Consider the following 72,089-nt stretch of genomic DNA (forward strand, 5'->3'; position numbering starts at 1 on the left):
GTGTGAGACACAGCTTCAAGCATTTCCACCACTGACTGTGTCACCTGAAGGGAAACTTAACCTGCACCAGCAAATACAAAAATCCCTTTAGTCCCAGCACTTCTCCAGCAATTCACACCTGACTCCCACCCTGATAATTTAATCTGTGGAGGTTTCAGAACTCTATTTATCATCTCTCCCTCTTCTCATTTACAAGACAGCTAAAGTTATCTCCACCTCCTTCTGCCTGGGTCCCATTACCCCCTTAATCCATTTAAATCCTTCTATTATTTTTTTTCCCTCTGCTAAATCCTCAGCTTCAAGGTCCTATGTGCCACCCTGAATGTTTCCGAGAATATTCAGCACTAAAGTACTGGAGTGGTTTTTGCCAAGACTGAGTAGAGCCTTGCTGACAGTTAATCTTTGGCTTTTTTCCTGCTGCTTATGATTATGCAGCAAAATGGACTTTGGGTTTTTTTTCCAGTCTTCTTGCAGGTTCAGGATCTCACCTATGAGGAAGTGAATAATGATTGGGCTCAATGATCTTAAAGGCCTTTGCCAACCTAAATTAATAAATCTGTGAATGGGTCTAACTGGTAAATTTGTTTAGTTGAATACTGCATGTCAACAATAGACCAGTTTTGTTTGGTTTTTTCCCCCGAGGACAAATTCATGCTTTTTACTCTTTTAACCTCAACTTCATTTGTATTTTTTAGACCTTTTGTTATGAGACTTGTTTCCAAGAGAAAGCTAAAATAAGATGTGTGCTGCTCTACATCTAAATATCCTTTTGGGCAGTGTACTCCATAAAACAATCTCATAAACTCTCTGCTGCCTCAGCCAGGCCTTTACCTCCTCTCCCAGGTTCCATTTCAATTGTCTGTGTTGTAAGAACGTCAAAAGGATTTTATGAAGATGACACACACACACATGGAAACAGCCAGAACCCAAACCCTTTGATCTTGTGTCCTAGATTTTGACTTCAGTTTGGATTTCTACAGCGTGCTAATGCCACAGGGAAGAGGCAGAGAAGGGTGCTGGGGAATGCAAGCTGAGTGGTAGGAGATCAGCCAGTGGAAGATGCTCAGGAATGCACCACCACACTCAGGGCTGATGAAGAGCTCTTCCAAAGCTGTCATCGTGTTTGTTTCCCAGGTTCCCTGACACTGACTGGGCCAAACCCAATGCTACTGAAATCCAGACTCCTTTGGAAAAGTCTGCATCTGTCAGTTCAGGGGAGATTTTTGTCCATTACCAAAAAATAGGGAATTTGTGGAAGCTGTTCCTGTTATTGATATTACTACTACTATTCTGGTTTATGACATTTCATAGGAACTGCCAACAAATATCCAAACTTAGTATCTGCCCTGAATCAACTTAATGTACTTTCTGAATCTCTCCTGAGTTACCTTTACCTTCTGAAGTGTCAGTATATCATAAGGCTTATGTGTTTGGTAAGTGCAGAAATCGCTGGTTTTCCCACTATGACATAACAAATTCAATTCTACTTCAAAAACCTCTGATTTTTTTTTTCATGTGGGAAAATAGCAAGTGGAAAAGTTGGTTGCTTTGATGCAAGTATGTGTCAAAAGTTTTGAGTTATTTTGTTGTGTTGCATGAGGAAACATAATTTGATTCTTTCCTTTTCATTCCCTTTAAAAGGGATTTTTTTGGATTCCTAAAATCCATTAGAATAAACAGTCTGGATGATGAAAAACAGAGCGAGTTCCTTATTTAGGGGAAGGGAATGAAATTCTGCTTATCAAATGACACTAATGACCAAACTAAACTCACTTCCACACAAAATGCACATGCTGTTTTTCAATCAACATTAATTTGTCTTTCTCATTCTATTTTCAAAGTCTAATGGGACATTTCTAAGGATATATTTTAGCTGCCTCTTCTAGATTCAGAAGATCTGCAATTAATCTAAGCAAGCTTATCCAAAATATGCTCTAAAAATTCTTCATCTCACTGTGTCTCATCTGTGTTTAGAAATGTGTTAGAAGGGGACTAATCAAGTGGTTTCATAGATGCAGTGAAACAGATTAAAAATCTTTCATATTTACCCCTGTTGATTACAATTTGTCATGAATAATTTTATTTTCTGAGTGTCTACAAGGGTTTAGTAGCCTCAGCCTGGGAAAAAATATAGTTTATATTGCAATATTTTTTAGGATTATGCTGATTACTTGTATTTACTAACTTTGTGAGTACAAAAATGATTTTGAATATTATGACTATTCAACTGGACCTTGGTGGAGCAGTGGAAGATGCTGAAACAGTTTTGCAGGGGCAAAGGCCACAGCTGTCCTATGAGGAATTTTGCCAGCAAGGGCCACCAGGACAGCTCTGAACTTGCTCCTTCTGCTCCTGGCTCCTCCAATGCTCCCACTGAGCTCCTGCAGGTGCTCCCTGTTCCTTCAGCCTCCTCATAAGAAAGGAAGATCTGTATTTGCTATTTTGAGCACACTTTATGCTAAGGAACAAAGATGGGCATGATTGCATTCCATATTATCTTCCAAAGTGCTGATGAGTCTGGAAGCTGAGGTTATATAGATAACCCCAGATTTGCATTTGATAGGTGTAGCTCCCATACAGGTAAGGGGAGGGAAGGCAGAATGCTGCCCTGGCTTCACAGGAAACAGGCTGGGTGGGTGAGGTTTGTTTAAAAGGATGGGCAAAATGAAATCCTGCCATTTTCTCACTTCTGAGGTGCTGATTTACAGAGCCCCCACAAACTGAGAAGAAGGACAGCAGTCAGAGCTAAGTGACCTGGGCAGCCTGCCTGCCTGCCTAAGGACTGCAGTGGAGTGCCTAAAATGCACAAATTCACAAATAGCACGAAACTCTCGAGCCAGGGTGAACTAGATGGAGAGAAAATGTGTTAAAATGACTCATTATAGTATCACAGTGTGCCTTCTTGCATAAAAGCTTTTGAGCTACTACAGGCTTAGGGCAGAAGTTTGTAAGAGCTTATACAGCAAAAAGTATTTTGGTTATTTATTACTCCTGGTATAGCCTGAAGAGTTTATGTTGATTCAATAACATCAGTCAAACTTAGCTGGTTGGAGCAAGTTTATGCCTATCTTGTGTTACTGAAGTGGTACAAAATATTTTGGCAAACCTTACTTTAGCTTGCTATTTGACCAGGCAAAAGAAAGGAGATAGGAAAGATTTACTGTTTTTATTGTACTGATGGAGAAATAGAAGCAGGTAAGGTGACATGAGTTGCTCAAGATCACAGAGCAGGTCAGGGCAAGTGTTCAAACACTGCCTGTAACACAAACTGATAAAAACACTGAGATTATGTGAGAAATATACATATATATATATATTTCCTTATGTTATTTGTACACAAAATTTCCCAAAGTTCACAGCTTATCCATGTGTCACATAAAGCAAATATTTTGTTAGGTTTCACTAGGTTTATACAGAATCCTGTGCCAGCATAATGTCTTTTCTGATTGTAGTTATTCTGCATATTCACATGTGAATCAGTTGCCCAAGAATGTAACAATTTCATTCATTCCTGGTCTGAGAATGGTACTGAATATACTTCTGGACCAACTCACATAAAAAGTCACTTTCATGATTTAGTTTTCTCTTTTGACTTACTGCTATGGATTTTTTTTCTTTCTACTCCACAGACATTTTCATGCCATCACTTAACAGCATCTAAATTCTTCCCTTCCCAAGGAACAGACAATTATATTTTCATCCAACAGGACAACTTATCAACTGCAGCACCTGTTTTCAAGAATATCAATTGCTTTGGTGTTAATTTTGGCTGGCCTTGTGCATTGTCAACTGTTATTAAATGGAATGGTGATGTTATACCACAATTCATATTGCACAAATATTGGGTAACATGTTACTTCAAGGTAGGAAGAAGCTGAGGCAGATTCATGTTCCTGTACACACAGAAGTATTTAAAATAAGAATGACACAGGCTGGGCAGGCCACAGCACTCCAGAGCACTACACCAACTTGTATTGCTTGGATACTAAAAGCAGTTGTTTGGGATTTTTTGGGTTTTTGTGTAGCTGGCTAAAAATTGGGATGCATTTTGCAGACACCCAGCTAAACCCTTGCCCAGTAAGTATCAGAGGTTGAGCATCAATTATTAATCAGAAGATTCCTATCTTCCTCTGTGAAGATGCATATTTGTGTGTGTATAAATATTACACATACATACAAAAAAGATGTTGCAGCAAATCTTTAAAGCCAATGCCTGAGTTTTGCTCAAGAGGCACAAAAAGTGCCTCCAAGCCTATTGACTAAATTTAGTGTGCAATTGGGAGGACGGTGCTCTCATGTCAGCACAGAGCAAGAAAAAAAGCTACTCCTGAAGGAATTCAGAGCATTTAAACTGATCCCCTATTTTGAACAGTCGCCTGGCAGAATGTTTTCCTTGACAGAGTAGCAGTGAGGAGCAATGGTACCAACAGGATGATAGTAACACACAGCAGTAGTAGATGTAAGCACAGTTATAACTACATGTGATCCAAATTATCCTTTCCAGCCATGGACAGCAGGTCTTTGGAGTGTATCTTAATTCTGTTATTAAGCTGCAGAATGAACATCCACACTGCTGGGTATTCAATGCACACATGTATTTGTACAGAGGATGAGGATATTTGGGTGCAAACCTCCTGCTTTCTCTTTTCTGTGGCTACAGGACAGACCCCGGCCCCTGTGTATCAAGGGACAGAGAATTGCCTTTTCTAACCCAAAGCACAATAGCCATTTCTCAAACAAAATGCAACTAGATTATGTTGTGGTGGCAGTTCTGTAATGACCTAGAAATGAATGCTGTCAGCCTGGAAACTGGAACTATTTCCTTTTCAGGGAAAATGCGAATTCAGCTCCCTCCTCTCCCGGCCAACTGTTCCAGCCACCACATGATCCTATCCCAGATCTTTTGTTTAATTTTGCTTCAACTTAGTCATTCTTGCATCCTTTGTTCACAGAGCTCCAGTTTCAATAGATGGGATAGATAGTACTCCTACCCAAATTACCTGGTAATGAGGAAGGGTGAGGAAAGAGCTGAAAGGAACTATTATGCTTCCTGGCTATATTCTTATGTAAAAGAACACTATTACCTTCATCTATTGAAAATCGAAATTGTGAGTGCAAGTCCCTGATAAGTAGGGAAAAAAAAAAAGCCAAACAAAACCAACCTGCATTCTGTTCCTTTTTAAAAAAGACGAGAAGGAACAAGATGGTCAGCCTCACTCAGCTCCTGAGGAGCTCAGGAAGCACATCCTCTTGGATTCCATTCCAGAGTAGTGACTAAGTGACCAGCTGACTCGGAAGGATCAAATAATTGTGAGTAAGAGCTAACCAGCCCTTTCTGAGGCCTTTGACATCCATCCCATTTAGGAGCTGAGGGATTCTGACCTGGGGCATTGGATGACCAGGGATGGATGGATGGATGGATGGATGGATGGATGGATGGATGGATGGATGGATGGATGGATGGATGGATGGATGGATGGATGGATGGATGGATGGATGGATCAGAGACTGGCTGTGGCTGCCAGACTGGACATGGGCCACTCAGGAACGGAGCTTCCAGGTGATTTTGTAGAGGCATCTTATATGAATGATACTGACAGTCCCCCGTGCATCTCAGCCTAGACAGAATTTAGGACTAAGACCTGAAACATCAGTATCAGAGGAATGCTTTTGCCTGAATACTTCACGTGATAAGATTTTCACTATTTGCTTGGGAAATTATAATTTTTTATGTTTATATTCCTATGTTATCCTAAGTATGCACTATCTTTATTTACCATCAACCTCACTAATTTTACCTGTCAGAGAATGAAAGCATCTGAATTAAAAGACAATGATGCATGAAAATAAGTAACTCCAAAGTTACAAAAGCAGTTAAAATGACTACTCCGTGCCTAAGCAGATAATCACGCCTCAGGCCCACCCTTGCAAAACATTTCTTTCTGGATGTGAATCACGGCCTGCCCAAAGCTCTCCCCAAGACAGGAGGAGCTGGGGAGGACGTGCAGCCCTGGCTCCGAGCTGGCTGGGACCTGCGTGCAGCCCGACCACCCAGGGACCCGCACGGGTGAGTCAGGCCCCAAGCACCGCGGAGGGAGCAGCGCTCCCAGCTACACGCAGAGCCAGCCAAGGTTTGTGCGCGCACGGGATGGGTCAGATCCTGATGGCTTCGGGTGGGACCCGTCATGTTCTCCCGTCCATCAGGACTGCCTGCTTTCACACCCAGGGAACATCATACTGAAACTGGTGAAATAACTGAACAGCACGTAGCAGCCTTTCCGAATACTTTGCAAAAGATGTGGCAAATCATAAAAGACTTTTGCTTAACCCAGCCCCTCAGGTTTTTCCACTGTTACTGCAGACTTCTTAATGTTACAACTTTTTGTTCAATCTTTTGACTCAAAGTTTCTTCTTTTGTTAGCCTTAACTGGCTAAATACAAAACCATACCTAAAATCATGCACAACACAAACATCGCATCATTTAAAATCAGGTGCCTCCATGTGGCTCAGATCAACCAGGAAGGTTCCCAGAGCTTCAGACCACTGAAACAAAAAGTATAGAGTGTTTTTGAGTTGTTTTTTTTGTTGTTTTTTTTTTTTTTCCCCAGATAGGAAATTTTGCTCTGTTTCATCTTGTTTTAGGCCTTATCTGTCAGCCCTGTAGTCTGCAAGGTTGCAGCGAATTAGATCATGGCTTGTTTGCTATCTGTGTCAAACTGAGTTATACAAAACCACAAAAATAAGGTTTGGTTCTTATCCTGATACTGTCTCATTAACTACAACATTGCACAATTGTATCAGAAATAATCTGACCCTCAGCTATAATAATTCACCAGGATGATGTCATCTGAGCTGTCACCTTAGGTATAGGAGGTACTACACAAATAATCTTAATAACAAAATGCCTCCCTTGCTTTTGAAGGTTGACTTCAGGGTCTTAGTTTCTTGTGTACAGATGAAAGATTGTGGCTGCTCCTCTTCATGACAATCTTGGGTTTTTAACCCTTTGAACTTATTTTTAAGATTTTTTTTCTTTTTTCTAAAAAAAAAAAGGATTTACCACTTGAAAGTGTATATGCTGTTGCTTCCTAGTAGTAATTTGAGGGGAGGGTCAGTGCAAGGCCATTCACCTTTAGCTTGTACACAGAAAGTTTTTGGAAGGTCACACTTTGGACTTTGCAAGATTTTGCCTAATTATACTTTAGGCCTGCCACTTTTTTTTTTCCTAACTTCTGTTCCTCTCTCCCTTCCCCTCTCCTTCTTCCATTTGTAATTCCAGCAAGTATTTCATACTCCTGATGTCAGCTGTAGGAGTGATATCCTGAAGGGAAACTTACCTGAGATACAGTGCCCACCAGTCAGTTTTAGGGGGTCAATTATTTCATGTCCTCTGTACCACGCTAAAATCAAATTATTGTCATCTGGTTTGGGATTTATGTATTAGCATAAAAGGTTAACTATTTTCACAGTTATTATCTATAACTCCATCATGCTAAATATCTGATTTTAGCAAACCATGCTGTTATTCCACCTGCTTCACAATATTCACACCGGATGTTGTGAAATCTGACAGCGCCTTTTCATCTAAATTCGGTTCTCACTTGTGTCTTGGTCATCAGAAAGGCAGAAGTTGAACTTTCCCCTGCATCTCATCATTGTCCAATTTCTTTTTTTTTCCTCCTTGGGTCACCAATCTAATGCTTGTGCCAAGATCTCCTCCTTAACGTGTTGAATCTGCAATTATTTCTTGTGGGGTTTTAACCTTTTTTTCTCTCTATCAAATTCTGTTTTTTCTCTAGCCTGCTCAGCAGACTAGAGCTGGAATACCATCACTCCAACCATTATCTGTCTCTATTCCTTTATTGTTAAAAGAAAAAAAAAAGAAAGAAAAAAGAAAATATTTTACAGTTCAAAGTCTCTTGAACTTGTATTAGCATTAGTTTTGGAAGTCTTGAGTTTCCACAACCTTTCGAAATGGAAGGGTGGTGCAGCTAGGAAGAAAAAAAAAAAAAAAACCAAGCCTAGAGAAGATTATTTGCCTAAAGTGTAGGGTTAAAAAAACCCAACCAAGTCAGAAAACTTAAAAAACCCCAAAACAAAACAACCACACAGCATTTTCTTACTGCTAATCTTATTTCTGTTTCTCCCCCACTCCCCACTACTCTGCGAATTTGTAATTCACTGCTTCCAAAGGTTCTTCAAACTTGTTCTACTGGTTTTCAAAAGCAGACAGACTTGTTTTTCTAAGCTCTTCAGTACACCAACTGAATTTATTTAATTTTTCATTTTGCTCCTGCAAAGAACCCCGGGATGCTCCTTGAAGGGCCCTAAATCAATCACTCCGTTGTATCCTATGGATATATTCAGTGTGTACTCCACAATGCCATAATTACCTGGTGTACAAAACCAGAGCCATGCTCTAATGAAGGCATTATTTAACAACCATATAGACCCTGATCCTTGATGGAAAAGTGCTTTATCATAACTAGTGCAGCCAGCTGCAAGGAGAGCAAATTTTAATGAAAATCTTTCCCTTGCTCTATTACAGACAAAATAAAGGAAGAGAGCGATTGCTTTGCTGTCATGGGTGGAAGGGGCTTCACAAGGGCCCCGTAAAGGAGCCAGATCCACCCTGTTTTCTTCCATATCAAAGTTGTCCTGGAGGAAGCCCTGCCCTGGTTTTTTCCATATTAAGGTTCCAAGGGTTGGTTGGGATTCCCCAGCTGTAAAGCTCAAGGGTCATTTTAACATGGCAGGACGTGGGATGCCCCTTTGGAGCTGCCAGAGCCTTGGAAACATGATTTTTGCATGTGTGTAAACCCCGAAGCATGGTTGGGAAGGTGGAAAAGGTTCAGAATTGCTGCTACGATCTGGGGAGGCTGTCAGGGTAATTAATGGGAGTTCTGTCTGAAACGGGCCAGTCCGGGGCACGAGCACAAAAAGGCAGTGAGAAAATTTGAGCACTCTGAGGTCCGTGCTTGGCTCGGAGAGCCGACTCAGCCAAGGGCCCGTGCCAGCCCCGCGGCGAGGGGTGCTCGCCTCCAGCCAGGACCTTTTCCGCCCGAGTCCCGCGGCCGCGGAGCGGGGCCGGGCCGGGCCGGCGCCCCGGGCCCGCGGCGGGAGGCGCGGCCGCCCCCTGCAGGGCCGCGCCGGGAGGCGCCGCGGGAGCGGGCGGGACGGGGGCGGCCTCGGGGCCGGGACAAAGCCCGGGGCGGCGGCAGGGGCACCGCCCGTCTCCCTCCGCCCCAGATGTCCCCGCCGCCGGAGGGGAAGGGGGGCGGGCCGAGGCGGGGCCGGGGCGGGCGGAGCGGGGAGCGAGGGAGGCGCCGAGCAGGGAGAGCACCGGGCGGGCTGAGGCAGTGGCGGAGCGGGGTGGCCGCGGCCCTGGCACGGCGGCGCCCGGGGGCGGGAGCCCAGGGGCCGGGCGGAGGAAGAGGAGGGGCGCGGGCAGCGGCGAGAGGAGCCGTCTGGAGCAGCCGCCGCGCCGAGGCGGCCACGGAGGTGAGCGAGCGGCGGGAGGAGGCCCCTGCCCGGGCGGGGCTGACACCGGCCCCAGGGCTGGGGGGTCCCCGCCGGGCGCGGAGCGGGTGCCCGTGCGGAGCCGGGTGTGTGCGCGGCGGAGGGCGGCGGGCACGGGGTCGGAGCTGAGGCAGGGCTGGGGCGCTCCCCAGCTGCTCGGGGTTCCCCGGAGGGAGGGGGTCGCGCTGCCGGGCGGCTCCGAGCCGTGGCTGCCCGGGCGGGCAGGGCAGGGCTGAGCCCGGGCCGGCTCGGGCGGTGGCTGGGGTGCGCGGTGCCGGCGGGGCACGGGGCGGCGGCGCGGGGTGCCACGGCGTGACCCCGGGGCTGCCGGGCGCCGCTGCTGCCGCGAACAAAGAAGCGTGCGGGGAGCAGCGCTGCCCTGCTGCTGCACAAACTCCCGAAAACGCCCGCAGCCGGCAGCAGGAACACGGGGTGAGGAGAGGATTCGCTGGTGAAGCCTCGCTGGGAGGAATGTTTCTAGGATGGAAGGATATATTCGGTTCTCCTCGGGAGAAGATGCAAGACTTGCTGTGGTTTTGAGGCCACTGTCATATCTGCTCATTGTTTGTTGTTGGGGATTTTTTTTTGCATGTGGCTGATCAAGCCTCGTAACGAAAAATTTTCTTTAAAACGGCTCTCTTGATTAATTCAACAGTATTAGGAAGAATAAGGAATACGAGCCCTTGACTTTGGTCTTTGTTGTCTGCGTTTGCAGCTGACTGAATTATGACTTGCATGTAGGGTTAAAAGTGCTGTCTCCTTTATTTCAGAGCTCTAGGGGAAGATGTTGTCTCTTCTGACATCTTGCGATTGAGATACCTGAGAACAGGTTCAGTAAGAATCAAGTTCCTGAAGAAGACACTACGAATGTATTGAAATAAGAAGCTGTAAACATTTTTTTCCCCTCTGTCGCCTGTGCTGCATAAGAAACCGTAATGTGAAGCACTTCTCGGACACTCTCCCAGATGTATGAAGTCTGCAAAGCTCGCCGGCCAGACTGGCTGCTTTAGTCAGTGGTACTTGCCACATTTGTGGTGTGTAGATAGTACTCTGAAGGGAAATCGCTTTTTTTTATGAAATTCCCAGAAGGAACATTTTATTATGGACAGCTTTTTCTGTATGTATATCCAGAGAGATTAATGCCTAGAGTTGAAAGGCGTTTAGTATACACTGCAAAGTTGGCTTTCCCTCAGCTTTTCCAGCTGTACTGTCTCCCCGGTACGCTGGGAACACGCACAACTGCCTGAGCCGCAGATGCAGCCATGGAGCTGCGCGAACTCGTGAGCCACACCAGGAGTCTCGCCGAGGGCTGGTCCCAGCCGCCGCTGCACGATCGATGTCAGCTGAGCTGTGATGGTGCCGTGCTGATCCCGGCACAGCGCACAGATGGAGTGACACCCGCCCTGCGGAGGAGAGGCTGCTGAGTTTTACCCTGAGCAAGGGTGCCCGGTCGCCGTCACCTCTGCCAAGTTCTGCGCGCAGGATCGTCCCGTGCCGGAGGCATCTCCCCGCTCCTGAGATGCTGAAGATGTGCTGTGGCTTATGACACATCCAGGAGAAGAAGCTTTATAAAATGGCTCAAACCAGCTTGCTGCAGGGAAAGCAGTTTTACTGTAGGGAGTGGGTTTTCCACAAGCTTCAGCACTGCCTCCAGGAGAAAGCGAGCTGCGGCGGCAGCGCTGCCAACAAACCATCTCTCGTAGCCAATCCTGGGAATAACAGCGGTGTTGTCTCCGGGAAAGGACCTGCCTGGGGTGTGTTGTTGGTAGGAGGGCCCGGCAGCGGGAAGACAGCCCTGTGCACTGAGTTACTGTGGCCAAGCTCACCTGCAAACCTGCAGCGAGGCTTGCATCGCCAGGCCCTGGCCTTCCATTTCTGCAGGGCCCAGGACTCTGACACGCTCTGTGTTGGAGGCTTTATTCGAGGTTTAGTCACACAGATATGCCGCAGTGGACTGATCCAGGGATACGAGGACAAACTAAGAGATCCTGCTATTCAAAGTCTCTTGCAGCCCGGGGAATGCGAGAGGAACCCTGCTGAAGCGTTTAAAAGGTAAAAACAAATTAAAAAAAAAAAAAAAAACAACAAAACAGTCCTATTGAAAACAAACCCAAAATAAAACAAACAAGAAAACTCTGCTGTTTAGGTCTTCCTTCCAGTGAGCCTAAGATGCAGATAGTTTAAAACATGTTTGTTTCATGGCTTGTTATCTCTGTCAGAGCGTGCAGACTTACCATGGAAAAATCTAACTTTGTCCTTATAGCTGACATAAATAAATATTTACCTTTAAAACAAAGTTTATTATTAATAGTGAATTTATTTACATTTGTATGTTAGTACCCTCAGATGTAACTGGATGTTTTGGAAAGACTTGAAAGTAATTGACTTCAGAGTGGAAAATACCTAGTCCGTGGTCTCTGTGTGCCATAAAGGTAGGGCAGTTGTCCTTCACAGACCTGGAACAGACCTTACAGGACCCTTGGAAAAACTTCCAATAACATGCTCTGTCTAAGAGGAAACTGAGCTAATGGATCTCTGGGTCTGATCCAGCACATCGGTTTTATGTTTGTCTAAAAATATGTGGTAGGAAAATGTCAATTAACTCCTTATGTTTCTTCTCACAATATGCACAGATTGTGTCAAATCTTTATTGCTGCTTCTTCTGTAAGTACTTCAAAGTGTTGATGGGATCAGGAATTGATCAAGAAATTGATCACCCTGCCCCTTAAGAGGTTTGTCAGCTGTCTAAGCTGAATGGAAAAGAAACAGACTTTTTTACTGGTGTTCCCTAACAAACCATAGTCTCCTGAGTATGTCACTGATAATTCTGTTTCTGTGAGGATAAGGATATATAAAAGGATACATCACTTGTATATATAAGTGTATATCCATAGATCTACTTAGAACAATGTACAGTCTTGAGCACAGCCTGTGTCAGCCTGTGTCTATTGGTCTTTATTCCTTTGGGTCACAGTGAAGGAAAATTCATGAAGGGTAAGGCTTGTCTTCATCAACAGAGCATCAGTTGAATGTGCTGCCAGCATAAAAGTTGTCTGGAATATTGGTTAAACTGAATTTTTTTTTTTGGTACTGTATAGTGGTGTAACTTTTTTGTGGTACTAGAGGGTTTATTGCATGTTTCCAGTATAAAATTCCTCTATTTTTTTTTCTCTCCTGCCTACTAGGATTGTGGAGGCAAGTACTGAGGTTGAACTGTGGTGCTTGCTCTCATTGTCATGGTGGTGTAAAAGAGCCTTCTAGTTCTGAAGGCTGTTATGTCCTTGCCTGCTGAATAAACAGGATGCATGTCTACATTGTTCTCAGCATAGTGTCTTAAAACAGATAGTCTAAACCGAGACTAGTTCTGGATTTTTTGTTTGCTGCTAAGTGAATATGCAACTTCTAACAGCTATTAGGGTCCTAATTTCAGAGGTATTAAGCCCTCTTAAATTCTAATGAATAAAAACTGGGTGCAATTAAGTGCCTATAAATGGAATAGCAGACTGGCCATCTAGCTTTAGGCAGTCTTTTAAAATCATGAAAGTGGAATAATCTGGTGTGTAAGAGCCTGTTTATGTTTAAAAGTCTATTACAGGGAAATCTGACTAATTTAGTACAGCCAAGTTCTCAGTAAGAGCTGGAATCCTTCCTCTTGTGAAAGTGATTGCTGACTGCACAGAACAGGAGCTAGGTAAATATCTTTAGACGAAAATGCAACCTAGAAATATAAAATACAAGAGATATTTGTTTAGACTGATTTTTATAAACATAGGGTGTATAAATGATGGGCTGGTTTGAGGAGCTCAATATACATGGTTCTTGGATTTGTACAAAAAAAATAAAATAAGCACAAGATCCAGCAATGGTCACTTCCTTCTCAAATTGTGCAGCACTGATTGTGAATTCCTGTTATTACCCTAGAAATACTTATGGGGTAGTACAGCAGCTTCAGTCAAGGAGATTTTTTTCTTTTCACCCTTCATGTATTCCCTTGCTCCCACTTATCCTGATCTGCTGCTCTCAAAAGCAGCCGTGGTGGCTGGTCCTGGTTCTCCTGTTTCAGATTTAAGGGAGATGAGGTGTTGGAGACAAGGTGCTGTGCAGGGAATATAAGTTTTCAGCACTGTTTTCAGCAGGGGACCAGGAGGTGGCTGCTGACAGCGGCACCAGGAGCTTGTTCTGCTGGGTGATACAATCTGTCCACAAACAAGAGGCACTTGGCCACCCCCTTCCCACCATCAGACACCTCGATCGTTTGTTTGATTGAACTTTTGGTAGTGTATGAACCGTGCAGGGAATGTTTTAACAAAACTGTAATTTAGGATGTTCTGTGGTTTCTAAGACTTGCCGCTGAGCACTTCCATCCTGGGCTCCGGTGTGTTCAGAGTTTATGTTAAGTGGAGGTTGTTGTGGTGTGAAAGGAGTTCTAGGAAGACTTTCCTGTCAGATGATTGCATCCCTCATTGTGTAAAGGCACTGAAGAAACACAAAGTGCTTCATCGATTCTTGCCTTGTTTTAGTTTATTCAGTAGAAGAGGAGAAAGATTTTTCTTTAAAGGCACTGTCAAATTTTTGCTCTGCTTTTTACAGCTGCTCCAGACCCAGCCATGTATTCATGGCCTAAAATGGAAAGACTTCTCTTCATAAGTGCTAAACAAGATGATACCACTCTATTTTTGTGCTGATTGTCCTGGAAATACTGAGAAAGAAAAGCTTCTTAAAGTCTGGTAACATGCTAGTTTATAAACAATGTAAAGTTTGTTAGCTAAAATGGTGACATGTTTTCCTGAAGGATGTTTCTTAAATAGATTTTCAGCAGTCCTGATGGTCTTAGTGATACATATGCAAGGAGTGACCCTCAGAGTTAAGACGTTTCTCACACTGTTTAAACATCTCCTCTTAAAAACTTCTTATGAATTTATAAGATTTAAATGCCCTAAAAATTTTTTCAGGGGTAAATCTTTCAAAGAACCAGAAAGGCTGAATTATACAAATGTATTTAGCATTTTGAGTTTGTTGCTGCACTGACAGCTGAGAGAAAGAACAGCTACTTGCAGCACTTTTCTTATCAGGCACTCAGTGCTGGAGCAGAAAGCAGCTTAAAATGTGAGGGAGAGTGCTGAACCCTCACAGTCAGATTTTCAGTGAAAGTAAAGCAGAAGGGAAGGAAAAGATGTTACAGACACCAGAAGTTAAGAAATGGTGTGATAAACAAAGAATTTAATTCAAAAGGACCATTAAGCTCTTCTTCCCTGTTGATACAGAAAAGTTAAATTCTGAATAACCCAAATTTTGTAATGCTGTCTCTAGGGTTGTTTTGGTTTTGCTGCAGCAAGTTTGTGCTTCCAGTGATTTGGTAGGAATACAGGCAGATACCATTTATCCAAGGCCATGAGGGCATAGAGCAACTCTGATACAAGCTGTGGATAATGCTGAGCTTTGTGTAAACCAGGCTGCAGAAAGGCATTTCCCTTGTGTTCCTGGTTTATGTTTTCCAGACAGAGGAGATGCCATTGAACACCTTCAGGCAGTAGGGAAAGGCACACCATTCCCATGTGCTGTGATGCAGTTGGGATTATTGATGGGAGGCAGAGCTTGCTTCATTCACAGCCCAGAGAGTGTCTGTCACTAGAAGTGTGGGCATAGTTTACCCTGCAGAGCTGATTCTTTTTTCCAGCCATTGCTCTTGAGTTTGAGAGATACCCAAGACCAGAGAATTTAGAGGTGGAAGGTATTAAATAACATCACGTTTTTAAACTCCCACCAAACTCACCTTCAGTGTGTGTTGGTCTGGTACAAACTTAAACCAAACTTGGAATTTTGCTTGAGTGTGTTGCTGCAATTAATAAATCACCAAAAAATGGTAAATTTCCACATCTCCCAGCAGGTTGGTGGAGGTGGAGCTGCTTTGTTCTCACTCACAGGTGAAGTTTCTTTCCAGCTTCTGGGTGTCTTTTCAGGGAATTTCAAATCTTGTCAGACTTTTCACATCCTTATTTCTCACATACTGAATTTGGGTCAGTGGTGTCCAAGTGGTTTTTCCTTGTGAGGTATCCTAACATGTAATTACTAAAGTATTTCTCATACAACTACTTTAATGTGAGAGGGTCTAAGTGATTTTTATCAGGGAAAAGAATGAAGCCGTGAATTCAGATTTCCACTTACTGCATTGCTAAAGTTGCATTCCCAGGCAAGTAGATGCCCCTGATCAGTAGAGACCCCAAAAAACCTAGAAATTTAAAAGAAATAAAGCCACAAAACCAAATCAGAAAGAGCTGCTGAACAAATCTATTACTCTTTAAGAGCTTCACAGAAGTTCTCTCAAGCTGATCTTACATGCTCTTTACCAAAAGTGAATGTAGGGAAGCTGTATCCCAGAGCTTAAGTATATATATATATTTTTTTTTTTTCAGAAAGGACACCAGATTCTATGCATGCTGGTGCTAAATTCAGTGCAATGGTTCCTTTTGCAGATTCCCAGACTATCAGAGCTTTTCTTCTGTTTCTAACTCCTCATCTCTTCGTGAGCATCAGGTTTGCCTTATGATTTAACGTGACCAATAATGTTAAGTGATTGATAGTTTTATAGTTCTCTAGAATATGCAAATACCTGTAGACTCGAGTGTAAGAAAGGGGTGTGAGAGGTCATGTAAGGTTCTCTGCTGACTGCAAGTTTGAAGCAGGGGTTTATGTTGATTAAATTTGAAAGCCTTGCATGAGTTGTGTGAGTCACTCCCTTGGACAGCGTTAAAGTGCAGCAGGGCCTGTGCCAATTGCTGTTATCTATGTAAAGTTCCTTCTGCCTGCTTGGAGAACTCCAAAGGGTTGAGCCTCTGGTGTTTTGTCTTTGGCAATGTAATGGAAACCTCATAAAGGGCAGAATTCAGAGGAAAAACCTCTGAGTGTCAGCCAGAGCTAACAAGTATTTCCTTCCCCCAGCCCTTCACCTGTATTGCCTTTTCATGCTACTAAGTTATTTATCTTCCTCCTTCCCTCAAAAGTCGTGTGTCATCAGAAAGTTGCAAATTGTAGGTGATAGAGTTTTTACTCCTATCTAAATTATATGGGAGTAACAAGTTTTATTCCAAGTTCTGGATTCTTTGTCTGACAATGTAGAAAAACAGTGGTTTGTTCAGTAAACCTTCTGTGACTTTTGTCCAGGGACTTTCAATCTGCTGTACTGAAGTGCATTTTTCCTACTTAAATGAAGGAAAAGATTCAGACATTGAGTTGTAAACGATGACAGATGAAGTGTGAAGAAGCTGCTCATTTTTAGATCTCTTTGTACCATCTTTGAAGTCAGTAATATAATTAAAATTATAATGGGTTGTGTAGGCTTTATTGAGCAATTAACTAGTGAGCTTTTTGTTGGTTTGGAGTAGCCTATTCTTAATTGCAAAAACCTGAGTGCATTTTGGAGTCAATTTGAGATGAATTAGGAGTATCCTGACTTTGTAGGGTACAACCCTACAAACTTGGGAGTTTCCCTTGCTATGAATTAACCAAGGTATGTGCTTCTACTGCAGTTTGCAGCACCCCAGTTCCAAGACTGCTGTGAAAAGATGAGAGGCAGCACATTGGAGACAGTTAAAGATACCTGAGCTTTGGCTACTGGAAACCCAAAAGCTGCTGGGATTTCTATCAATTTACTCTAGAGGACATGAGTAATTCAGTATTAATCTTTCATAGGTGATAAATGACTCAGTTTTTGTCACGCAGGTCTCAGACTGTCTGGGAGTGATCTACTTCTTTTTTTCTAATCTACTTCCTTCTGGAAAGGGCTGCTGCAGAGCCTTTCCCTGTGCTTCCAGAGCTTCAGTACAATCTTGGGAGCTGTAGCTCTCCAGTGGTTGCAAGAAGGGTGTGAGTATATAGATTTTGTTAGACTCTCTTAATTTTGTAGAGCTGTAAATGGTAGAAACAAAGGCAAGCACTAACTGCATCCTGTGTTAAACCTTAAACCTTACAGGGTCATTGCAGATCCTCATGCAAAGAAGGATCTGAATGCATAATACATTAATTTGCAAGATTCCTTAAGAAGTAAGTTAAACCTCCAGTGTGTTTGTTATACATTTGCCACATGTAAAGTTCAAATGTGCAATTGACAATTGAGAAGGTTGGAAGGGGAGCTCAGAAAGATCAAGTCCAGCATCTCCTTCACCAGACAGGAAAAGCTGAAGATGCTGCCTGCATCTGCTCTTATGCTTCACAGTTCTTCTAGGAAAAAAAAAAAAATCCATATGTTAGCCTGCATTGATTTCTTCTTGCTATAATCCAAGTTTTTTACTACTTAGAATTTATTCTCCATGTTTCTGGAGAACACCCTTTCTTTCCTTTTTGGGACAGCCTTTTACATCTTTAAATACAGCTTTTTTCTCTTTCATCTCAGCCTGAAATACAATAATTCATTTTGTTAGTGTGTCCTCAGAGGTCACACCTAAGAATGTGGCATTAAAAATCCCTTACCTAAATAAAAGGCTTTGGTTTCTAAAGGGAATTTTTCTTACCAATGTTTTAGATGTGTAAATAGGCAACATTCTACTTCTGTACTTTGCCAGATTTTTGTCCATTCCCGCATCTTTCACTTATGCTTGACTAGAATCCTGAAGCTAGTTGGACCCTAGCCCAGAAGATCTTGATCTGGTTGAAGATTGAATTCTCCTTTTAGTAGGAGTTCTCAGTTAAAAACTATCTCATTACAGTTAGAATCATGTTGTTTTGTTTATCTGTGGTTTATTTAATACTCAACAATGATGATACCAACTGAAAATCATAGCAATTTATGGGTGAGATGAGAAACTGTTTCTGTAAGAGCGTGCCACAAGAGGGTTAAAAAGAATCTGCCAGCTCAGCCTGTCTTTCCAGTGGAGTTGCAGAAGGTAAATTTGCTTTTGTGAGAGCATCTTGACTGTGCTGGAACTTCTGAGTGTTTATGTGTAACCGGGTCTTTGGGCTTTTAGCTGGTGCTGGGTTTCATAGGAAGCTCTGTGTTCTGGTGTTCTCCAGCCCATTAGAAGCGTTGAGCATTGCCTGAAGCTTAAGCACTTTGTGGCATGTTTCTCTTTAGGCTTTTCCCTTAAATCTGTGGAGTTAACGGGTCACATAGCAGCAGTCAGTGTTTCTGCAGGAGCAAGCTGTATGTTCCTCTTTCATTGTATGGAAGCACAGCCTACAGACTGAACATAATACCGTTTAAGGTTTTAACCTTTTCAGATTAAATTACCATAAGAAAGTTTCCCCGAGGCATTTTAATAATGACAACTTACATAGACCTTTTTGTCTTCTACTTCTATAGGCATTAACATTTTGGCTTTAATCAATGTGGCTCAGACTTAAACCTTACAGGTTTTCCTATAAGCTGTTTAGTTAGATGGACCTTCATAGCCATTCTTACTTGTTAATTATTTCCCTTCCCTTCAGTTTTCTGTGCACATGTTCATAGCTTGTGCAAGGGTTTAGGTTTCTTTTCCTGTCTTCTTTTTCAATGAAAAAATGAAAAGGATTTGGTGGATTGTGAAGTAGAAAGGATGTAGTGTGTCTTATATACTGGGAGAAGGTAGTATTGAAATACTGCCTCCTGAAAGCCACGACTTGAAGAGGTTTCAGTTTCTTGTCTGTGATGGTGTGTACAATGCACTGGGAGTGGTGAGAGATCTTCTGTCTTTGTCCAGGAGCAGGAGTCTCTCCAATAGTTAATGTCTTTACATTTTGTGATTGAAGAATGACTGCTGAAAAAGAAATAACCAGGCCAAAGAGGCAAGAAACTAATTACATTGACCCAAGGGTTGAGTTGTACAGAGGTGTTCAAAGTATTGCAGAGGAGGTGCCAGAAAGAAGGAGGTGGGTAGGTTCCTGGTCTGCTTGTTGACATCAAAATGTGAGAAAATAGCATGAAAATAGAACTGAAAATGAGATCATGAAAAGAAGGCAATTGGGGAAACATACGTAATGAAGAAATAAAAGGGGCAAAACAATTGCTATCAAATTCCTCTCTCTGTCACATTTGCAGATAACTTCACACAGAGTGAGGACCATGCAGGCAGGTAGGAGACCATCAGACTTTTGGGCTCAGTTGTGGTTGCTGCTGTTTAAATTGATGGGAGTGAGAGGAAGGATGGAATAAAGGATCATATGTGATGAGTGGACTTTGAGTCCACAGACCACCAGCAGTGTCTCTTCCTTGGGTTTTTTTCTTTGTCATGTCCTAATAAGAGCTGGTAGTGCTTATGTGGAGAAGGGAAGGTGGTAGGCACCTTGCACAAGATGCAAGTTGTGTGCTGCAGATCTGTGATATCTTAGAACATGAGAGAAGGAAGGGGCCCTGGCAGCACCTTATTTTAGGTTATTTGCAGCATCATGGAGTTGTCCTGGAAGAAATAGAGCACTGTTCAGAAGTTAAGGAAAGGAAAATACCAGCAGTGTAAAGATGACAGTAGCAGGCAGGTAGGAATGAACCTCAGGAGGAAAATCTGTTCAGAATGGGATTACAGCATGATCTCCATCTTAGAGCAGTTAATTAACAAGTCTTGGTTTAACTACATCAGCTCTCCTCCAGCGATAGTGAGCACGATACACTAGGCTGTCTATCCTTTCTCTACACTTTCCTGGAGTAGAATTCAGCAGGACATTAGAAAAAAAAGTTCAGTATGTAGGTAAAGTGAAGCTGATCCATGGTAAGAGAAATTGTGTCCTGTAGGATTTTGGATTACCCTAAATGATCAAAGTCTAACAGATGGAAACTTCAGCAGTCGACAGCACAACACCAAATCATTCTGTGTTTCTATGCTTTTTTTGTTAATACCTTCTTTAATTTTAAATGGTGCTTTTCATCCACAGTAAACAATTTGTGTATGAATAATTGGAGGGAGGAAGTGGAAGTTGTAGTTTCTATCACTTGTATTGTAGCTAAGGCTAATAAATATTAGGCTACAAAATCAGTTCCAAAGCTAAATACAACAGTGCAGTAAGATTATAGAATCAGGGTTACACAGTGCTAACCTAACAGTGTTTCTTGAGAGTAAATTATGGTGACAATACAGAAAGCATCAATTGGAGCTTTACAGGCAAAACAGAAAAACTGTATCTGCTGGGGGCTGGGATGAAAAAACCCAAACCACAAGGTAGCTGATAAGGCCCCAGAGTGATGCATGAGGAACATATGCTGTGAATTGTGCTTTGGGGAGTATGGGAGAATAATTTTGAATGGGACACAGGAAAGCTGCTCCATCTGTTGCCTCTTCAACTAAGTGCAATAAACATTGGGATAGTCCGTTTTACTAAGATGGAAAATAAGATGGATAAAGATATGTGGTAACAAACAGGAAAGCTGTCTTAAGTGTGCTTGACTTAGGCAGGTAAATTCTCAACAGCTTTTCATCTGGTATTTGTGCAGAGGATTTTCTCAGAATGAGGTTGGACAGTGTAATCCTGCAATCAGTTCAGCAGTGGAAGTGTGAGGTGCTCTGTGATGGCGTGCGAGACTTGAGGCAGGCAGGTGTGGAGCTGCTTGATTAGGGAAGGATCAAGATTTTCAAATGTCAGTTGTTGATTAGCCTGGTTCTTCCAGGCTGGCAGATCAAGAGCCCCCTGTTCTGAAGGAGCAGTTTAGTGTTGAAACAGCCACTGCAGCTCCTCGTCTTCCTCCTTCCCAATCTGTAATGTTGGGCCTTTTTTCCCTTTGGAATGCATATGACAAAAATAATTTGGGGATTATCAGACTGAACTGCAGTAATGGTAGTGGCTCTTTTATTGTGTGTATTAATCTACTGTATTCTCTTTTATGGTCATGGAATAATAGAACATAGTAAAGAAGCATATAGCCTGACAACAGGCACACAATTGAATTTATTCAGTGCAGTTTTCTACCTGCCTCATCTGGGAGTTTTTCTGTTTCTTTTTGTGCTTAGCATTTCTCTCATGCCAGCAAATACAATCATATACCTGGAAAGAAATATCTGTTCCTTCAGTTGTGTTTATGCACTGCATAAATAGAAACAGAAAAAAGAAAGGGATTTTTGTCTATCTCCAAAATGTAGAATAATACCTACAAATTCAAATGCCTGTAAAGCTACAAGAATTTCAACTCCGTTGCGTAGTAACGTGTTCAGATAACACAGCTTATAGAAGTTACATTCTTGTTGAACAAAGAAATATTAGTTTTGCTACAACTAGGGAATCAGGTAGTTAATAAGGAAAGCTGAAAAGACTGAATGTATGTGTGTGTGTGTACATATATATTTCCCTCATTGTAACTTTGATTTCATAAATGATTTAAAACTAACCTTGTAATTTTGATACATTCTGTTGCATATATAAACTTGGTCATTTTATTATTGTGGTGCCCCACTTTTACATGTTGCATTTCAACAACAGGCTTTTGAATATTTGCAAAGTAAGTTGTTATCTTAACTTTACATGTATGCAAAATAATGTGAAGTATAGGCAATTCTCTCATTTCTACTAATGATAGTTTTCAGTGAGTCTGATTTGATGCTTTCATCTCATGCATTTCATCTAAAGTGTACATTCTTTGGCACCTCCTACTTTTTTTTAAAAAAAGAGATGGATTTGCAGGAAAAAATAACATTGAGAACTTAATTGATGCTTAATAGAAAGAAAAACACTGATTTTTGACCCTCCATAAAGAGCTTTAAAGCAAAACCTGGTGGATGACAAATTCCAGGAATAAATCTAAATAACAGCAACATAGACAACAGCTCAAAAACTGGGGATGGAGGAGGAGGGGAAATAGGCTTAGTCATGTAGGTCATGGGACAGGCAAGAAGATAAGTCAGGGAGTAATCAAATGCCTTAGGTGTCTTCATACTAATGGAAAAAAGGTAAGGGGTGAACAAGCAGAACTGGAAATTTTAGTGTACAGTCAAGATTGAGTTCAGTGCTCTAAAAGATCTGTCAGGATAACTTGTATAACAGGTATGTGTTTAAAAAAAGTAGCTTGTTTTGCACATAATATGCTTGCTTGTAGTTCTAGACTAAAGTAAAGAAAGCCACTGGGAAGTCTGATTAAAATACAAATATCACATGTGGTGGTAGTCCTACATGTGGGGTTTCTATTTGAAGGTTTGTTGGTCAGTCTGTTCTTCCATGGACTGTAAATCAAACTACCTGTCAGACCACCTTGTGTGTCTGAGAGTTTACCTGCTTTGTCCAGATTGGGTTTGTGGTAACTCAAAGAGATTCCCTCACCTCAAAACTTCTGTAAGATTCCAAGTGCTTTACCCCACCAAAACAGCAAGCTCAAGTAAGCAAAGCTGCTTTAAGATAACAAGTGGTGTCACCCATGGCATAGAATTTGGATGATAATGTCTGTCTCTGGTGGAGTTAAAAATCTGAATAACAAATAGGAGATAAACATCAGCTGGGAAGGCGTGATACAAACAGGAGTCTGCCAGTGACCATGCTTCTGATGTCAGGAAAGAGAGAATAGTTAGTGGGGAGACATAGATTAGCTTCAGTCAGATTGGGAAAAAGCAGCTGGGGAAGTGAAATCTTTTGGATACAGGGACTAGGAAATGATCTTAAATGCATATGTTGGGTTAATGGTTGGACTCAAAGGTGTTTTCGTAGAATCCTAAATGATTCTATGTTTCTTTGCTTAGAAGCGCAGGAAGAAGAAAGGCAAACTAAAAAGGATGGAGATGTTCACCATCTCAGAGGGTTTGTGAGTAAGATCTGATGAAGACAAGTGTAATGAAAGAAAGGAACTGGGAAGAGCACTGAGGTCCCAAAGCACTGTATTAAATGTCTGGTTCAGTGAAACTGAGCTCCTCCTCACTCACATGTTAAACTCCAGCAGGAAGGAGGCAGGAAGAAAATAGAGCAGCCACTAAATGTGAAAGTGAAAGAGTAATGTAAAAATGAGAGCAAGACTGCAAGTTCAAGGTGCATTGGTCATGTTTCCTGTGAGGTGTGTTTTACAAGAAGTAACTCCATTTATGTTAGCAGAAAAAAGACAATATCCAGCAAGTGTTAGCCTGCTATTCCTTGGGGAGAAAAAACTGATAACAGTAGGAAAGATAAAATTTCAATGCTCCTATGTATTGCCCTTTCTTTAAAAACAGTAATTTTGCAGTCAGCTAACATAATTAAAAGTAGCAAGAAATAGGTAAGGTTAAAGAAAACCAGCCCAGGCCAAAAACCTCAAACAGATATCCAACATAGAATAGGTGAGATGTTCTCAAACTTACTGATTGTCTGCAAAGGAGAGGTTATCTTTATCAGGATTGCTGAAAATTCAGAGTTGAAAGAAAAAAATTGTGTATTTAGTGCCTTGATTTAAGGACATAAAAGGCGTGGGGAATTAGAAGTGTGTCAGTGGAGATGAGAAATGCCAGAAGAAATTATCAGACAAACTATTTGCAGACAGCTGGGAGATAACAAAGAGGTGAAAAGCAACTAACATGGTATGACATGGTTTGGTTTTGATAAATTTAATCTAATGTCTGTTTGGAAGAGTCACAGGACTGGTGGATAAGAGATAACCATAAATGCCATCTTGTCTGCAGACTTGCATGGGACTGGTGCAAACAGCCCATGTGCAAGGTAGAACTATATTTGGCCACATGGAATAAGAGGTTAGTAACTGTACTTAATTATCAGTACTCCACTTTCAAACTGACACAGCAAATCAAGTTGGTTTCATACCAGCTTTTTCTTGTGGCTTTTTTTTTTTTTTTCAATCTGTTCCTTAATTCTGTCAAGTGACTGGAGAGATATGATTGTAAATTTTGGGTACTGCTGGCTTCCTTGTAATCACCCTGGTGTTATCTGTGGGGCAGAAGTTACAGGGCAGGAAGTACAAGGTTTGAATTGCAGGAAAGCAGGTAAAGGTTAGACACAGGAAGGGAAGGAAAAAACTTCTCAGTTTCAAGAATATTGAAGCACTGGAATGGATTGTTTAGGGAGATAGTATTGATTTGTGGAAATCTTCAGGAGTGCCTAGGCTTGTATCTCAGGGATGGCAGATGTAGAGCTGATGCTGCTGAAGGCGTGGCAGTGGACTAGGTGACCTCTCTATCACTATAAAACAGAACTGTGACAGTTTGTTTTGAATACAGTGCCTTTTTTTTTTTTTTAATTACATGTTTGGGGAAAATCTTTTCATTGTCTTGTGTGCTGTTCCTCTCTTTGCCTTTGGGGACACAGATTTTTGTATGTCAGACTCGGTGTAATTTAGAATTTATTTTATATGTTAGGACATATGGCAAGTATATTTCATTTAAAATACAGTCAGTTTGCTCCTGGTAGCAGTTGTGAATGGTTTTCAGCCACAGTTGTCTGTCCTTTATAATAGCCAAGTTGTTTGCAAACTGCTCTGGGCAGTCCACTATTACACCAAAATATTTGCTCTTAAGGCTTCTATTTTCTGAGGTCTCAAGTAAATCCACAAGTAGATCTGCTGGCTGTGCTTTGTAGCCCAAAATCACCTCTGTGTTTGTGTGAGACTGTAGGAGGGCTCTAATCAATACCCAGGGTCCAGCATGGCCTGTTTCTGTGGGACCAGTGGCGCTGGTTCCACCATCAGCTCTGCTTTTGTCTGCCCTGATGCCCTAGAGGTGGCTTTTGTGCTCTCCTGCTGGGGCTGCAAGTCTGCCTTACAATTGCAGATAAAATCCAGGTTGCTACAAGACATTGCAAAATCAGGTATTGAGTTGCACAAGACTTGCCTGCTGTTTCTAATTCACCACTTCTGAAAAGGCCAGACCCTCGATTTACATCTGTGTACTTCACCTAGAGCTTTCCCAATAGGTGATTCTCAGGGTGGGTTTTGTTTGGTTTTTCTGCTTTCTGCCCCTTCCTTCATAGGATTAACCATGGTTGGGTGAAATTGTTAGAGCCAGTTTGTCTTCCTGTGCAGCCTGCAAATAAATAATTTACTAGAAACAATAATCTGTATTACACTGTAGCCCAAGAGTGTGCCTTGATTCCAGTATTACACTTAGTCAGAAAGTGATAATCAGCTGCAGTGCTCTTTATCTTGTTGAGAAAGTCCAGAACTAGTACCTCGATAACCAGATCAGATCTGTCAGTGTGTACACAGGTGTGCCCACATCCAGCTGGGTCACTTCACTTTTGCCTTAAGGGTTCTATTTTTTCGGCTTTTTAAAGTGTGGAATTGTTCTGTGCTTCACAGCCCTCGTATTTCATAAGTATTCCCAGTTAGTTAAGGGTCCTGTGTGTCTGTTTTTCTGGATGTTATTACCAGTATGAGCAGCTGGGCAATTAGTAAGAAGGAAAGGCCTGTATTCCACATGCATATAGTGCCAAGAATTGGGGCAGTGATATATAGAAAGCAGCTATTGATTTGATCATTAATTTCCCTTTTCATCATTAGCCAGAATGCATTATAAGGCAGGTAAATAACCTGTTTACTGTAAGTCATCCATAAGATGTAAATGCCTTGTCACAGGACAAAATAAAACTCACTCTTCTACAAACAGTGCTACAAGCAATTTGTAAGGATGCTCTGGTTTTTCTTTCTATGTGAATACAGCTGCTAAAAGTACTTGGAATGAGGGTAATATTTCATCAGCTGAACAGCAGGAGTTGTCAATTTTATTAGAAGTTAAATTCACCTTTTCTTTTTTTTATTGCGACCTGTGCCCCAAATGCAGTTTGGAAAACAAAAGAGAAAAATGCAGCTATTGGTGTAAGTCTGTCTTTGCTGAAGCTTCTAACAGTCTTTAACAGCTTTATCTTCTCTGGCTCCATGCTTTTAAATGCAAATTGAGAACTGGGGGTGGTGGGTGCAGACAGCTTTAATGGATTATGCTCCCTGCTAACCAACCCCTGGATTATTACAATATACAAATGAACATGTGTCTGTAAGCATGGGAGAAGCAAGCTCTGGTGTTTGCTGTCACTTGTGAGAATTTTTCAAGTAGGGATGCTTACAAAATACTTGGAGTTTAGCATTTTGTTTTCTATTCTTAGGCATTTAGAAGCTCTTAGGTTTACTCCATGAGCAGTGGAAGTAGTGAAAACTCTATTGTATAGATTCCTGCCCTTGGGTACCTCTGTCCTTAGGTGTCCTGCAGTGGCCTGAGCTCCCCTCTGTAGTGTCTGTACAACATAATTCCTTCCCCTTTCCCTGGCTTCTGCTGCATCTCATTTAGAGGCAGCAGCATCAGCTTTGCCCTCAGTGGTTAGGATTTTTGCTAGGTCTCAGTGTGTGATTTTCAGGCAAAAATCCCACTGCTTCTTATGTTGCTGGCAAAAATTGCCACAACATTATCTAAATATAGTTGGCTTATTTACAGTCTCACTGTGCACTTTATTTTCAGTTTTTGCCAATACAACATAAATGGAAGTAAATTTCTTAAAAATCACATTGTGAAGGGCTGTGATATGTTGTAAACCACTTATAAGAAGGAAGATGCTTGTTAGCTTTTCTGAAGATTGAGATGAGTGCTTGGAGAATTATTTTCTTATACACCAAGTATTGTTAAACTCTTTATATATAAATGCATAATCACAAAGACATCGATCCAATATCTACAGAGGCATATTCCTGATCAATATGCAGGGTTCAGGAATATGACAAATAGCTGGTGAATTTCTTCAAGGAATCTGGTGTAGAAACGTGGGGAAAAGCAGGAGGAGGCTGTGTGGAGTAACGATGTTGTCTGCTTCTTTATGAACTTTCTTTGGAAAGAATAGTTTGTAAATTCCTGATGCAGACCTCTGGGATGGTTCTTCTGGAGACTACAAATTGGAAATATTAAGATATAATCCCTTGGGAGGTGTCCCAAGAAGCACTTTGTTAGAGCATTGTTACACTGTTTAGAAAAGGAGAAGTAAGAGCTCAGTAGTAGTAGTAGTACAGCAGATTTCCAAGTATGTCATTTCTGTCATAAAATTTGAAGCATGTCATGCTTTGCTAAAAGTAGCAGCACTTGGAGTCTGACAAATCAGGGGTAGTGGTTGTGTTTTTCTTTGTTTTTTTTTTTTTTCTGGCCCTGTGTCTTCTGGCCTGCTTAGGAGATGATTTTTGTGCCCTTGTTCTGTGTGTTTGTCAGTAGAGAATGCTGACAGCTGGGTAGAGAAACAGGAGCCCTTCTAGGATGCTGCATTCCCAATTTAAGTGGGGCATAGCTTTTTTATACACCAGAGACAGTCAAGTATGAGGAACACATTATGATTTCTTTTGCCCCTAGAGCCACTCATTAATTGCCACTTGGCAATGTGTTTGCTTTATTCTTTTTTTTCTCTTTTTAAACAAGTATGTGCACTCCTCTGTGACTCCTTTCAGCTTTTGTGGACAGCGCCGCTGTCTTTCTGCTCTGTTCTGTTGTGTCTTTGTGTTTTTGTGGATCCAATCAAAATCTCAAGGCCAGCCATAAGCAGAACTTCAGCATGGTTTGTATATATTCCTTCCATGTGTGGAAAATCATGTTTGCATGGGTTGAGTCAACTCAGTAGCAATCCTGAAGAATTCTATGGGATGGCTCATTGTTCTGAGGAATTCTTGTTTGCTGCAGAGCATGTAAAACATCATTGCTCTGCATAAGTAAGTCATTAGATGGCCATTAAAATGAACTCCATCTTTTAAAATACCTAATCGTGCTGTTTTCTCTGGAGATTTTGTGTTTTTACAAATATCCAGGTTAACTTGGGGCTTTTTTAATGATCACCACTTTTATAAATATATTAAATATAAAAGTTGTAAAGATAAAGCTGTTACCCTTTCAGAAGGTAAAGAAAATCAACTTCCAATCTTTTGAGAGGCACTCTGCAATTAAGCAATCTGTTACAACAATCTGTAGATGAATCACCCTTGAGGGAAGTGCTCTTAAAGACCTTGTTAATTCCGTGTTGATTTATGTTATTTTCCTGTGTAATCAAGAAATGGTAGGGGAGTGGAATTACTAAGTCCTGTTATGGAGGCAAACACAGACTCATAGGATGGTGTAGAAGAGACCTCTGAGACCACTGACCCCGTACTGCCCAGTCCACCACTAAACCATGTCTCGGGACAAGAGACTGACTTGGGGAGGGTTCACTTGGTGCCCCTGTCCAGATCAGCGATAAAGAAACAGAGCCGGCCCCAAAACTGAGCCCAGGCAATGCCACCTGTGACCTGCCCCCAGCTGGGTTTAACTCCCTTGCCCACCTCTCCTTAGACTCCACCATGCAGCCAGTTTGGCCAGGAGGGTGATGAGGGTGACGCTGGCAGAGGCTTTGCTGAAGTCTGGGTAAATGACATGCACAGCCTTGCCCTCATCCCCTGAGCAGGTCACCCTGTCCTAGAAGGAGATCAGGTTGCTCAGGCAGGACCTGCCTTTCCTAGCCCTGTGCTGTCTGGGGCTGATCCCCTGGCTGTCACATAATGGGGCTTCTGGCACATGAGCACAGCGCTTCCCAAAAAGTTTCGCTGCTATGTTCCTTGGCATCCGCTCTGAACTTGTGATGTAAAGTGTCTCAGAAGAACAGAATTTTGTCAAACAGTTTCAAAGGGCACTTAAAGAGAAAGCCTGATCAATATCTTGTTAATGCCACACTTTTATTAATATTGCTCTAAGCTGGGAGAAGTCACTGTGCCTCATTTCTTATGTGCATATATTTTTCCTAGTGGAATTTAAATTATGTTAAGATTCAGAAGTAGAAGTTTGGTGAAGTGGAAGGAAGCAGAGCACAGGGAGACAAGGGGCTGTGGAATAGCATTTTGTGGAGCAGCTTCAATATGCTAGGACTTGTCTGCCTGGCAAACAATAGCTCAGAGAGGCTGTGGCACAAATGGCATAGATAGTGGGAATATGACATTATTGCTGACTGCCCCTTCCAGTGAGAAGTTGAAGAATGTCAAATGGAACAAGGACATGTTGGTTTTTAAACCACAAAAGGGAGGGTTATTTCATGCAGTGTGCATCTAAGCTGCAGACAGCCTTGCTGTTGTGAGTGGCAGAGCTTTAAACCAGTTCCTACAAGACTTGGACAGACCTGTGGAAGGAAGTGTGGTCAGTTAAGGGATGTTAAATGCAAAGGCTGAATCTCAGAAAGTCCCTGGAAGCAGTGGTGGCTGAGAATAATGGTAAAATTTGGTCTCCTAGTGCTTGCCCAGTGCTTACATTATTCCTTGGACATCTGCTTCCAGCCCTGTTTGGAGGCAGAGTGATTTGGGAATCTTTCCCAGACAAGACTGTTTGCTTTTCTTGGTGGTGTTCCCAACAGGTAAAAACTGACACAAGAATGTTCTTGGATGCTCCTAAGGTATTTCGTAGGCATTTTGTTAGGGTCACACGGATTTTAAGTGAGATTTTTAATTTAAAATAACCATTACCATTTCTTCATATCTCATAGTAACATTCATTCTCAAAAAGTAATTTCATACAGAGAACTATGTGAGAAGAAAATTAGTTTTGATAGGGAAAGAAATGTTGCAGGAAAAATGCCTTGACACAAATAGCTGAGGGGGCAAGGCAGCATTTTGGTGGGGGAAGGGGTGGAAAATGTGGTCATTTCCAACTGCCTCCTTTCCTTGTGGGATTGGCATCACTTGGGAAAGTAATTTCAACCTCATGGCTACTTTAATTTCCTGTTCTGTAAATTGGTAGCTGCTTAACTTCCCAGCCTAGTGGGCAGTGATTTCAGCTGGAAGTCAGGCATCCTCTGAAGGAGTACCTAGCTGGGGAACTACCAAAGAGTTCCAGAAGTCTTGTGCTTCTGAAAAAGAAAAGGAGGGGAGGCCATGTTTTAAGATCCATGTAATACTGAATATTTTTAGATCACAGGTATTCTGTACTTCCTTTTTATACCTCTGGGAAATTTCCCCTCTAGTCGGTTCTGCTAAATTCTGTTGTTACTGTCAGACGTGAAAAGTGCACCACTGTTTCCATTTTGCTTTTTTCTCTGTCAGAAAACCAGAAAATAACAAACCTCCCCCTAACAAGGCTTATGAATAATTTCTGAAGTGGGTTAAATTCTTGCATTAACAGGCAGGGTTTTCCTGTATTCCCATTTGAATGCTTGGTAGGTGATAATGTGTTGACCAAAGTCTTCTGAAGGTAAATTTGTTCAGTAAAACAAATGAAAAAAGGTTATTATGGTCTTGAGTAAAACAAAAAATACTTATGATGGGTATGCCTTCTGGGCATGTGCAAACAGCAAATTTAAAAGAGAGTAAACTGTCAGATATGTATTTTTCTCACCTCATTTCATTTTCCAAATCCTTATACTATAAAGTCAAAGTTTACTTGCCAAGTGTATTTAAAGATAATTTAGTCAGTGAGACTTACAGGCCTAAATCACTATGAAGTTTCCCAAAAAAACAGTAGTGTAGTGTGGAAATACTGAATAGATGCATGATGGTTATGTAGTGCTATTTAAAGATACATGTAAATGTAGTGAGGTACATTTTTAAGAACCACCTGGTAAAGAGAGCAACAGTAGATGCAAATTTGAAATTTTTAGCCACACAATCAGATGTGTTGTTAGAGCTGCATCCCAAGGATGCAGATAATCCTTTCCCAGTAACAGGAGCTTGGCAACTTCAATATAAATAAAAGCTAATACATCAAAGTCACTACCAAACGCCTCAGTCTGCTACTAATTTGCATTTTATTTGTGAAGGTATGGCAGAAATTCTGTTCTTTGTAATAGTGTTATTCATTCTGACTTGAACTCTTTGAGCTTTGATATTTTATGTGTCTTTCAGATTTTTCTTTCATGACCAGCTATTGTTCGCTATTAGTTTCTGATAAGCAGTAGCAACAGCTTTGGCAGAGACAACAGTAGTGAAGTTCTTAGGCTTTAGGCCAAGTAGCTTCTTAGTGAAGCAATGTTTTTCCAAGTCTTCTAATTGAACACTATTACATAATTTTAAAGCACTGTTATAAATTAGAAGTTCATGAAAAATAATAGTGCCTAAGAAAGAACTACATCACTACCTGTTCAAAGTATTTCTTTTAGTTTAGTCTACCTCAATATTTTGCATGGTAGCAATTTTCCAAAAGTAACTTTTCAGTTGAAGTTGATCATAGCTTTACCCTGGATGCCCTGTGTGACAGTCAATGTATTGTTAAGTGCATTTAAAACACCGATTTTGTGCTGTGTTCCTTCCAGGTGCATTCTGCTGCCTCTCTTGGGAATGAAGCCCCCTCAGCAGAGCCTCTTCATGCTGGTGGACTCGGTGGATGAGGGCTGTAACGTTTCTGAGGGTGAACAGACTTCCACAAGTTTGTCTGGGACAATAGCAGAGATTTTGGCCAGCCACTTCGAGTTCTTCCCTCCCTGGCTGCTCCTCCTGTGTTCTGCCCGCAAGCAGAGTAAAGCTGTTACAAAAATGTTTACAGGTGAGCACAGAGCACAGGAATTGTTTGGGACCTGTACCTAGGATGTTGTATTTACCAGCCCTGGGGATGGTGGAAAGCGCTGCTGCATGCTTAGTTCTAAAAAAAATGCCAATAGCAAAAATAGTAATTGTAAAAAACACACATCCCTCTGTGGTATTTTCAGGGTCCCCCGTGGCAGGAAGGAAGTGATGAATTTGACTCCATGTTCTTAGAAGGCTAATTTATTATTTTATGGTATTATATTATATTAAAGAATGCTATACTAAACTATACTAAGGAATAGAGAAAAGAAACAGACAGAAGGCTTAACAAGATGCTGATGAAAAACTCGTGACTCTTCAGAGTCCCAACACAGCCTGACCATGATTGGTCATTAAGTCACAACAATTCACAGGTTAGATAAACAATCTCCAACCACATTCCAAAGCAGCAAAACACAGGAGAAGCAAATGAGATAATATTGTTTCCCTTTTTCTCTGACGCTTCTCAGCTTCCCAGGAGAGAAATCCTGGTGAAGGTATTTTTCAGAAAATATGGTGGCGACATCCCTGTTTCCCAAGGACTATGGAAAGCTTAAATCCAAACATTTTAGAGTTAAATTTTATCTTTGCAAAGCATCCATGTTCTCTTCAGTGTCTTGAATTCCTCTTGCTTTGCTCATTTTAGGAAGCTTCAAACAGCATAGGTGATGTGTAACTGCAGAAGTATTTCAGCTGCATACACCCATTCCTTACAACCTCAGAAACTTTTCCTTTCATCTGCCATTACAATCTCTCCCCATGTTTGCAGAAAGTGGGTAATAATCTCTGAAGGTGAAATTGGAGAGAGGAACAATGTAGATGTGAATTCTTGGACTGTGCTTTTGGCAAAGGTTGCACAGTAAAAAAAAATTTTACAGCTTCTTCGTCCAGGCTGTACTGTGTCATGAGAACATTTCTTCACTGTAATGACATTGTTACTGGAAGTTCTCTGAAATTTAATAAAAGGCAATATCTGGACTGGATTCCAGGCCTATGTATAAAGCCTGTGTGTATTAAGGACACAATTAGGACAAAAAATGTGATTATAGAACTTAGACCCATAGGCTTGCTCGTTGCCACAGTGGCAGAAGGTCAATGGGATAATTGCACTTTGGAATGAAGTACTGGATTAATCAGAGGCAGACATGAAGACTGGTATTTGGGAGTATGTGACAAATAAAAGAAACTTTGAGGTGGCTTCACAGGGTTCCTTCAGGCATTCCTATGGGACTAGTTTTGGAGTTTGGCTGATTAGATATGTTGTTATTGCCAAAAAACCAGGCAAGACTTTCTCACAACAGTCCTGTTTCCTTTCCATTGAATTGTACAGTGTTTCTGACTAGCCCTAAAAAATTGCTGTTGTCTTTTAAATATATTTCCAGATGGAATTCCTGACAGGAAAAATCAGCAGAACTAATGGATATGCCTTTAAAATAAATTTAATTCCAGTGAGTTAATTTTTCATTTCCACAGAGTATGACTTGATGAATAGCATAAAGGAAATTGGTGTGTGATACTATAATCCCATCTTCACTGTGGAAAAGGTACAGCAAAGAAAGAATTGGATATAAATTGAGAAGAAATTTTAGGGTCTGCTTGGAGGCAATTGTGGTTTTGCCAGTATGAAAGGAAAATGTGACATTACAGCCAATGTGTTGGCTGCCCATTTAATTCACTGTTGGAGGGTTTTCCTGTTACCAGCCAATATTCAGGTTTGCAGAAGGTGTAGCAAGGATATATGAGGAGCGTGGCTGAAGCTTCTGTTAACTTCAGAAACTGTGCAACTTGGTGTTGTAAAACTGCAAATAACGTGGATTTCTTTTTGGGTTCTGGCCTGCAAAGGATTGACTGACATTCACTCTTCTACTGGGGCACACTCTTCTCCTCCTTTGTGGTATTTGAACGTTTACTTTTAGCTGAGCCAGTTTTTAAAGCTATTTCTATTTAGTTGGTGGGCAGGCAGAAGTGGGGATCAACAATAAGTATTTGGACCAAATAAAAATCAGTTGCACTGTAATTTGGTGAGAGAGATTGGGATCCTTTCAGAATTTACTAAGAAAATGTGTCACATCTGTAGTTTTTTCTGTTAAAGAAGTTTTGGAGTGTGGTGTGAAATATACATTGACCAGTATTAATTTGTTTGCAGTGAGTTTGTATCTGTTTTCACATAGAATTTTCATTCAGTGAAAAATTCTTCTGAATCTGCCTGACAAATAGGTTTAGCTCTCATGTCAGCAAAGTGTTCTCAATAACTGGAAGCAGGCTTGCTGCAGTGGCCTTATCCTGATGATGCTCTTTTTTGGGTGTGCAGTACAGATGGGAGTTGTGCAAGCAGCTCCTGAGCCAAAAATAGTGATGACATGGAAGAGAGAGTCCAGTCTTTCTTACCCACTGACATCCTGAGGCTGCCAGTGGTGAATAATCTAGCACTCTTAAGAATGAGAAAAGGAGGAGGGGTGTTTGTTCTGGTCCTCTTTGTTCTTTCACTTCTGGTGGCAACTTATTTATGAAAACCGAATAGCCGTGCCTGCATCTGCTGCAGCTTGTGCTCTGGGCCCTTCTGTATTCCCAGATTCTGTAGTAGCACAATGTGCTAGGGATTTTTCCCCTTTGCTCAGATTCTCAGCTTTCATTAATTTAAAAAAAAAAAAAAAAAAAGGAAGAAAAAAAGGTTTTGCCTCTTGTGGCTACAGAGACAACCTCAAAAATAAGAACCAAATGTGAGATGATGCCTGGCTGAGTCTGCGGTCACCCTCCACAGTGAGCAAATGCCAAATGAGTTAAAAAAGGAGAGGGACAGATAACTGCCTTCTCTTCATATGCTCTGTCACCAACTGCCACATGCTGCCTGCTTGCTTTTCCTAATGGCTTTTCCCCTAAATTTAACAATTTTGTCTTGCACCCATAGTTATCCACGTTGTCTCCCACATCATCATTTGTTAACATTTGGCTCCAAGTGTGGGCACTCAAGCAGCTACATCAACACAGCCTTTCCAACATGAAAGTGGCACAGAGCATAAAATGTGCCACAAAAAATTACTTTTTTTTTTCATTTTTAGCTAATGAGCTAATTCTAATGCTTTTTCTACAATGAGACTAAAACTTGAAAGCATAGGAGTCATGCTTTTCAAAACCTGTTTTGAAAATCCCTCACAGTAGTTGGAGAATTTGAGGCATTTTAAAATCAGGCAATTTGACAAAAATAAGTTGGAGTGAACAGCAGATAATTTCTCATTAACAGCATAAAGGTAAATAGGAAAAAGTGCATATGTACAAATGGTTTTAAAAGGCTTCTTTTTTTAATAGGCATTTACCTAATTTCTTCTTTTTTTTGCTAGACACATAAATCAAGTATCTGTGGCATGTGGCTTGATTATACCACTCAGTTCAACACTGACATTCTTCTGAAGAATTCCTTGTCATGCATGAGGCAGCACAACCTATGCAGGGTCACATCTCAGGGAACCATAGTTCTCATGAAGTTAATGGCAAATACCAGAAAGATACTGGAAAATTCAATAAAAAACTGAAAGTAGCGGTGAAGGGGTTCAGTTTAACCTCAGAGGCAGCTTTTAAGGTCCATTCACTCACTTGTCCATAGGCAGGAACTGACAATGTCATCCATTTTTCACTCATCCTTTTATTTGTCATTCAGTTCGAGACAGACAGGAACTTTTAGGAGTTGGTATTTATCTGAATTTGTTCTTGATGGGAAATCTCAGGAACATGTTTTTTCTCATGTTTCTGCTGTTTAAATGTCTGAATAGATGCAGAGGGTTGTTTTCCTTACAGCCTTTCCAAAAAAAAAAAAATTTAAAATTGGCAAAATTGTGAAAATTTTAGAGAAATGCAGTAAAAAATCACAGTGCAGCTTCTCTCAGAAACCTCTCTGTCTGGTGATTAGAGCTACTAAGGTAATTCTGTTGCTGAATCCCCAAAGCAAATCAGTTGTCAGATTTGAAGCTGAACCTTTCTGCCATTCCAGAAAATAAATGGCATGAGACTACTTCAGGAGAGATTGCTTCCAAAATAAAAAAATCTAAGTTGTCCTCTAATTTTTCATTGTAGGTGGGAATTTATTTGGGTGATTTCATGTTTCTTTGAAGTCTTTATGGGAGTTGGATTCTTACTGTAAAAGATAAACTATATATTTATGTGGTTGTAAAATTTACTTTTATAATATTGAAGCTTTGAAAAGGTTTATTTCTTGTTTAAGTTTGGGGTTTGGGAAGAAAAATTCTTTAGAATGCTTGGGAAAATATAGGGAGCTTTTAATTACCGTGTCCTTTCTTTTCATTACCACTTTGAAAGCATTGTACTAGGGAATTTCATATTTCCTTGTAAAAAGTTGTGTGTGAACTTGGAGTTTAATTGCCTTGTAATTAAAGAGGGAAGACTAAATTGTTTTAAATGGACTATTACCTGTAGATCTAATTCAGTAAACTTCTGTGCAGTGACACGGACCAGTGAGAGCAGCAGATTTCAGCCTCAGTGTCTCGTAGCACCTGCAGAAGAGGCAGAGAAATTTGTAATGCACAATATACTGCAAATGCACTGAAAGCTAAGTGTGCTGCCTGAGTCTCCAGGTGCCCTTTACTCTGCTGGATAAGTTATTCTCTTTGAGCAGGTGTGCCTAAATGGCCACAGAAGTACCTAATTCAGTACGGGTTTAGATCAGCAGCATAAATTATTAATGCCAAATTACTGCCATGTTTGTAATAATTTGGATTTCTCTAAAGCTTACAATTCAGTTAAATACATCAAAATGCATTTTAAACTTCAGTTACGTGCTTATGTAAATCCATTTAAAGATATGAAAGTGGAAGGATATTTTTAAGTATTGAAACTTGCTAGTTAATAGCTTTTTTCCTATTAAAGTATGAAAAGGTTGACATGCTATAAAAGTATTTATAACCAAGATAATTTTTCCCCCTTTTGAATGGCCCTAGGTCTTGCCAAGGAATACATTTGGAACAGATTTGTTTACAGAACTGCCAGAAATGTAATAAATTAGAACAATCCATATTGGAGCTCCCATTGGGTTGAAAGTGATGTGTTGTAAGAAAAATTTTAACAATGCAAGAAGCATGGTCATGGGACTGCAAGTTCTGTCTACTGTAACTTCTGTTTTGCTGAGCTTAAGTAGTTCATGGGAATGCATCTGAAACAAAATGAGCTTTCTCTTAGTATTTTGGTACTTCTTGTCCATGAAAGTGACTTATTGTATGGAGCAGGGTTGAAAAGCAAGTTTGCAGGAGCTTTGTTTGGAAATGTAAAATGACTTCATTTAAGCAGATATTTGGGGAGAAAAAAACATAGCTTTGTTTTCCTTCTTCAAGCTAGCAACAAAAAATTCAGACTTTAAAAAATTCAGTTCTATCTATAAGGCTTCTTTTGAATTATTTGCTTATTATGGTATGGCCTGATGCAGTGGTTAAAATTAATATCCTGTTTCATGTCCAAAAGTCTGCTACAATGGCAGTTTGTTAATCCCAGCCCTTAAAGGGTGTTTTATCCCTGGGATGTGTGAAGGTCTGTATGAGTGTAGTGTGCTTCTTGCTGTCCAAGCTTAATTTCAGATACAATATATAGGATCTCATTAACAAAGAATGTAGGGAAATACTGCAGAAAAAGGGAAAAAAAGCAATTTTTGGCTTCCATTAACATGTAGCCAATCAAATAGTTTAAAACTGCTCTGAAGCCTTCTGAAATTTATTTGCCTGTCTGAAGTGCTTAGATATTTGGTGTATCTCAGGTAAAGAACAGATCAGGGTAATATTTTTAGCTCTAGTATGGAATAAAGTAATCAGATCATCTTGGAATGTTTTATGTTGGAAGAGGCCTTAAAGATCATCTCACTCCAACCCCTTACCATGGGCAAGGACACCTTCCAGGTTATTCAAAGCCCCATCCAACCTGGCCTTGAACACTTCCAGGGATGGAGCATCCACAGCTTCTCTGGGTACTGATACATCATTTAAAGGGAAAAAACAAATGCCAAACATACAAACCATTCCTTTTTTACTTTTTTTGTTTGGAGGGCTTAGGGGTTTTTTTGTTTACTTTCCCACCCATTTTGGGAAGCAAAATGAAAATTTTCTTTCAAAGAATGCTTGCATAGGCATGAGTGTTTTGTTTTTGAAGCAGAGATACAGAGACTGAGACAGAGGCGCTTAAACAGTTATCACTGCAAGTTTTCCTGGGAAGGCTGGGAGTCAGGGGAGGTGATGTGTAATCATTAGTCAGGCAACACTGAACATCAGCTGAAATCTCAGGATTGCTGTTGTGCCAGTCCATCGGGGGTTTTCTCATTGCAGGGAAATGAAATCCACTGCTCAAAAAACAAACCATGGAAAAATAAAAATAGCTTACGTTTGCAGGTATATATTGGGAGGCAGGATGTGGGCATGGGATTAATGTGAGATGTTGGGGATTTTGTGAGCAGGGTCACTTAGGTCTAAAGACATAGAGAATGATTTTGCAGATCTCCCTGCCTGTTCTTGTTGAGCCAAGAGACGGGGACAGATCTGTGTGAGGCGAAGCAGGGCAGTTCAGGGGAAGGTGAATGAGCAGGATGGCTGTGTTTGCTCCAGATTGAGCAAAACAGAGCTGTTCCCTCTGCACACATGAGCCAGGCAGAGGGACACTTGTCCCTAATTACAGCTCCTTGGATGCATGTGACTGTGCACCAAGCAATGGCTTTGGTGTTACTTTTTCACTTCTGTGTCTTCCAAAGGATCGTGACCTAGAAACAGCCTTTCGCTTCAAGTGGGAGCGTGGGATCTGCACAATCACAGGGCACTGTCTGCTCTTACTCAGCAAAGTTTTTTATTTGGGTTATGTGCAAGAATTAAGGGCTTCACAAAGTTACATAGAGAATATTTTATTAAAATACATAGTAAAGCAATGAATTATGCCATCCTACAAGTCAGGTAAGGACATTACTTGAATTTGTGGCACGTTATGGTGGATAAAGCTGTTTCTGTGTTTCCTTTTAGAGCCAAAAAAAAAAAAAAAGAAGCCTCTGGAATGGAGAAAATAATCTTTCTTGTTTCTGGCCTTTTGTTTATAAAATCTTCAAGTAGTCAATCTCACTTGTGTAGTCTTATCCTCTGAACTGACTGTGCAAAAGTGTCCTCTCCAGTGATTTAATTTCATGGAGAAGCATGATTTTGTTTTAGGTATTCTATTGGTTCAGTCCTGTTTGTAGTGCTTCCATAATTACTAAGGGAGGCAGATATATTTTAGTAACACTTCCATAGTTGGCCTCTCTGTTCTCATCTGTGGTGTTTGTACAGTGCACATGTAGACTAAACAATTAACAGGGTGACCTTAACGGGACGTTCAGAACCTCTGCTGAAGCCACTGGGCAGCAAAAACCACAGCTCTGTTACCAGCCTGAATTTGCTGTCAGAGACTGAGCAGTGTGATCCACAGAGCGTTTAAATACAATAAAAACATAGATCCACAAGCAGCATCCTACAGAGGCTCTCTTAAAACGATTTTTTTTCTGTGGAGATGGGGCTAGAATTGAATGGAACACATCGATCTATGGTTTCTTTTCCTTCAGTATAATTTAGAGATTAGTAACTTAGCTTTGGTTTGAAGAGCAGTTGGTTTTGTGCCTGACTAGCTGAGCTGGCTGTAAGGAAGGGATGACAAGCTGTCCCTGGAGAGGTGAGGTGCAGTTCTGGCCTGAAACGCGGTCACTGGAGCCGCTGCCTCCGTGACCTCTGTGGTTTTCCCGTAACTTCCGCAAGGGCAGCGTTCGAACACGCGGTGTGTCATTAATGAAGGAGGGCAGGTCCTCATCAAGTGCTTACCTTGGCCCTACCAGAGCAAATGTTTGAGATGGCAGAGGCAGCCCTGTATCCACACAGCTCTGCCTGGGCTCGGCCCCATTCCCGAGAGTCCTAAGGCAGCGCAGGGAACTTCCCTGCGCGTGCTGCTGGGAACGGTGTCCCTTTCCTTGAGTGGGGAGGGGACAGACACATTCTGTGTGCATGAAATAATGTCCCTTTTTCCTCGAAGAGTAAAGAGGCTGGAAAAACAGAGATATGACTACGAGCGAACCTATGTCTTTATACAATGAGTCACCTACCTGAGAACCGGGGTGTTTATCTAGAACTCAGTCCTCACTTGGAAAAAGTAGGTAATTTCAGTGTGCAGAGTCTAAAGATGTGTAAAACTATTTTTGATTGTCTCTCCTGTATCATAAAAGCTTTTAAAAGAGACTGTGGTGGTCAAGTTAGTAATTTATATGCATTTTATCATGCATATGCAGCAGGTGTGAATACCCTCTTCTGTAATTAAATATACATAATAATTGTCTTAAGCTAAATAGCTGAAAATTACTTAGAATTCCATTGTTAACCACACTGGAGAAGGGATTACTCCTTTAATAATATAATAATACTTAATAATCTTATTTCAGTTGCAGTTTTGATGGTTTTGCTTAGGTGTTTAGTATTGTCCAAGGCAGACACACAATGCCTAATTCAGAGTGGTTTTCAATATTATTTTCGTTAATAGCACCTATTTTTTTTTATAATAGATGACAATAACAGTGCATCTAATTATCAAACTTTTCTGCTATTATAATTAATTTATATTCACTGTGTTTACAGGGGAAAATATTTTATTGTGGTTGTTCCCCACCCAAAAATGTCTTGGCTTTTATTTACTCTTCTTTGAACATTGAGTTAAGCAGAGCTGGATCAGAAATAATTACAACTTTCTCTCCTCTCAACAGGTTTTCGAAAAATAAGTCTGGATGACCTCCGAAAGGCTTACATTGTGAAAGATGTGCAGCAATATATTCTGCATCGTTTGGACCAGGAAGAAGCCCTGAGGCAACACCTCACAAAGGAAACAGCAGAAATGCTGAATCAGCTTCACATCAAAAGCAGCGGTTGCTTTTTGTATCTGGAGCGTGTCCTAGATGGAGTTGTGGAGAATTTTATCATGTTGCGGGAGATCCGTGATATTCCAGGAACATTAAATGGCCTCTACCTTTGGCTCTGTCAGAGACTTTTTGTGAGAAAACAGTTTGCAAAGGTCCAGCCCATCCTTAATGTAATTCTTGCAGCCTGCAGGCCCTTGACCACCCCAGAATTGTATCACGCGGTGTGGACCAAAAACATGACGATGACAATGGAGGACTTTCAACGCAAATTGGATGTCCTGTCCAAAGTGCTTATTGATGGCCTTGGAAATACAAAAATCTTGTTTCATTACAGTTTTGCAGAGTGGTTGCTGGATGTAAAGCACTGCACACAGAAATACTTGTGTAATGCCGCAGAGGGACACAGAATGCTGGCCATGAGTTACACCTGCCGAGCAAAGGATTTAACGCCCTTAGAAGCTCAAGAGTTTGCATTGCATCTCATTAATTCTAATTTGCAGTTGGAAACTTCAGAGCTGGCTTTGTGGATGATCTGGAATGGCACACCTGTCAAAGACTCCCTGTCAACCTTAATTCCTAAAGAGCAAGAGGTGCTACAGCTGCTGGTAAAGGCCGGTGCTCACGTCAACAGCGAAGACGACCGCACGTCTTGCATCGTCCGTCAGGCCCTGGAGAGGGAGGACTCCATCCGCACCTTGCTGGACAACGGCGCGTCCGTGAACCAGTGCGATTCCAACGGGAGAACGCTGCTGGCCAACGCGGCCTACAGCGGCAACCTCGACGTGGTCAACCTGCTGGTGTCCAGGGGGGCTGACCTGGAGATCGAAGACGCCCACGGGCAGACGGCGCTGACCTTGGCTTCCCGGCAGGGCCACACCAAGGTGGTCAACTGCCTCATTGGCTGCGGGGCCAACGTCAACCACACAGACCACGACGGCTGGACGGCGCTGCGCTCGGCCGCCTGGGGAGGGCACACAGAGGTGGTGTCCGCGCTCCTCTACGCCGGGGTCAAGGTGGACTGTGCCGACGCTGACAGCCGGACGGCGCTGAGGGCGGCGGCGTGGGGAGGGCATGAGGACATCGTGCTGAACCTGCTCCAGCACGGGGCCGAAGTGAATAAAGCCGACAACGAGGGCAGGACGGCTCTGATCGCGGCTGCGTACATGGGGCACAAGGAGATCGTGGAGCACCTGCTGGACCACGGCGCGGAGGTGAACCATGAGGACGTGGACGGGAGGACGGCGCTGTCCGTGGCCGCGCTCTGCGTGCCGGCCAGCAAGGGCCACGCCTCGGTGGTCAGCCTCCTCATCGACCGCGGGGCTGAAGTCGACCACTGCGACAAGGATGGCATGACTCCACTGCTGGTGGCCGCCTATGAGGGACACGTGGATGTGGTTGATCTGCTCCTGGAAGGAGGAGCTGATGTTGATCACACAGACAACAACGGCCGGACGCCGCTTCTGGCAGCAGCCTCCATGGGCCACGCCTCAGTGGTGAATACTCTCTTGTTTTGGGGTGCAGCTGTTGACAGCATCGACAGTGAAGGTAGAACAGTCCTGAGCATAGCATCTGCGCAGGGCAATGTTGAGGTAGTACGGACTCTGCTGGACAGGGGGCTAGATGAAAATCACAGAGATGATGCAGGCTGGACACCTTTGCACATGGCAGCTTTTGAAGGTCACAGGTTGATCTGTGAAGCTCTTATAGAACAAGGTGCTAGAACAAATGAAATTGATAATGATGGACGGATACCTTTCATATTAGCTGCGCAGGAAGGTCACTATGATTGTGTGCAGATGTTACTGGAAAATAAATCCAACATTGATCAGAGAGGCTATGATGGGAGAAACGCTCTCCGGGTTGCTGCCTTAGAAGGTCACAGAGATATAGTCGAGCTACTGCTCAGCCATGGAGCAGATGTGAACTACAAAGATGCTGATGGCCGGCCGACACTTTATATCCTAGCATTAGAAAACCAGCTTACAATGGCTGAGTATTTTTTAGAAAATGGTGCAAACGTCGAAGCCAGCGATGCTGAAGGAAGAACAGCACTCCATGTTTCCTGCTGGCAGGGCCATGTGGAGATGGTGCAGGTGCTGATAACGTACCATGCTGACGTGAATGCTGCAGACAACGAGAAGAGATCTGCTTTGCAGTCTGCTGCATGGCAAGGCCACGTGAAGGTCGTGCAGCTTCTCATCGAGCATGGGGCTCTGGTCGACCACACTTGTAATCAAGGTGCTACTGGACTCTGCATTGCAGCCCAAGAGGGGCACATTGATGTTGTCCAGATATTACTGGAGCATGGTGCTGATCCCAATCACGCTGACCAATTTGGGCGCACTGCTATGCGGGTTGCAGCCAAAAATGGACACTCCCAGATTATCAAATTACTGGAAAAATATGGTGCATCGACTCTGAATGGTTGTACTCCATCTCCAGTCCACACAATGGAGCAGAAGCCCTTACAATCAGTCTCCTCTAAAATGCAGTCCTTAACCATGAAGTCAAATAGTTCAGGGGAGTACTGGAGGAGACGTGCAGCCTGGGATGCGGGGATTATCCAATGGGCCTGCACACGCCTTCAGTTCTCCTTCGGAGTCTCCCGATTCTACTGTTGACCGTCAGAAGTCATCTTTATCAAATAATTCCCTGAAAAGCTCCAAAAATTCCTCTCTCCGCACCACGTCCTCGACGGCCACCGCTCAGACGGTGCCCATCGATAGTTTCCACAGCCTGTCCTTCACGGAGCAAATCCAGCAGCATTCCCTGCCACGCAGCAGAAGCAGGCAGTCCATTGTCTCCCCTTCTTCCACAACTCATTCCCTGAGTCAAAATCACAATTCACCCAGCAGCGAGTTTGAATGGAGCCAAGTGAAACCTAGCTTGAAATCAACTAAAGCGAACAAAGGGGGCAAAACAGACAACTCCAGCAAGTCTGGGTCAGCTGGAAAAAAAATAAAGCAGAGTAGTTCCTCCCAACCCAAAGTGCTAGAGTATGAAATGACTCAGTTTGATAAACGAGTACCTATTGCCAAATCTGGCACAAGCATGCCACTGAAATCAATGCCTCCAGAGCCACAGTGCAAGATTTTGGTCCCTCCGGCTCAGCAAGAAGTTGGTCGATCTCAGCAGCAGTTCCTGATTCACCAACAGAGTGGGGAGCAGAAGAAGAGAAACGGCATTATGACAAATCCAAATTACCATCTTCAGAGCAATCAGGTTTTTCTTGGCAGGGTTTCTGTCCCACGAACAGTGCAGGACAGAGGGCATCAGGATGTGTTGGAAGGCTATCCCCCCGCAGAGACAGAACTCAGCCTTAAGCAAGCCTTAAAACTTCAGATTGAAGGTAGCGACCCAAGCTTCAACTACAAGAAGGAAACACCATTGTAAAAGGTAACTTACCTAGTCACAAAGGAACCAAATGCCTGCATTTCATTTAAAATGTGCTAAGATTACATTTTATTATCATTTACCATCATAATTGCTTACGTGATGGATGTTAAAATCTTTACCTGTCAAGTATTTCCTTTGCTGTCATTTAAAAGCACCAGCCATAGAGGAATTGGATCACTGTCATGTTGTCTGTTGAATTCAGTTGCTCAAATTGTGCCCCACTGTCTTTGATAAGTGAGTTTCACGTGGCAACGATTTGGAATTTGATTTTCATATGTAAGGACAGATGAGAATTTCAGTTCTTCATATTTTCAGATACAGTCTTTATTTCATTATTTACAAAAATGCTCCTCAGTTTCTGAAGGTTCTTATAAGTAATAGGCAACCATTTCTCTGAATGTGGATTTCAAGGGTGAAGCATAAGTATAAAATAATATTCTAAAGTTCTGATTTTATATTTCTGTTACTGTAAAGGTAATCCTCCCATAAAAGTGGTGGCTTTTCTTAGTGCAAGAATATAATCTATGTTATAGTACCACTTTTCTGACCATTCTGTTGTTCTTAATCAGTGGGGGTCATTTAGATATCTCATCTCCTCTCCAATACTGAATTTTAAGCTGAAAAAGTAATTATAAGTCTCCTTTTCAGACATAAATTGTCAGTGAGTCAGCTAAAATAGTTCTATTTTTCTCTCTCTTCCTGTTGAGGTGTATGATTTTTAGGGCATTTGGAATGTGTTAATGTTTTCTATTGGAATTTCAGAGAAGCAGAATAAGAGGCTTGCCCACCTCTTATTGCTTGCTCACTTATTTTTGAAAACCTTTTTTTGTGCATGAATGCGGCATTTTGGACAGCTCAGGCTGCTGCTCCTTAGAACAAGAATGTTCTTGCCAGTTCTGACTCAGTTCTGCTGCAGGTCATCAGAGACAGAGTGTTTCTAGGACAGTTGCAGGTGGTGCAGAATCCACACATGGAAGGTCTTCAGCTGTCAAAAACACGTAAACAGGCATTTTCCCAAAATGTCCTGGAAATAATTGATTTTAATGGAATATATCTGTAGACGTGGCTGAGGTCCCTGGAGAATTGCAGAGCTATAGAATATTGTGCAGGACCCTGTTGGGCTGGCATTTTGGTTCAATTAAAATGTTTGGAACAATACAGTGTTTCAGAAACACCTGCACTAGAGCCTGCACATTTGTAAAATGCAAATTTTACCAAAGGGTCAGATGAGCTGTGAGGCAGGACAGCAGGAACAGTCATAGAGAGGAATCATCAGGTGGGAGAGAAAAGTCCTTAAGTCTTCATAAAAGTTACAAGGACTTCAGATTCCCACAGTAGTACATCTTGCCCAAACAGGATTAGAATTTATTTGTAATTTTTCCTGCTTCTGTAAAGCTTTAAAACGTGTAATTAAGGATTGTATTTCCTAACTCTTACGTGCCTCCACCTGATGTTCACTGCTTGCTTTCATGTTATACTTTTATTGTAAATCCATTGCATGGTTCTGATGTAGAATGTATTCATCTGACCTGACCTGTCATCAAAAAACTGGTTTGGGTGAATTTTTCCATCTTCCTTTATTTTAAAATATAATCAGCATATAAAGAAATCTGAACATTCCACATATAATACTAAAATTTGGCTTTGCTTTGTCTGGAACAAATGGTGTGTTACTGAAAATTCAGGGTTTCTCTCAGTGAAGTTCTTGGTTTTGCAGATGGCTAAAAAATGAGGTGTGGATAACCAAATGGTTCCTTTTGCTTTTCTCGTGACACTTTCCAGGGCGTCACTTTAAAGATGGGAGTTTAGAACAATTCTGTGTGGATTATGAATTGCTTGGCACAGGCTGTAATTTACCTCCTCTTTTGCTGAATCTCAAGCAGAAAAATGGGTAATTTCCCTGACTGGTGGATAAATGAGTCACCTGTGGGAAATCACATCAGAAATACTCCATGGGAGCACCACAGGAATGGCTTTTCTTTCCTGGCTGCTGCTTCCCAGCCTTTCCAGGAAGCTCTCCTGTTGCGGGGACTCTGTAGGAGCTTGGGTTGGCAGAGGGCACAGGGAATCAATCACAGGACTGGGGTTAGGCAGGAAGCACTTTTCCTCATCAGGTTGTTATTGTGTGCTTTTGACTTTAATTAGGGGGGATTGATACATCTCCATTTCTGACAGTGCTGTTTGTGTTACAGACTATTTCAAAGCTCAGTGTTTTTATTTTGTACTTCCAGGCCAATTCCATGATGCTGTGAACAGAAGCGCTTCTGCTCCCGATGATTTATCAGCTGGCTGGGATGAAAGCAAACAGTGCTTGTTTAGTCCACCTAGAAATTCAAGAATGTGATTCCTACAGTTCAGTTACCTTAATTACTGTAACGTGCCTACATTTTCAGGCTGCCTTCTCAGTATAACCCTCTGTGCTTCGAAATTTTATTTTGTGTACTTTGTATTTAATACACAGAATGAGCACTTTTTTTAATTGCAGAAAGATATATGCTGTATTTCCCTGACCACAGCTGAAAATGGTAAGAACCAGGAATTCCGATTTCCTATTCCAGATCGCTTGGTAGAGGTGCATGTGCCACAGTGAACTGTGTTATGGAAAAGGCAGTGCTTTTTTTGTATTTATTTTTCTGTGGCTAACGAAAACAAGCAACGAGTTTGTCACATTTGCATTGTTGTCATGTATTGTCAGTTCCCCGTGTACTTCAAAAGGTTCCCTCCAGAATTACAAGTCTTGTAACAGTATTTTATAAATACTGTACTTGTGTGTTCTGTCTGTGTAATTGCTGTTCAGTGGTGGCAAAGAAGTCGGACTGCAACCACCTGCAGTGTCTTTGGGATTTTTAAGAGGCAAAAATCTACTCTCTGGTACTATAGCACCAAATCTGGATGGCAGACTGGGACCACTGAATGCAATAGGCAAATTTTGGACACTTGGTCTTCAATAGGCTTTGTTATTGCTACGGTGATGAGGTAACTAATGTGGGTATGTCTGAGGTGCTAAAAGGTCTGATCCTGCTTTCTTGTATATCTCTACACATTAGAAACAGCTCTTTCTCTTTTCCAAGGTAAAGGACTATTTTTGGGAATGTCAGTAAAGCAAACCATGGAAAATAGAGACCCTTTGTGAGCGAGGCTGAGAGGATACCCAGCAGGAGTGCAGTGGAAAAGCACAGCGACAGCGTTGCCTGGGGAGTACAGAGGTGGCTGAGTTAGCCCTGTCCTGAGACAATAACTCCTTAAAGCACAAACTTGCATGAATGTGGTTACTGCTTCACGGGGATTAGGTAGAGCCAGCGTGTCTCTGTACCTGGAGCACGGTGAATCAGCAGTCAGGAGAGCCCATCCATGGATAGGGGAAAGCTGGTTTCCTGCTCTTACAGCAGAGGTGTTTTACTGGTGTGAAAGAGAGCAAAGTCAAGGGCACTGGTGTGAAAGTGAGCAGTGTGAGTTTTCCCTTTGAATGTGCACATCTTACTTGCACAGTTCTGCAAGTGATAAAACAAAACAAGTGGGTTCTATTCTCCTACAAATGCAAGCTATATTCTACTATATTCAGCATTACACAGCCTTGCTCTTTAGAAAATAAGCCTATTTTTGTATGCAAGTGTTTCTTCTAAAGGCTTGGGTTTCATCTTTTTCATACTCTAATTCTGATCATTCCAGAAATAAGATGATGGAGAGCTGAGGTTATTTTTCATAGATGAATAATTAGATCCTTAAACTTTGATGAATGGCCCCTGGATGTAGATGTAGTGCATATTCTGAGGCACTGAAGGGCTCCATGTCTGGTCATTATGATCAACTGTCATCAGAATACTTTTTTGCTTTTAAATCTTGCACCTCCATTCTTATTTGCTTTTCCCTAAATGTCAAAAAAGCATCTTTTATAGTCAGGCATTCAGCATATAGTAAAATTAGATGTTAGAAGCTGACACACGGCAATATGGATTATTCTGAATGTTTCATGTATTGAATTTCTTGTCCCCGTGGGACAATTATAAAATAAACATAACAGAAGTCTGGCAGAATGGCCATAAGAGGGTTAGTGGTTTAGAAAAGAGGAAGTACCAAAATGGTCTCAGCAAACTTGTTCCAAACCTCAAGAGCAGCACATTTGCAATACTGTGCAAGAATACGACTTTCCTTAGTGATTAGATGTATGTTTTGTTCTGTGGAAAGGGATCCCTGAATGCCAACATTTTTTCTACTGACCTTGACTGTCATTGGGATTATATTTATTTAATTTTATTGTGTTGTTATTAGTTGCACCTTGTGGACAGAGGACGTAAAAATATGGCCAATTTCACAAGGGGCCACAACTTACAGATAGTCTGGTGGGTTTTGTGTGAATAATATTTACATTTGAAACAGTCACTGGGGAAACCCTCTCTCCAAATCAGCAGAAAGTAGACCTGTCAAAAATGTTTTCAGAATGACAATTCTGCCACATTTGAATATCCCTTTGGAACAGGGCATGAATTGCTTTAAATCATCTATTTTCTCAGATGGTCTGTGTAATTCCACATTGCTGTTGAGTGTGATTTTTAGCATCACCATTTGTGAGGGGTTTGTGTGCCAAGCAAATTTGCTGTTCCCCCATTGTTCCCTCTGCCCTGCCCTTCCCATCTGTAAATGGAGTGGAGGTGAGCAGAGAGGTGCAGCTGTGACTCAGCACAGCTCCTTCTGCCAGGGCAGCAGTTCTCACCACCCAAAAAAACTGAATAAAACAGCAATCCTGTTTCTCTTCATCCCATTTCGCTGGTCCTTCCAAGGTCATCTCCACAAGACATCCAAAATTCTTGATGGGAGAGCTGGGGAAAAAGACTGTTTTGTGGACATGGATATCAATACTGTGTGCATGTGGAAAAACTCATCTGGAGAGAAATGCATTAAGAGATACCGAGGCACAATTGATGCATTTTTGTCTTCTCTGTGATCAGTATTGAAAACATTACCATTTCTTTAAAACTAAAAAGGTGTTTTCCCTCCTCAGTTACTCTGCTATGCAAATGTCTGTTATGCTTAATATTCCCCATCTGAACTCCTCAGTTAACTTGGTTTGCAGATAGACTGTTTTTTCCTGGAGTGGGTTGTAAATAGCCTTTAATGTACATTGAATGAATTTCACATTGTAAAATTTTTATTTTATTCCTTGTATTATATTAAGCGAAAATCCCTGTGTATATTAAAGTGCATAATAAATATATTTGCTTTTCAGCAGACATCTAACTGTTTTAATTTTTCTACCTCATTTCCTGGGACATTTCAGGAAAAGGTTATTAAACTTGATTAACTTTCATGTAGTACTAAGTGAAGCGTGATGTGTGTTTCCAGCAAGCAGCCCAGGCTAGCCAACCTCAGACCCTGGCATTAATTCCTGTGGCTTTGAGCATATGCAGGAGAGATTTGCTGCATGTCCTTCTCTTTAAAGTGACCATTATGTACTGTAAATACCACAAGGGCCAATAAATTAACTATTTCAGTTGCTGTAAGTTCTTGACAAGTTCAAATGGGTTTTGTTAATTATTGCCTTGATGAGTGTTTCTCTACAGTGTTTTCAGCTTAAGCAAAAGCTCTCTTACTGAGGGTGGCTACTCATTTTTCTTGAATGTGTTACTAGAAAAGGTAGGGGAGAGAAGTTTTCTGGTCCTTGCAATAATAATACCCTTTGTGATCTTGTCTCACTTCTTCAGATCGTAGAGCCACCATGATTTCTCTGCAGAGGCTTTTTGAGTGTGCAGGAGGAGTTTGGCTGTGCCTTCTGCAAATGATGCTTCAGGTTTCTCCCCCAGGTATTCTGGTTCACACAGCTCGACTGGTTCCTGAGATTAGGTGAATGGCAAAATTGTCATTGTCTGCTGACTTGTTTTCTGTGGATTTCTGTTGTTTCTCACAGCAATTTTTGACCCTCTTTTGTTAAGTTTTCAGTCTGAAACACAAAGTATGAGATGCTTTAATTCAGTGGCTATTTTTATTGAAGCAAAGAATTTTCACTTAATTAATCTTTGAATAAGTTTTATTATGTCCCAGAGACAGACATTTTCTTCAGATAAGCACTGTAATAATATTTAAATAAAATTACTCAACACCTATTTTATATTTTAAATCTCTTATTCTGTGGAATATACACAGTCCCATTAAATAATGCTTCACCTCCTCTGTGAGATCCCTGCTACAATTTGGCTTGTGTATTACATGTATTTTCCACAAGAAAGCTGAGATTGTTTGGCAAAGCAAACTAAAGCCTTTCAGTTGGAGGCCCTTGGGGAGACAGCAATGAGAGTTTGGCCTTGATCTAAATCCTAATCATCTTGTGCTACAAAGAGTCACAGAAACAGGGTATGGGACTCCATATCCTATTGGCAAAAGAGTCCAAATGTGTATGTAGATAATATAAACAGATTGACCTTTAGAATTACAATGTAATTTGCTGCTTGCCAGGACAGAATAAGGCATTGGGGTCTGGTTGTTGGTTTTGGTTTTTTATTTCCCCCAATAACTTTTTTAATGTAACAACTTTTAAGCCTGCATCTCTTAGTGGAAAAGTTGTTTTGAAATATTAAGATAAGTAATAAAATTCTCTCCTCTTAGAGTTAAGGCTGTGAGCAGAGCTATTGTGTGTTTATGTCTTGGTGAACATTAGGCAATCTCAGAGAGAGACTTTAAAACTCAAAACTTTATCCATAAATGACAGAGTGTACCTTTATTATGATTTATTCTGTCATTTTCCATTATGCTGGCTATCTGGTTCACATTGTGTTTTCCCCAAGAATAAAGCCCTCCAGTCTTGCTCCAGCTTTAATCATAGTGTTGTTGATAGTTCTGTTGCTCTCACAAAAGGTGTTACTATTCGCCAGTAAATCCCAAAGCGCTACACAGAAAACACAGGAGAAATACTGAGATGAGGATGCATTTGCTCTGTCAGTCACTGAACAGGCTCAAAACAACGTCAGGAAAAGCCCCTGGGCCTCTCCCAGCACTAGGCAATTCTGCTGCCTTGAATAACCTGTTGTCTGGCATTAACTCATCTCCTGCTTTTTTTCTTTTTTTTTTTTTTCCTGTTGCTTTTTTTAGTTGCTTTTTGTGCATTTGCAGTGCAGCTCGCTGGAGGCTGTCCATGCAGCTGGGTGCTGCCAGCTCCAGCTCCTGGCTGGCTGCTGGAGCTGTGGGAGAGGAGTCAGCTCCACTCTGGAGGCTGCTCTGCCAGCAGATTCCTGCCTGCTTGGGCTGGGGACCAGGGATCACCTCACTGCATCTGGCCCGTGCTGAGCAGCGTGGCACAGGGGGACAGCCTGCCAAGCTCTCGCTGGACTTGCGCTCATTTTTCCTACTGCAATCAGAGCTTTCAGAAAAAAAATATAAATAGAAAAAAACCAGGCTTAGCCAGGAACCTTGTTGACAGGTGAGAGCTCTGTGAGAGGCAGTACTGAGCATGCATCCAAGCCTTTGTGTCCTGGTGCCAGTTTTCTGCTAATGTAACACTCTGAATTGAAGGGGAGATAAAGCAGGCTGAATGTTTCTGTCTGTGCTAACATTTCACATCTCCCCTGTGCCCTGGTTGGCTGTCAGCCTGCTGACGAATTAATGGGGATGCCTGCTTCTGAAGGCTGTCATTTGATGGTATTCATGGTGTGGAGAGACAAGAGCCTTCTACAGGCACAGTGCTCAAAGCAGAGAAGCTTTTCAGAAGCTGAGGAGTTGCATACTCTCCCTTCCATCTGGACTTCTCCCTACAGGAGCAGGAGCAAAAAGCACGTGGACCACTGATGTACAAGGTTTAGTTGCATGAGAAAAAAGCAGGGAGGAAAGGTTCATGTCATCTCTGAAGCCTTCAAAATGCAGCTCACTCTTTGCCACGCCTAAAATCTTCACTGCTAAAGCAAATCTTGAGATGATTAGAGGGTGCATAATCAAGAGTCCTCATTTGGCTGCCAGAGCTGTTCACTGCAGACCCAGAGCGAGGCAGAAGCGCATTTGCTCTGACTCTGTTGCAGTGTTGGCCCTGGTAACACCATGGTTAATTCGCTCTGCTTGTGCTGAGGCTTCCCACAAGAGCACTGGATGGAGTTGGTTTTGAAATGCTTTTGCTAATTACTTTTTATAACATGTGAAATTAATGAACAATTATTCACAGACATTCCTATTTACATGGGGTCGAGACTTCAGCAGTTCCAATCCACTTCCATAGCAGTATTTGAAGAGTGTGGTTCCCTTCACCTGAGGAAAGGTAGCAAAATCTGTGCCTAAATTGATACTAAAGTGCTTTTTGGCTCACGCTGCTGGCTCATTTACATGCAGCCTATTTTCTAAAAAGGGTAAGTCTTTCCTCTTTGCCAGGATGGGATGATGGATTTAAGAACAGCCATTTCAGGACACACCAGAAATTCATCCAGCCCTGCAATCTGTCATTAGCAATGACCAATATGTGAATACAAAAGTACAACAACAGGGTAAATTTTCAATGATTTATTTCCTCTGAATGTTCTCAAGCTGTTTGCGGTTCTGGGATTTCCCAACTCAGAGACAGTGTTTTTATCATTAATATTTCCTGTGTCAATCAGTGCTAACTAAACCAGGAATAAGTGGCTGAGGTTGAATAAGTGCACTGTAATTTATAAATAATATTTGTTCTTTAAGAGTAAGACCACTGGACAATCAGCTACTGAACACAAGTTTTAAGCTGTGAGTAGATTGATACCTGGTCTCTATATGTCCAAAGGAATTTGGTCTGCAGTGAATGTGGAGCAGTTCATATGAGCATTTTACAATGCAGAAAGTGAAGATACTATTTGAAGCATAAGGATTTCCTTGCCTCTGCTGCAAACCTGTTTTGCAGCGAACTAGAAGGAGCATTTCTGTGCCCCAGATCCGTGTAGGGAAGTTGGTTGATCTTTTTGCATGGAGACAAGACGATCCCAAGAACATCAAAATTATTCTTCCCTTATTAACATGAACAAACTTGAATACTGATTCACCACCTCTCCAGCTCTTAGCCAAAGCCATCAGATGCTGGTAATGGGGAATGCACACTCTCAAAAATGAGTGTTTTCCAGATTAACAGTGGGCACAAAGGGGAGCACAGGGGCAGGAGCATATTTCCATGGTACTGCTCGGCTGTGCAGCACAGCAGGAACCAGGTGAAAAAGAAAATTACTGCAGCAGATGTACTCCCTCTGTGTTTCCTAAGCTCCCAGGTTGTCAAGCCGTACCCCCAGGATAAAGCGCTTTCCCTGCAGAAATAATGACTGTGTTTGCCTTTTCAATCTGTTTTCATTTAACTCTGGGATTTTCACAGATCACATGGACAGTGACTAGAAGGTGCCAAGTAGTGTCGAGCTGCTTTAAACTTGATATTCCCCACACTCCTAATCTACTCCTTCAGGAACAAAACAGGTTTCCACAACTTAGGTAACGCCAGGGTCCGAGTATTCCTTGGCTCCTCCAGTTTTCCCACTCTGGCAGCACCGCTAGGCTGTGGGCACCGTGCCTCACATGGAAAAGCCAGTCTCAGTTAAATCTGCTCTGTTCTCATTTAGGCATCCTAATTATCAGGGGGTGGGGCAGTGCTGAGCGTGGAGATGGACAGACAGAGGAGGGATGTGGAAAAGAGGCTTGGTCTGTACATGTGTGTTTGTTACATCCCAGGGGGAAGCATGGAATGCCTGTCTGAGCAGCCAGCTCCACGGTGGGCAGCACTGGCTAACCAGAGAGCTGCCCTTCAGGATCAAGTGAGAGGTGACACTCGGAATCAAAGCCTTCAAAAACACACCAGGGTTGTGTCAATATAGGACACGAAACAACACGAGCGCACACACCGCTGCTCTCAAGGTGAAGAAAAGGGAAGTTTATTTTCTGACTCTAACATTTATAGTTTTCTAAAAGTGACAGTGGATTGGAGGGTGACAGTGCCACCTCTCCAATGACACTGGACAAACCAACAGTCTATCAAATTTCTCTTCTATAAAAGCATGCAAAACAATAAGTTATTTACAGAAAGTGTATGAGAAAATTTGCTACAAGAATGTAAACATCAAAAGACTTAGAAAATCTTAAAAAATCAAAGCAACACAGGGGTGTGTCATTTTTGGCACATCAGAGGAGGGGCTGTCAGTGCAAGAGCCAAACTAGAAAGGTGTCCTTGGGCTGGATACAGTACGGGATGTGAGGCATGGGAGTTTTACCTTGGGAGAAGAGAGCATTGCTCTTCTGCCCAAGAGGTTGCTACACAAGAGGCCCTGCGACGTTAAGGTGTGATCTGATGATCAAGTTAGGGACAGAATGTCTTCATCCTCCTCCTAATGTAGTCTGGGCTGTCCCCTGCTTGGGAACAGCTGGTGGGAGGACTTTGGATATCAGGGCGCTGCCGTAGCCCCAGGGTGGAAAGCAGGCTCGCACAGCGTGGTGACCCCTCCCTTAGGAGGAGGAGGACTCTAATCCAGGCATCTATTAGTTTGGAATTACATAAGGCTATTTGAGTGTGTTTCTTCCCTTCTGGGGACGTTTGCAGTCGGGGTCTGTTGTGCAATTAAGGGCAGCAGTAGCTGGTTGTGTGCAGCTCTGCTGGGGCTGCGGTGTGGTCGCTGCATCCAGGGCTGGAGCTTTCCTATGGGGATAACTCCAGCCACCGCCCGGAATGCCGGCTGCCAGCAGGCTTGGCTCCCCTGGGAACGAGCTGAGGGCTATTCAAAGAGCTTGAATCTCTCTCCAAACATGAAATGCAGCCAGGTTATGACACACAGCTCATCCTCTGTTAGTTGAGATTAATCAGGGAGTCTCCAGGTACACTCCCTCTGCCATCAGCGCTGCGGGATGTGCGTGGGAATGCCGAGCTCACACATCCACACAGAGCAGCAGGATTACTGGCCCCAGGGCAGCGCTGGCTTTTCCTGACCTGTGCTGGCTCCTACAGGGCACATTCATGCGGGCAGGAGGAGGTGGTTAGAGCCAGCACAGCATCCTCGGAGGCAGCGCCAAGTGGAGAGACCCAGCGTGTCTCAGCCCAGGGCTGCCATCAGCACAGAGCCCATCTCCACCTTCTTGGCAGGATTCCCCCTCCAGCACCAGGTACAGAACAACATCTCTGCTCATTTTCCATAACCTCTTTAATCCCCAAATAACTGTTCAAACTGAAGTTTACTGTGTAGTGAGAATTGGTTTAGTTTAAAGTAATCCAAACCGAGCATGATGGAATAAATACTGCTTCACTCACTGTTACTATTTCATCTGGCAGTGGGTGAACGGCTGACTAAAAGCGGAAAGCTACTTCACACAGCAAGAATTTCCATATTGCTTTTAAAAATTAGTTAAATAAAATGAAAGAAAGCAACCCTGAGTCCCTTTCCTCCCAGCAGACTGCAGCATCTCAGAAAGAACAATGCAATATCATGTATGAAAATGCAGGCACAACTCCCAAATGCTTTCCCTATCTCTGTTTTTATTGCTTCAATAACAGCTTATGAAACATTAGTGAAAAAAGACTCAAAGCATGAGTCTGCAAAGAGGCAGAAAACAATAAAATAAATCCCACGAGAACAACTGTCACTGTCCTTCAGCATTCCATTGTTCAGTGCAAAGGACCAGAATGTCAGTCATTTATCACTTATTGATCACTTTAACAGTAGGCATTAGTATAAGAGTTCTGTGGCTGAAATTCCACTGAAAGAACAGTGTTTTATTGCCCAGTTCAAAACCCATGAAAAAATACTTCCAGAAACATTTATGATTGCATTTAATCTGTGACAAATCACAGCAGAATACGGTTTGGCCAGTCCTTGGCTTTAAGCAGATGCAGAGGGATCCAGGCTTCTCCATTGTACAAGAAAATGACTCACATATTCCTCTTTCATCCTAGGGGACAGATCAAAAACTGATTGCAGGCTTTCTTGCCACTATTCTTTTTTTGCTCTTGGACCAGTCCTGCGCTCAAGCTGGGTTTAAGGAAAATAAAAGATGTTTATGTCTAAGAGATTAAATATGCTTTGGCTGTAGCCATGAGTTAGTCCCAGCTGTGGCACTGTGCTAAACTTGTGCTGTATCTCAATCCTGAGGCATGGTGACAGGGAAAAACCTTGAGCATTTGCCCCATCCCATTTTTATGCTGTTTTTCCTCCACTAGCTTTGCAGACTTTCATAACCACAAGACACTGGAGATTGTGCTGGCAAATTGCAATACAGATTTAAAACATATCTATATATACACTCTCTTTTCAAAATCCTTACATCCAGTGGAAGTTTGGCCCCGTGAAATGATGTTTATAGTACAGTATTTTGATGACTATAAATGCTGTTGAGACTCGGAGCCCAATACAGCTGCAGTCATTACAGACCCAGAGAAATTGTTTTCAGGCTCGTGCCAACAATTTGTGATTAATTTCTTTGTTGTGGTGCAAGCTGGTTTCTGAACACGTTCCCCATTAGCTCTGTGAGCAGCCTGTGCAGTCACTGGCACGCTCCACAGGGCTCATCCATCCTCCCTTCCACATCACTGCCTGCAAAATGCAGTGAGCAAAGCTCTGCCTGCCTTCCTTCCCTCTATCTTTACATCCAAACTAGAAACTGCTTCTTTTTTAACTCCCCTGAGGAGGCATTTGAGACGAGCAAAGATGAGGGTACTGCTGTTTTTTATAGCAATTACATATATAATTATATACATAATATATACATTTTTATTATACATTGCTATATATATGAAAATAGCAGCAATTCATCTAAATTGAAACTCTTCTGTGGAAAGAAGACTCAGAGTCAGCTCCAATTTTAATTTTCTGCGAAGTTGGAAATCACTGAAGCGTTTCCTTTTGTGATTTTGTTACTTCAGCTTTTTTAAGTAAAACTTACAGAAATAAAAGGCAGGCATAAAAATGGGGACCTTGAGATGAGCAGGCAGCATTTTTCAGCTGATTTGGTGCACGTTCTCCCCTTTAGATCTCTGGGTCAGGGTGGCTTTTGGGTGTTGAGCCTGAAGTCTTTATACGCAAAATTTTAATCTTCACCCAGCTTTAATTCTCCAGTCTTTTCCCTATATCATCTTGTAAATCTGCCATGTGCCAGGTTTTTTAAAGTGTAGGGTTTTACCTGCTTTTGTCTTGTTTTATTCATCAAAAACACTCGGAAGTATGAGCAAGCATATTCCAGTCTCTTGTTGCTCGGCTTCCTGGCTTTCCTCTGGCTGCCATCCATCAGGGACATGGGAAGAGGCACAGACATGACTTGGCTTTGTGGGGAGCAGCGGTGAGGCTTAAAAGCAGGTGAGATGGCACCAAGGAGCATGGGGGAGGAAGCTCATTTCCTCCTCTGGCATATTTTTCCCTTGATTTAATCATTCCAAGCACCCTATGGATCTAAAACCTGAGCACGGGCGTCTTATCTGCTGAGGTGTAACATTTCAGAGATTCTGCTCAGAATAAACCAAATGAGGCATGTGTGCTTTCACAGAACAGATTAATTTGTATTTTTGGAGTATTTTTGGTCCAACTGAGGGGAGTCGGGTTCATGGTCATAAAAAACACATAGGCCTGGAATCTGGTGTGTCCAACAGGCAGGGATCATAAATCCTGATGCCTTGTCCAGGAAAAAAGCTACAAGGGGAGGTCATACATATGTAAGGGAGAGGTTTTCAGGATGAGGATGGTGAAACAGGTTGCCCAGAGAGGTGGTGGAGGCCTCATCCCTGGAAACATTCAAGGCTTTGTTAGATGGGGCCCTGAGCAACCTGAGCTAATTGAGGATTCTCCTCTCATTGCAGGGGGCTTGGTCCTTTCCAACCCACACCATGCTGTGATTCTTTCATCTCAAATTGCCCAGAAAACCCACCAGGTTTATAATCCTCAGGTATAACCATATTTCCTTTACATCTAGAGTAGCTTCATTGAAGTCAACTTTAGGTTGGTGCAGCTGGAGCCATCAGGGGTGAGGAACAGAAAGGTAATCTCTATTTGTAGGAAAATGTTATGGTGAACTGTGCTGAGCTGATTAATAAGAACAGAAATAATGCCTTTGTTCCTCCATAAGAGTGGATAATGATGTTTATTTACTCACAGCAAACTGTCTGGAGCTGACTACAGGAGATGAAGTAGCTGCTGTGTAATCTCCCTCTCCATGGGTCAGGACTTACATTCCTCTGTCTTAAAACCTCCATCAATAGCAGCTTCTGAACAGTTAACAAGCCTGGTAGAAGATCACACAAATTTGGCATCTAAGGCAGCTTTAATCAGCCTGAAAGTCATGTTGTACAGAGCTTCTGGTGCTGTTATTTACTGCACTACAGTCATTCCTCTCTTCCTTAGAGGCACAGCTCTGCCTAAAGTCATATCACCTACTGCTGTGATCAGATTTCACAAGTTAAGCAGAGTCACACCAGATCTGTAGGTGATATAAAAAATCCCTTAAAAATACATCTAGTGCTGCAGGCAAAGGCATCTGATGGATGCTGGATGCCTGTGCTGCTTCTTGGGGGTCTCTCAAGAAGAATTAAAATATATTTTTTGCACACAGCATGACTGCAATATGTAGGAAGAAGGGTGCAGGAAATGCTCCTTCTCTTTTCTGTCTTTTTAATTCCTTTCTACTTTTGTCCTCCTGTTGTCCCCATGCCCTGTGAATGAAAACCTTCTCCTGAGATGCTCTGTAACCTCACCTAGGGGACAGGGTTTGTGGTGATGCCTCCCCAGAACTGATAAGGTGCCTCTCTACCTCCTTGGTGGTGCTTCTTCATTCCTCACCACCAGCTTTTTGACAGACAGAAATGTCATTACTGAACCAAACCTAGTTGCTAATGATGTTGTTGTTGTTGTTGTTGTTGTTGTTGTTATTATTTCAGTTAGGGGAACAGAAGTGTCTTTCTTCCCAGCAGAAGGAATCTAGCAGAGGTTCCTTGAGTACTCAGGACCTGCAGAAAATGATAGTTCACATCCTCCTGTATCCTTCTTTTATTAAAGCAGGTGTTAAAGCTAATTATATAGACCCCAGGGCAATTGCTGGCTCCATTCAGACACAATGAGTGTTAATGAGAACGATGCCTTTTTTTTTTAATTCACCATAAAACAAGGCCTGTTGCCTCCAGCTCTCTACTGCATAAACCCTGGCATGTATTTTTATATCTTTCCATTTGGTTTAACATTGTCTTGCAGAGAGTGTTTGACTATAACCTTTAATTTGAGGAGATGCTGCTGCACACTGTAATTAAGGCAGCCAGTTGGGTGTTGGGATTTTAATTTTTTTTTATTATTTAAAAAAAAGGTAATAAATTATCATCAGAATCTTTTTAGAGTAGGAGACCTCCTCCTTGTTAAGGTGTTTAGAAAGGATGTCTCCTAGAGCTTTTTTCCTTGAGAAAATAACCTTCTTTTTAAATACATTAAGTATATCAAGGTATTCTACAGATTGTGTTCTTAAATGTGACTTCTTAAGGTTTTGCTGATGTAACAAAAACAAAACTGGGAAGTGTTTTGATTGTAGCTGAGCTCAAATTTCATTTTGAAGAGGAAAAAAGCCTTTTAATTATTTCTGAAATAATTGCTTGTGATAATACAATCTCCTTTGTAATGTTTAGACAGAAATAGTTTCTATATAAATAGAGACATTTAATGTAAGAGTAACCTAATCTTTGTTTTGAGCACTGTGATACTTCAAGCCCTATTATAGGATCAAAAGGTTTTCATATCAGCAGATAGCTGTTAAAAAAACAATTTTAATGATAATTGAAGGCCTAATTAGTTAGTTTGTAATGCCTAACTAATATCTTTGCTACTTCAAGACTTTCTAAGAGAGACAATTGCTCTGCCAATTTAAGCTAAAGGAACTCATAAAATATGAATTTGAAAGGGCTGCTTAAAAAAACAAAAAGTAAAGGTTCTCTTATTTAAAAAAAAGAAACCTTTTTAAATTGAGCTAAATTAGAATGTACTTTCAGCTTTAAAGAGGTTCTGAGAGTGGCAGTAACTGCATCAAACCACAGAGGAGGGCAGTAATTGTGGCTCTTGTTTTACAGAGAGGAAAGTTAAGGAGGGGAGGAGGAGGTGCTGCAGAGAGCATCCCATCCAGATGCCAAGGAATGGCCAAGTTCTCACCCTGCCGGTGTGGAAAAGAGGATATCAATGTGATATTTCCACTTCTTTTGCAACCAAGGGCTTGTTCCATCCGTGAGGATTATCAGTGGTTCTGACAAGAGCAGGAGATTTCACAGCAAACAAATAAAAGGGATGACATTTGCTGTCACTAGGATGCTGTCTGGGTGGAGAACAAGGGAAGACGTGAGATTTATGGCATGGAAACCAAAATCCAGGCAAGGTTTTCAGCTTTGTTTTACCAGTGCTGCTCAACATTACACTCTCTACTGTGCATCACCTGCTTTCTCCAAAACAAGCTCATCCTCATCATGGAGATACAAACTTGTGGAAAACCACAAACCTTTTCTGCAAATGTTTTTATTTGTAGGGTTCTATAACAGAACCATGGAACGTTTTGGGTTGGAAGAGACCTTAAACATCCTCCAGTTCCACAACCCCCCCCGCCATGGGCAGGGAATGTGAGCTGCATAAGTACCAGATAAAAAAATACATCATCTTCAAATATGCTTTGAGAGGACTGTCTGGACTGCTAGGAAAATGGTTTAAAGCCTTAAAGGTTCTTCTATCTTTGGGATTATACAAGCTGAGCGTCCCTGATGGGGCTTCTGGTCAGTGGCTTCATGGTTACAGTGTCCCGTGTCAGGGATTATGAACTCCCACGTGTATGGTGCTAAATTGCTTGTGCCTTGGTTTAGCAGAGGGGAAAAAGCTCTGACATTGCACCAGCTACTTTTGATAGAGTCACAAAAGTTCATGCCAGCCAGCTCAGAGCCATTGTGCAGGAAAAATGGAAAATGGGATGGTTTAGATGGGATAGCAGAGTGCTGAGGAGAACTAGGCACAGCAATTATGATATATGTATTTTTAATTAAATTTCATAGATTTTAAGTGTCATTCCAATGAGAATTCCCAAGGCTACCAATCATTTTGCACCACTTATAATATCCATAAAGTGCTGCTGCCTTTCATCAAGTCACTAAAAAAAAATAAAAAAAAAAATCCTTGAGCAAAATGTGGAAGATTTATAGCTCTGGAAAAGTTTGCAAGAATGACAGTGTTGATATCCAAACTTTTGGCACTGTTTGCTGTTCATTTAATCTTTCTGCTTTAATCTCAGCAAATGAAATCGACTTAAAACCTCTGATTTTTGTTACTCTCCAAGCTAATTCTAGGGCCAAAAAAAAAAAAATAAATCTGTGATGAATATGCCTGAAGGATAATGGAAATTGCTGTGCTTGGTGTTTGCATTAGTGTGGGGTGTGCTTTGTACTCTATATGCAAAAGTGCTACTGCTTTATCATCATATGTGATCTTCTGCTATAATACTTCCCTAGTGTTTCTGTTTGTATTTAATTTCTCCTTGATATCTGTAGAATACAACTTTCCAGTGGCAATATCCTGGTAAAGAAAAGCCCAGGGATATATTTCTACTGAGCAAATCCTGTGAAAAGAAAGGGAAAACAGATAAAGTCCCTCCACAAGAAACAGCTCCTCTAGAAGATTCTGCTATTGGAGATATATAATTACCTAATCACTCCCATCCTGGTATGAAGCATATAATTAGCTGACATCCTCCCTCCTCTTGAAAGGGAACAAATGCTGCATATATTCAATTAGAAAATGATTAAATAAAGTATTGCTGGAGCTCACTGCAAGGAGGAACCTGAAGGACTCAGATATTTCCTCTCAGTATCTCATCACTAAGACAATCACATCCATTGTACGTTCTAAGTTGCTCAAAGCAAGGACTCCAACAATCCAGGGAGGCAAAACATGAATCAGGAAAAACTGTTGTGTAAATAAACTGGCAGACAATGCCAATGAGAATACATTTTAAATAATAAAGGTCATAATGACTCCTGTTCACCTCTGAACCTGAGCTTTTCTTTAGCGTGGCCAAGAAAAACTACCTGAGCAAGTTCCATGGCCTCTTTAACAACAGTCATTAGTGTTGTTAATATCCATTTGAATGGAGCTATGAGAGCGTTGTGGAAAGGCTACAGTAATTATTAAAAGCTAATAATACATATGGTATTTGATTATTTGTTAAATTAATGAATCATTATATACCTCAGATGTGCAGTAACTGTGACTCTGGCAAGTATCAATTTATAACTTAACTGTAGCAAGATTGAACTTAATGGGAAAATTATTAAAGTAAGAATGTGAAATCTTCCAGAAAATAATGCTACCATGTGCAGTGAAGACTGCAGAGCCTCTAGCTTCTAATATCTTCCTTGGCTTCCCCATATCTGAAGCAGATCTTTTGTTAAGTCAATTAATGAAATTAAATTATAAGTTAAAGAGAACTGCAGGAGAAAATATTCTTTATAACTCATTTATATGTATGTGATAGGTTAAAAATATGAGAAAACTCAAGCAGTTCTAATTCCATGCACTTTGCTAAACAGTTGCAGCTGTGGTGAGCTTTCATTCACTTATGGAGGTACAGCCAGTTAAAATGGCAGCTCCACACTTCATTTCCAGAGATGAGCAACCCCAGCCCTGGCTGTTTGTGCACAGCCAATCTGGAGATGCACGGGTGGTGCTAATTGGGAGCATCATCCCTAATTGGCTACAGGTGAGCAGCATTGAAGGGAAGGAGTGCCCAGGGGCACTGAGCAAGCACCAAAGGGAGCAGAGGGCACACAGGTGCAGGGCATCAACAGGAGGGGATCAAAGGCTGGGCTGAAGGACAAGAAGGGCAGATCCTTGCAGCCTTCTGAAGTGCTGTGGTGTTACTCTGTGTGGGCAGACACCAGAAGCCTTCTGATGAGGAAAGGTGTTCCTGTGGATTGGAAAATGCTTCAAACCTTCTGAAATTGTGTGGTGGAACTCTGTGTGTTGTGGCTGTCTCAGCTGTGACATGTGCTGTGACAAGCAGCCATGTCAAGTTTCTGAGGCAGTGGAACATTCCAGGACTGGAGTGGGTAACCATGGCAGGGTTTGAGAACGTTGGTGCCCTTTAGGCACTGAGAGGCGCTTTGATGTCTCCCTGGAGCCTTCTCTTCTCCAGGCTGAACAAGCCCAGGTCTCTCAGCCCATCTCCATAGCAGAAGATCCAGCCCTTGGATCATTGCTGTGACCCTTCTCTGGAGTCACTCCAGTGGGTCCATGTTCTTATGCTGGGGAGCCCAGATAGGAGTGCAGAATTCCCTTTGGGTTCAAGTGGGTGTTTATTCATCACAGTTCCACCCACAGGCCAGCTCAGGTGGGAGCAGAGGTCCCTCCATCCTGTTCCCATCCCACCTTCAGCCCATTCCATGGTGCTTTTTCTGCTGCTTCCCATGAGCTGTTGGCCCTTGCCTTGCCCTGACTGCCCTGGCCTGTGGACACCACCCAGAGATCTGTTGCCAGCTCTCTGGAATTTGAAGGAAAACCCAAACTAATCTCTGAATCAAAGTAAAGGTGTCTTGCAAACAACCTAATCCTTTGTCAAGCTGTATTAATGCCCAATAAAATTCAAATCTATCTGTTCATTTACCTCTTAGGCTTTATTCCTTGTTTGAGAGAGCTCTAGTGATGAGTCATTTAGGACTTGTAGTACCTTGGTTCCCTTTTTAGAATGGTGCAAATATTGGAGTTTTGCAGCCAATTTTCTTTAAATACTGTGAGTTTTCATTCCCTTTTCATTTCAAATACTTACACAATTTAATATTAAATGCTGGGTAACAAAACCCAGTAGCACTTCCAGTTGGAAAAAATATGTTGTGTGTAACTCAGAGGAGGAATTCTGCTTGCAAAGTGATGTCTTTCCACTGAGGTGGATCAAGCAGGTGCTCAGTTGGATGCTGGTGCTGAAGCACTTTTCTTGTGGCTTGAGTGTCTGATGGCAACAGCCTGAGATTTTAATAGCAGAAAGAAGGAATTTCCTACTAATTTTCCTCTGAGAACTTGTACAGTCTTTTCCAGCCTCACGCAGTCTGACCTGTATCTTCTCCAAAACTGGTTTAATTTTTTTATACTTTTTAAACTTTTTGTCCCATTTGCAGAGGACAGGAGGGTGCTGCCTATATTTTTTCAGATGCTGTGTATTTTTACTGAGGAGGGGCTGGGCTTAGTTTTGCCTTCTCAGCATGAGCTGTACTAGCCCAGTTACTCTCCAGGCTGGTAGGTGCAACCTCAGTGGCAGCAATGGTAGATTGAAATGTGCCTGGGCTGTGTTGGGAGAAGAATAATCCTGATGCATCCATGATTTTCCCTCCTGGGCACCTGCAGCAGGTAGAGCTGTGCCCTCCCGCTTGAGGCCGCCTGAGCCAGGAATGCTTGCAAAATCTCCTTGGCCCTTTTGCAGTGTTCTGTTTTTCCCCTGGCAGAAGCAGGGCCGGTATCTCCAGGCCATGGGACATCATGACACTGGGTGTTGCCGTGGGACGGGTTGGGTGTTTGAGGGCACACACGTGCTGGAGTGTCCCACTGAGCTGAGGGCCCTGTGTGGACATCAGCTGCAGATGACTGGAAAAAGGAATGTGGAATCTCCCAGTTGAAACAAACAGAAAACTTTATTTTTAGGGGTGACGGGGGTGAGCACCGGGGGTTGGTGCTTGTCTGGTCCTGCTCTGGATTTCGGGCCGACTGTAGGGCTTCTTCTCTCGCCGCTGCTGCTGCCAGATCTGCCTGGTACGAATCGGCCCCGCCTGGGAGCGGGGCAAGATCCAGGGTGGCATGTCCAGAACTGCTCGGCTCCTGGGTGGCGGAGTGTCCTGGAACAGCTGCACTGCCACCTGGCAGCTGGTCCCAGCGCTCTGGGCTGCCACATGCTCCATCCTGCGGCGCTTTGCCAGCGGGCTCTCGGGTGCCTGCGGCTCTCTGGCTCCCTGTGGGCGGCCGCGCTTCAGGGCCCGCTTTTGGAAGGGGAAGCTGCGGCCGCGGCTGCTGCTGCTGACCAGCCCCATGGCCCGGGACAGCCCCATGGCCCGGGACAGCCTTGGCACCTCCTTAGTGCTGGTGCTGGGGCTGGGGCGGCTGATCGCAGCACGCAGCAGGGGCACACGGTTGAGCCGGATGGGTTCTCCCATCTGGCTGCCCGAGTCTTGGGCCCGCTGTCTCCATGAGCGGCGGTGGGGCTGCTCCAGCCTGGGCTGTATGGAGAGGTGGCCGCTTCTCTTTGTGTCTGCCTCTGCCCGGTGACACAGAGTGCATTGGGGAGAGAGAGAGAGAGAGGGGAGGTGGTGTGAGCACCTCCCAGGACTCGGGAAATGTCCCTGCAGCATTGTCCCCAAGGCCCTGCTGGGTTGCCTTAAGGGCCTGGAAGTGCCAGAGGCCACAGCCCAGCCTGGCCCGTCAGAGGAGGGCCTCCACTCTGGGCTGATTCTGCAGAGCTCCTGCTTCCCCTTTCTGCTGCTCTTGGCTGCTGCCCCTCTGCCAGCCATGGGCAGCTGTGGGGAGGGAGACTTGGCTCTCACCTCGCTCCTTCCCAGGAGGACGCTTCTCAGCAGCTCTCTGCTGCACCATGGTGGCTATGGAGGAATGCCTGTTGTATGTGTGCCGCAGCACTGCAGGCCTTTATCCTCCTGACAAAATGTACCGATGTTTCCTTGAGTGAAGGGAGACGCCTGTGAACTGCCTCAGAGGCACCAAAACTGGCTCAGTAGCCTTGGGCAAGCTCCTTCTCAGCGATCCACTCCTCAACTGCAAGGTGTGTTGATGCACCACAACCTATGTACCTCAGGCCTGGGTGGTGATGTCACTCCAGTCCCTCTGGTGTCACAATCAGGAATCTCTGCGGGCTCCATTCCCCTCCCTTAGGGAAGGTGTCCTTGTGGGCGCTGGCAGGGACTCTGTCCATGTCAGGCACGGCTGTAGTGGGAAGAGCAGAAATGGGAACAGGTCCATCAGCAGATGGATGGGTTGAGTAGGCCTAGGTCTTAGTACAGGTCATCAGTGATGATTGGTCCCCCCATAAAACCCAGTGGAACTTGTCAAGTCTGAGGCCTTTGCTTATTTGTAGGCCTCTCGTGTTAAGGGAATTCAATGTTGGGCCTGTATCGCTGAATTTTCTCAAACAATTGTCCAGTTAGACCAAGTTGAAAAGTAGCTCTTTTACTGTGGTATGTTTAGGAAGGGACACAGATGTTTCCTAAAAATCAGTCATTCCTAACTGTCATTATCAAAGAATTGTGGTTGTTGATTAGCTTAAATGTACAAAAGAACATGAAACTGAAGTCAAAGCAGGTTTTTACTTATACTCTAATTCAGAGCCCTTTGGTTAAAAAGAAGCTTTGAGTTCAGTGCTCTTTGCATCTGACATAATTCCAAAAATTGGAAACAATGTTTTGGTCAATCTTTTGTTATTTTTTTAACAATTTAATATGTGTCAAAAACTCCTGAGGATCACTGCATTTGCCTATGGGGTATTTTTAGTTTTCAATGTTTTCTTATTCCCAGGTCAGTTTGTTGCTGTTGCTGGGGGTTTTTTGGTGGGTTTTTTGTTTGTTTGTTTTGTTTGTTTGTTTTGGGTTTTGGTTTTTTTCAATGATATTTTATTGCATATATCCATTCACTTGTTCCTTATTGGTAGAAAGGGATTGGTTGGAATCAAGGGGAGGTTACCCATTTCAGAGTTCCCACCTCTTTAAACTCTTTCAAACCAGGACAACTTGTTTGTAGCTCTGGGCAATGCTGAAGCTCAAAAGCTAATCTATGATTAATAACCACAAGTAATTGGGGTAACACTGGAGCTTAGGCCTTTCCCCATGTGTGTTCATGGTTACAATACTGGATTCCAGAAAGATAGTAGGTGGCAAATAAGATGATGCATCTTGGTTTGGACAGTAGATGGGAGTTATAAGAAAACTTTTAATCCATAATGCTGTAGGACAGATCCTTTTGTGTGCAAATGTTCCAGGGCCAAATTTTTGCTTTGTTCAAAGTCACAAAACTTTTGAATTCTTGATGACTGAAGGGCTTCCTAAAGGCCAAAAGAAGTGTGGTAAAAGGGTATTGAAAAGAAAAATCCTGAGAGCACAAGGAGCAAAGTGATATGGGAAGATGGCAGGATTTTGGCAGAGCAGTGGTAGGCACACAGTTTGTGGGAATTGGGGTGGGGCTGTGGCCAAGCCTCACCCCTCATTGGCTACAGCTGTGCAGAACAGGTGAGCAGCATTGAAGGGAAGGAGTGCCCAGGGGCACTGAGCAAGCACCAAAGGGAGCAGAGGGCACACAGGTGCAGGGCATCAACAGGAGGGGATCAAAGGCTGGGCTGGGGGACGCAAGGAGCAGATCCTGGAGGCCTTCTGAAGTGGTGTGGTGTTACTCAGCATGGGCCGATGCCTGAAGCTGTCTATGAGGTAAGTTGTGACTCTGTGGGTGAATATTTGAAGCCTTCTGAAAATCTATGGTCATACTGTGCCTGTCATGCCCGTCTCAGCTGTGACATGTGCTGTGATGCAAATCCGTATCTGTAATCCGGACTTGGCCGTGTTGTTTGCAAGAGTTGTTTTTCCACAATCATTTATTTTTTTTCCAGCCCATGGGCCCTGAATCTGGCTCTGGTTTTCCTGGCTGTGTGCATGGAGTGTTATTGCTGACAAATGCTGTCTCTCTGAGTGGTTTGGGGCCCTCCATGTGTCAGCAGGACTCCTGTGGCCAACTGCAGGCTCCGTCCCGGGCCCGTGGAGTACAACCCTTGGCACTGTACGGCCTCTGTGGAAAATGCCAATTATGTCTGCTCCCACAGCACAGATATGGAGATTTACAGAGAGAGGTGCATATCTCTGTGGGTTAGCTCTATGTGGTACACAGTAAGAAGAGAAATTGGGAAAGGATTTGAGAATTCAGCCTTTGCTCCAAACTCAGGGATGCACCAACCTGGCAGCACTGTGTGACATGTGTTTATGGTGACAACTGTGGGATTTCTGGTGGTATTATGTTGATTTACTAGGAAAAAAAACTGCCCATAGCTTTTAAGATGGGCTTATATTAACCCTAAACTTCAAAGAACTGGTTTTTAAGTTGGTAAACAGATTTTACTGGGTTACATCATGGAATTTCTGTAAATATCATCCTGTGCTGGCACAATGCTATCTGTTCTGATGTGGGTTTAAAACAGACTTTGTCCTCCTGCTGTAATTCCTGATTTTTCTCTGCTAACATCCAGATTTTTTGCTTATGGCAATACATATAGGAGAGGTAGAGGAATATTAGCAGGAATGGAGTTTTATGACAGCTGTAAAAATAGTTGATTCCATATACCTTTGTGCCTTGCAAAGCATTAGTAACTGGATCCTGGCTACAGCATGTAATTACATTGCTTGATGCATTGTTGGGCATTAGTAGGATTCCTTCCATCTGTCTAATGTTTCCCATCCAAGAATACTATCACATTTTATTACAGCCATTTAAAAATTCCTGATCCTTTTCCAGGCTCACTCTGGGTGTGATGATACAGAATTTCACCCAAAATATTTCAAAGGCAAACTAAGTATTAAAAACCAGGCCTGGGTAGTATTTTTTATTACCAATGTCTCAAATTTATGCTTTTGCATTAGACATTACCAATTTTTTTTTTTTTACTGTCTCAAAATCATCAGTCAAATACAAAAATGCTTATCAGTGACTGAGGACTTCACAAAATAAAAAATTAATGAGTCCATGTTCTCTCATGTTAATTACCTATTAAATTAGCTCACTCCATGGGCAAGTAACTTAAAATCAGATCTGAAGAGGTGTCAGTTGCATCTAAATATGAATTAATTTGACAGAGCAAGGCAAACACACAGCCCCAGATCACCCACCCTCCCTCATCCTTTGTTCCTCAGGCAGCAGCTGGAGGTACCACATGTGCATGAGATAAAAAGGAAAGATGCAGCCTTTGCTGCTGGTGTTTGAGGCATCCCTGTACTTTGCAGGGGGAACAGAGGTTGTGTTGGCCTTTAGGGCTGAAAGGCTCAGCGCTGCTCCTCCTCTGCAGGTACCACCAGAGCCTCTCTGCCCTGGCCCTGTCCCTCTGGCAGGCATGCAGGGGGCTTGGGGCTTGCCTGCTGCCAGCCTTGGAAAGCCTGGGAGCTCCTGGGCTTTGCCAGGGGATGCCAGGGCTGGCTGTGTGCCCTCCCTCGGGGAGCTGCCTGCAGCACCCCCTTCCCTCCCTGCCTGCCTCCAGTGCCATTATTGGTGTTGTCCTGGTAAAAGCCTGCAGGGGTTTGGTCCAAGTTGCAAATGATCTCAGATCGTTTTGTAAAACAAGTTGAAGATGTGGGGTTTTTTTGCCAGCGTTTTGGTTTTAAATGTAATTATTGAATGTCAAGGAAAGAAACCTCACAGCCTATTGGCTTTCTGTTGATCTGGAGGAAATATGGCTCCTTAAAAAATCCCACATGTTGGTTCTTTAACTTCTCACTTTTGGGATAAACCATTTTAAAATTACCCATGACATCCCAATGCTAATTAATTTCGGGGTCAAATTCCTTTTCTTTCTTAATATACCCCCCACACACACTTTTTTGTGGCCCATCACACTTGGTGGCCCAGTTGAGAGAAACAGGCATGACACACTCCCAGTGCATTTTTGCCCTACCTGGACAAAAATGGCAAATACCCACAAACTGAAGGATTAGGCAGCACAGTAAATTCTTTAATTGCAATTGGCTGAAAAAAACTGTCAGGAATTTCCAAGCCAGGATCTGCTTGTGGTCTGCAGTTGGTGTTCATATAGTGGGATGAAGATTTCATTAACATGTTGAAGTGGCACCTTTCTGCCTCAGATCAGGGAAGGTTGGAGTAAGAACTACCTGTTGCTGTCTTCATGCATAATTAGGCAGAAAATTTTTTTGTTAACTGGCAGAAGAGGATATTGCATGTATAGGGTGGTTTAGGGAGATGGAGGTGCTGAATTTCCTGCACATAATCCTTTTTATGGACACCCTTTTAGAAGTACCATTGTGTGGCTCCACTGAAATCTGAGCAGGAATACTATTTCCTGCCCTGCTCCTCAGTACTTTTCCTATTGTTTCAGCTGTCTCCAGCATCTTGCTTTGAATCCTTGATTATAAATGACCTAAATTCTCAAATTACCATTTTTGTATTTTCTTCAGGAAGCTTCTGTCAGATTCCAGGACATAATATTTTAGGATGAAGAGCTTAAAATAGACACATATGATTTTGATAAATAAAAGAAACACTGCAGTCTGCAAAGCCATCTGAATATAAAAGTGGCTTGTCTTTTGCCCACTCTAATTAAGCTATCAAAAATAGAAATATTGAGCCAGGCACATCCAATTAAGTTTGCCTTTCACCAAGCTTGAGGCTTTCTTATGGAGACTTCTACAATAATGATAAGGAGATGGAAAAAGAAAGCAGTCATTAGCAATGCTCAGGGAATTTGGTTTTCTTGATGTGACTGGCGGCCGTGGTAGATCTGGGAGGTGGCAGGACTTAGTGGCTTTTTCTTAGACAGTTCTCCTGGTGGTGCAGAGTATAATGATGGTCTTCTAGTGACATCAAAGGATGTTGGTGCTGCTACTGAAATGGGTTTGCAGACTGGAGCAATCACCATGCTCATGTTCGCTAAGCTGTGTAAGATTACGGGGCTGGGAGGGACTGCTTCACTTTGATGGCTGCCAAAGAGGAAGGGTGTGGGGCCCTGGATCAGCTCAGAAGCCTTCCAAGGGCTTGGATTTTGTGTTTACATGGAGGTGAGAGAGGGAGGGTTGACCAAATTCACTCACAAGGTCCCTTCCATGACATAGTTTAGTTGAGGTGTCAGGGAACAGGTTGGACTCAATGGTTTTGGAGGTCTCTTCCAACCTTGTGCTTCTGTGATTCCAGCTGAAACTTTTCCATGGTATTTCTGTAAGATCTTGAGTTGATAAGGATTGCTTGGAGATAATGGTGGAGGATTGCTTGGGCTTCATAATCATCCTCTCATTCCCATAAGATCCTTTTGCCCATTGGAGTTCATTCAGCACCACTTTAAATGAGCAAGAATCACTTTTTGAATGGTGCTGGCTGGTGCCAGAAAGCTGTCATTCCCTGGGGGAACCAGGGCTTTCTGAACAGGGTGGTTTGTGTAGTCACAATCTTCAAAGAAAGAAAACCAGTGTGACCTGCATGTGAGTGAATGAAACGTTGTCACCCCCAAGATAGGCTGAGAATTGTTTGCTAGCAAGTGTCAGGCAGTTTTGGAAGATAACACATCACTGAGAGATTAATTAGTACACAGAACAAAAAAAAAAATAAAAAAAAAAATTGGGAGGCCAGTATACACACATACTGGTGAAAACTCACCTGAAGCAACCTTGATAAGCTCTAAGACGAAACAATTCATCACTGCTCATTTGCTGAAGGGAATTGGTAAATTATTGAGGTAATTTCTATCTGCACAAGTAGTTCACCAGTTCACAAAGAAGAATATATCATACTAAGGGCTGGCTCACATTTCCAGCTGTGGATTAATAACAACTGCATGCATGCTGGCACATAATTTAGATTCCAGCCATGAAGTCTCTGAATTGTGGGCTGGAAGCTGCAATAATGTATTTCATAAATACAGCTATTGTTTTTGCTGGCATGGTGTTGCACGTAGCAGTTAGGAGAGCACAGTGCAACATTTAGCAAGCTGAAAGGCCAGGGAACTGTCTGAAAATCAAGTTTGCATTATTTGGGGGAATAGGAAAGCTGTTCCAAATTGAACTGAAATGCACAGATCAAGTTGCTAAAATGGAAAGTATGCATCTATGGGTTTGAAGCGTTCCCTAATTTGAAACTTTGACTTATAAGGAAGTATTTTATTTTAAAAGTTATTCTTAAAATTGAATATTTATATAAATATCAGGCTGTAGTTGCTCCCCAGCCCCTAAAAGAAACATCTGCAGTCTTGAATATTTGGTGTCAAGCACAAATTTGAAAGGAATCAAAACATAGCACAGA

The 72,089-nt window shown here is 42.4% G+C and overlaps 1 protein-coding gene across 1 annotated transcript; it reads left to right on the forward strand.

Annotated features, from left to right (window-relative positions):
* Positions 1-10,245: 10,245 nt before the first annotated feature.
* ANKRD50 (ankyrin repeat domain containing 50) lies at positions 10,246-49,379 on the forward strand. Its single transcript, XM_036382028.2, is given in 5 exon segments — positions 10,246-11,572; positions 31,601-31,830; positions 40,603-43,276; positions 43,278-44,151; positions 46,383-49,379. Coding segments are annotated over 4 exon segments (4,254 nt in total). The 5' UTR covers positions 10,246-11,093; the 3' UTR covers positions 44,149-44,151; positions 46,383-49,379.
* The last annotated feature ends 22,710 nt before the right edge of the window (positions 49,380-72,089 follow it).

Source organism: Molothrus ater, chromosome 4 (assembly GCF_012460135.2).
Source record: "Molothrus ater isolate BHLD 08-10-18 breed brown headed cowbird chromosome 4, BPBGC_Mater_1.1, whole genome shotgun sequence".
NCBI lineage: Eukaryota > Metazoa > Chordata > Aves > Passeriformes > Icteridae > Molothrus > Molothrus ater.